Source organism: Triturus cristatus, chromosome 4_2 (genome assembly GCF_964204655.1).
Source record: "Triturus cristatus chromosome 4_2, aTriCri1.1, whole genome shotgun sequence".
Lineage (NCBI taxonomy): Eukaryota > Metazoa > Chordata > Amphibia > Caudata > Salamandridae > Triturus > Triturus cristatus.
This window is the reverse complement of record NC_140586.1, coordinates 903,357,737-903,429,825: the sequence shown is the minus strand read 5'-3', so window position 1 is coordinate 903,429,825 and position 72,089 is coordinate 903,357,737.

Genomic DNA, 72,089 nt, shown 5'->3' with positions numbered 1-72,089 from the left:
CCCATCAACTTGATGCTAGAGCTGTGGTGAGTGAAAACAGCATGGCCACGCATTGAACTGTGTCGGAGGTGCCCAGTCTGACGGAAGGTGGTGTGATCATAGGCTGGCTAGGTACATGTGAGGAGGTTAATACAGCGCTGCTGATCAAGGAGAAACTGCACCTGGCTATTCAAGACACCAACAAGCAGTGAGGTGCTGCTATCAAAGACCTTGGGGCATCCCGGAAACCTAACTGCACGTGCCATCGCAGTAGAAATTTTGCGAGGTGAGACATTTGTGTTGCAGGCGTTTGCGTTTCGTACTGCTGCTAGAAGTGCGCAAAGGGGATATTCCCTTGATAACTGCTCAGGTAGTCTTTCTTCGCGGACACGCCGGTCCCGCTGGTACTGGCAGTGCAGGACTGGGGCTCAGTTTGGAGGCGACGCTCTGCACTCCCGCACATTGCACAGCGACGGTGGCATTGGTTGCGATGGGGGTTGGCCTCTAATCAACATTCTGCGCGGAGTGGAGGCGGCGAGGGAGATGACTTGCTAAACACTGGGTACACAAAAGCTGCACGCTTGGCTGTGGCTGTTGATCGATATAGCCTTCTGCCACACACCTGCGCAGAGAAGATCCGACCCATTGCACTGCGGGGTGTCGGGTTGAGTGCTCTTTAATGGCTTAGCTATACAACTGCAAGCTCAGGGAATACACTGTCTCTAACCGCCGGCCACCTCCCTTGTCCACCAGGGAGTTGTACGCGCTGCGATGTCCCCTCAAATGGGTGTGTCCCATGTTACAGTATTTGTAGTTTTTTATTTGACGGGTTGTTTTGTAAGGACTGGGTATGGCTTTGGCATTTGGGGGTTGCTAAAGTGGGTGGGGGCGGGAGGTTCTTTCGAGTTTGTTAAGGGATTTGTTGAATGTGTTTGCATTACTACACAGACGGGAGACTCTTACAGATGTAACACACATGGATTCTCAGCTGACCAACTATTTGCTAGTGAAACTGCACGCAGGGATTAATGAGTGACGGCTACAGGTGTCTAACGTGGAATGTTAACGGCTTGAATTCTCCCAAAAAAATACGTCAAGTCTTTACATATCTAGATCGCCACATCATTCAAGTGGTCCTTCTACAGGAGTACATTTGACTAAACAATCTGAAACTCGCATTGCACTCAAGTGGACAGGGTTTAAGCTATCTTCATCGTATTCCTCCTACACTGGGGGGGGATTCATTTTGATCAAGAGGGGTATCAAATTCACACCTCTCCACACCTATGTAGATATTGGGGGACGTTACACCATGGTTCAGGGTAAGCTCAGCCGTGCCCTGCTTACATTCATAAACATATACGGGCCCATAGCAGATGAACCTGAAGTCTTTCAGCGAATATATGGGGTGCTGAGAGAGTGGCCGGAAACAGCACTTGTGTTGGGGGGTGATCTAAATAAGTATCTTGATCTGAATCTGGATAAGTCAAACCCACAAGGTATTTGTACACCTAAAGTTGCTCAGTGTGTAAATAATGCAATGTTGGAATTTGGACTGGTCGATGTCTGGAGGCTCCGCAATGGGGATGCGAAAGAAGTACACACGCCACCCCTGCACATAATAGCTGGTCCAGATTAGATTATTGGCTTCTGAGTGAGGGGGCGTCTGAATGCGATACAGATATTACCACACTCCTGCGTACTCTTTCAGATCATATTCAGGTACAGCTGGTTTTCAGTGTTCCAAATACAGTGCACCGCCCATTCACTTGGCGATTTAGGTCAGAGGCATTGCTTGATCCCATTTATGCCGACACTATTCAAAAAGCTATTATACAATATTTTGAGATACACGCTGGCAGAGTTGACAGTGCCGCCACCTTGTGGGAAGCCTTTATGGTGACGATTAGAGGGGTTTGTATTAGAGGGATATTAAGAGACATAAGGGGACAACTCGATCAGATAGAGACCACACTATCCGGTTTGGAGCAGGATTTTACAGTTACACCGAGTCAAGTAACGCTCTCCAGCATCCATGACCTGATACTTGAGTACGACACGCTGGCGGAGTCCGAGATCCGCTATCTATCTCGCAAGCATGTAGCCAGGGCGTATGGAGCGGGCGGCAGACTGAGCTAAAATCTTGCTGCAAAACTCAAAGCTCGTTCTGACTCTCATCATGTTGACAAAATAACTGACTGCAGAGGGATGGAACACTACTCACCTCTTGACTTAGTGGACCAATTTCGCGACTATTATGCTGAGATGTACAAATCACATATAACAGCACGTGATATAGACATAGCAGAATATCTTGCGAACATTGCATGTGCGTGGCTGCCGGATGGTCACCGTGAGTATCTGAGCCAACCCATAACTGACCCGGATATACAAGCGGCAATCCGTGATCTACCTAATAAAAAAGTGCCAGGACCGGATGGCCTCATGGCCAAATTCTATAAAGAATTCTCTGACTTAGTCACGTCACATATATTAGAAATGTATGCTGAAGCGCACGAGTCAGGAATCTTGCCACTGTCTCTTCGCCAAGCACTGGTCATTACCCTCCTAAAAAAGGATAAACCACCTGATAAATGTGAATCATACAGGCCCCTATCCCTGATCAATTTAGACGCTAAAATACTTGCAAAAATACTAGCTACTAAGCTCCAACCCTTGATGTCCTCGCTGGTCTTGCCGGATCAATCTGGCTTCATCTCAGAGAGGTCAACCTCCCACAACCTTAGAACCATCTTTGCAATGATGCACGTGCTTGATCCGAACCTTCGCACTGCAGCCATAATGTTGGACGCTGCTAAAGCGTTCGACTCTATAGAGTGGTATTACATGTTCCAAATCCTCCAGAGGATGGGGTTTCCGCCGATTTATTTGGGCTGGGATCGCCTGCTCTATAATGAGCCATCGGCCCGGGTGCGCATAGGGGGTTTGACGCCAGAGCCATTTCCGATTGGGAGAGGTACCAGACAGGGTTGCCCCTTGTCACCCCTGTTGTTTGCCATAGCGATTGAGCCTCTAGCGTGTGTGATCCGGCAGCGACACAGAGAGACGGCACTTAATTTTCTACATCGACAGGTGGGCATATCTTTATATGCCGACAACATGGTCCTGTTTGTTAGGGAACCGGATCGATACTTGGCACAGGAGCTGCGAGAATATATTAGATTTGGAATGTTCTCTGGCCTCACTATTAATTGGGACAAATCAGTGATCATACCGTTGACAAGTATCACTCCCCCGCCACCTCTGGAATACCCTTTAGTATAGACCTCGGATCCTGTAAAATATCTAGGGATCTGGGTCCGCCGAGATCCTGAAGTTGTCATACAAGAAAGATACGGACGAGCATGTGTCATACTTAATCAGCAAATTGACAAATGGAGTGCTTTACCACTTTCCCTGGCAGATCGCATTGCAATTATTAAAATGGTTATTCTACCGCGATTTTTGTACCTCTTCTCCAATATCCCGATAAAACTGCAGCAACACTTTTCCACGACTTTGTGTGCGGCATTACTCTGACTAGTTTGGGCGGGCAAGCAAACTCGCGTTAGCTGGGAGACCCTCACACTTGACTACGCCAAAGGAGGTTTTAGTACACCGGACCTACATACTTAGGGGCAGATTTACAAGCCCCTTGCGCCACTTTTGCGTCACTTTTCCCATGTTAAAAGTGACGCAAAAGTGGGGCATGGGGCTTGTAAATCTGCCCCTTACTACCTAAGTGCCCAGGCACAATATGCATATTATTGGTTTTGCCCACATGCTTACACTCCACACATTGCAGTGGAAGACGGTGACGCCCATCTGACACCCCTACCATTACACATGCACGGCGTGATACCCCAAAAACCGAAATCAACACTGGACACAACCGTGCAGTGTGGCAATCCATAGGCAAACTATCCTCTAATCTTCCCATATACGCCCCTGCACTGCCCTTGGCGCATTACACGGCCCTATCAGTGACTCAAGAAGCTGTCCCGGTGAAAGCGTTAAGAGAGGTAGGCTTAGTCACTATGCATGATTTATACCGGGACGGCACGTTCATCACCCTCATCAGACCTCCTGTATAACACCGATCCCATGCCGCTATTCTAGTTTACTATCCATAGATTATGTAGCGCTGTTAAATCCCATTACACTACATACCCGGATGAGCCGCCCATGCTACAATCCTTGCAGATAGTACTAACCACTCCTAGACGGTGAAAACTAGTCACTAAATTATATAGGGCAATACGTGTCGGACAAGCGTCTTGCCCGCTGTAATGAAAGATTATCTTCCCCCCGTCACTCTCAGAATGGGTACATATTTGCAATCTTACCAGTAAACTTACACCAAATGGCAATTTACGAATCATTTATTTTTAAAATATCCATCAGGTATACCACATGCCCCTCAGGTTATATAAATACGGTTTGCGTGAGTCTAGCAGATGTAAACGATGTCACCAAGTGGACGCTGATTTTTGGCATCTTGCATGGGAATGCAGACTGGTGGCTAGATTCTGGGAGAAAGTAGTACAACCCATACTAACCCTGGGCATAGTACTATGCTTCCCTCATGGAGCATACATAGTTTGCACTACTACACACTATGCAAAATGCATGTAGCACAGTGCAAAAACTGTGCTACAACACGTAGCATAGCAGCTATATCAACAATACCCACAAATGCTTTGATAAAGCAATTTTACATGCTAAAAAGCATATAACCAATTCACAAAAGTGAACTGTGAATGCAACTATTAGGCAATGAGAGAGGTGATTATTTTGGGGTCCCCCCAACCTAGGTGGAGGACTAAGCAGATGCATTGAACACCAAGAGCATATAATGCTGGTGAACGATTCAGTGGTGGTCCCTTCCTTCTAGGACCACCCCAAGCACAGTTATGGGCATTATGGGATGAGATTAGCAGTGGGCAGTGAATATTATAGTGTCCAATATCAAAATAATTTTACAAAGAGCTGAAGTTCAACTAGTCGTTACTAGATGTCCCTCACGAGTCAAATGCAAAAGCATTGAAATTATTATTACATCAAGCTGCAGTTCCACTAGTCGTTACTAGATGTCCCTCATGAGTCAAATGCAAAAGCATGGAAACCGTTTCATGAAGGTTTTGCATTTGACTACAGAGAAATGGCGTTGATGACCCCAAGGCCAACGCTTCAAGGGTCATCCAATATCTCAGTAGAAGGGGTCCCAGACCTGACAAGTACAGAGTTAGTGGCCCCGGATGCACAGCGGCTGGCACAGGCACCCAGCCACTGGACGGTGACTTGCGGTGCAGTCAGATGGGCCATGCAACCTGAGCGGGTCACCATCAATGTCCGTGGTGTATGTTGCGGAGGGTTTCGGGGGACAGTGGAAGGTGTCCTTCAGGGCATGACGCCGTAAGGTTTGATTTTATCCGGAAGCAGCAAATGGAGGAGTGGAATGCGACAGCCTCGTTGCCACCACCAATTCGGTATCAGCTACATGAGGATGAAAACTGTCCCCTAGTCCATATACTCAGACGTCACCAAAGTTCGACCAGAGAGTGTCCATGATTGTCGAGGAACAGACTTAGTGGCACAGGGGCTGAGAGGGGATGCTGTCTGCGATGATGCCGGTTCGCTGATATGAACTCAGCCTTTGCAAAATGAAGAGCTTGTGACCTACTGGACCACAGTGTAGGCCGGAGGCAGCGGTCAGCAGTGACCCACAGCCACGTGTCATTGGCTGGCGAGGCACAGAGTTAGTGACACAAGGGCAGTGGTCGATAGTGTTCGATCACAGTTTGATCTTGTTCCCTCCGGACTGCAACGCTTCATCCTCTTATGCCTCTCTGTGCGTGCGATTACATGTATTCTGCCTTTTGAATAACCGATGTTCAGTTCCAAATCTGTGACCCACTTGTGCGCAGCGTAGGCCGAGGGCAGTAGTCCGCGTAGGCCCACAGACACGTGTGGTTGTGATGCCATGCACCGACTTGTTGGCACCACATTGAAGTGAGTATAGTGACTTGTCCTATGCCTTAAATGGTGTTCACTGCCATGGTGTAATAAAGACTCCAAATGTGTGACCTGTGTAGGCTTGAGGCAGTGGTCAGCACGGGCCATTCACCAAGTGTCACTGGCCTAGGTTGGATGGCCCCACCGGCCTGCGTAGTTCAGGTTCAGTGTCACCACGTGTTCGGACACCTCCGTGTAAGTGACCCGGGTTTCGTCTGGACTGAGCCCCATCTTCCTCTTACTCCTCTCCGTGCATCCATTGGTGTGGACTCTGCCATTCGTGATTTGCGCCTAGGTGCTGGATGTGGGACCAACTGGTCCGCAGGGTAGTCCTGGTCCCTCATTCACGTATCGCCGGCTGGAGTTGTACAGAGTTAGTGGCACCACGTGTCGCAGACTGGCGTTGAACAGGGTTAGTGGCACCACGTGTCGCAGGCTGGCGTTAAACAGGGTTAGTGGCACCATGTGTCGCAAGTAGCCCATATGGAACTATGCCTCACTAATCGGGTGGGGCCTGGTGCTATTGCCGCTGGCCTGGATTTGGGGTCACTGCCATTCATGACTCAGTACACATTTTCACATATGGGACCTACTGGATCGAAGAGTAGGCCTGAGGCGGCAGTAGAGTACGTCAATAAAAAAGGAGTAAAGCGGGCCTGTGTCGTGGAGGCCGTGATGGTCTGAGGAGGCTGCCAAGGTCGCGGGACTCGGGCCTGGAACTTGCGCCGGCATGTGGTGGGCCCTCCTTGATACACGCCAGTGTCTGCAGGTGATCAGTGAAGCCTGGCTGGGCTGGGCGGCCCTTACGTGTTCGTGGTCCAGTGTGCCGGGGTCCGGCAGGTGCACAGCGTCGTAGGCAACTCCGCTCAAGAGGACGGCATCGGCCTCGTGGTGGAGTGAGAGGCGCCGCCCTGGCAGAGACGCTGGGCTTTCCAGAAGAGGACCACGCTCAGGGCTACGTGCTTTTTATTCACATCCCACTCTGGTCATGCTTAGGGGGGGCGTAACAGGCAAGATTTCCGCGAGGTCCCCCACTGGCTGTGGTGACATGGTTGAATCCACTGTCCACTACACTGCATACACCAGAGGTGTATGTCGCCATGGATATGGGTGTGTGCTGAGTACTGCAGTCTGTCTAGCACATCCCTGCCACACTTGTCATTGTGTACTTTCCCAATCATGGTTCTCCTGCCTCCTTCACACATGCCTGGTTGCCACCTCTCCCCACATTCGGCTGTTGTGTGGCTGAGGTGCCATGCCATTCATGGCTAATGTTCACAGCTTGGCCAGGTAACCATTGTGAGTTGTTCTGTCGTCTCTGCTGGGTGGGCATGTTGTTGTGCATGTTGGTTGTGATTTTGTGACTTGTGCATTGCCAGAGATGTGATTTGCATGGTTGTGGAGTTGAGGTGAGTGGGGTGTGCATTTCCCTTGTTGCCATCCTGGGTACGCTGGTTGATGATGGACGGTCGGAGGATGAAGGAATCATACACACTGGCTTTGTATTTGAAGGCGACATTGTTGGAGGTTCCACGGTGTTCTGTTGTTGCCTGCACATTGGGGTGGGACGTGTGCTTTCTGTTGCGGTGATTGTGTGCTGTGTCACCAGGGGGCACAGGTAGGACATGTGTGATGTGGTTTGTCCCCAACACGTGCGTGCATCCTGCTAGGGCGTATGGTCCTTGCTTGATCTCCATCGTGACCTGCGCATTATGTTGGACATATGGGGACTGGGGTGCCAGGGTGTTGGACCTGTCCAGGACAGGTGTGGGGGACTTGGATGTGGCTGGCTGTGAGACTCCTCCGACTCTGGCGGGTGTTGTTTGGGGGGTGCCAGGGGCCAACAGGTGCAGCCAAGCCAGCAGCTTGGTGTGGGGTGGGATGTTGGTTGCCCGCTGTGTTGGTGCCGTAGACCTGTTAGGCAATGATGGTCGGGATGCGTAGGATAGTTGTCCTTTTCAGCCTGTGGTGGACGGTGACATTGTCAGATGTTGGGTCTGTGTGGCTGGTCACTTCCTGGGGGTCCGCTGTCTTTGTCTGCGCTGCGTCTGTGGTGGTCCGGGGGGAGGGTGTTCCGGGTGGGGGTTGGAGTCCTAGGGTGGTGTCGGTGGGTGTTGTGGCCCTCTTGGGTGTCCAGGCCACATGATGAGCTGCTCCATGGCATCTGTTACCCTTCCGATGTGGCCTTGGGCTGGTCTCCCTTTTATGGTGCAGACTGCCGTCCGACTTTACACCAAGTCAGATCAGGTGTAGATTTCCTGGTGCTAACGTGCCTTATCGCCTTTTTTGTGTTTTTATCGCTGATGTGGCTGGTCATTGAGAATGTTGTGGTGTGATGTTGTCACGGCTTTTGGCACAGGAACGCCCACTCTGCATCTCATTAGCGATAGTTGCGCGGGTCCTCAGTGGCGATGTTTTTTGCAGCTGCTATCGCGGGTTAAATGGTGTTGTGGTCTGTTTAGACCAGCTTGTGAATGGGGAAGTAAATTTATCACGACTTTGGCTGTGATAATGTGCTGTTAATTCGGTGATAGCTCCTTGTGAATATGCCCCTTAGTGTTTATGGGCTTGGCGTGTTCCTTGTACAATCAAATACAATTTTCTGTTGCCGGCTGGGCCAATACCTCAATGGAGTTCACTGAGAATGATGGATCCACAGGTTTAAGGGGCGTGGTAAAATGCAAACAGCTCTTCTGTCACAGGCTATATGAGGGGAAAGCTAACAAAATGGCGTCCCTGTCAGTCAGGAGGTTTATCTCCGCAGGCCTGGGGTGTCCTGCTCTGACCTTGGGAGTGTTTGTGAACCAGGCTCACCTCCTTGAAGACTGGCTTCCACAGGGTGCAGAATAAAATATTGCGGCTTCCAAATCCCTCTTACTGCTTCTGGCTGCAGTACTTGGTGCAGCAAATTCTTTCCCCAAATATCCACAAGCCTCTTTGTCTTGCAAGCCTGTCCTTGATGGCTGCATAGAAAGCCCTGAACCCTGAAGCCAGGGAGGTGTTTCTGGTCGCCCCAAGCATTGCAGTTCTTGACTGCACTGTGCAGCTATGGGTGAGGAGGTACTCTCAGTGGCTCCCATATTTCCACCTTTTCCTTCAACACCCCTGTCGAGATGCTTGAAGGTGAAGCTAAAAAACAAATCAAACATTTTGGGAGGATTTACATGTCAGTCCTTCTGACTGTAGTAACACTTACTTTGGATGTTTCCTTGCCCCTTTTCATCATCTCATTTCATCAAACCCATGGGCGTCCAACGCAAGTCCAAGAGGGCTGGATCCATACCAGGTTTTCCAGATAAACACTATTAAATGATTCCATTTAGATCTGGGCTCTTCACATTTTTTATGCCGAGCGTCAAGTAATACTTTGGATAAAGTGTTCAATTCTGTTGGCATTGCAAGCTATAGGGAAGGGGTGTTTGTTTGAGGCTGAACTCCAAGACACCAGAATAAACATGATATTCACTAATGCATATTTCACCCTCATACAGCACAGACAACAGCAGGAGAGCAAAACACAGAGACAGCACACAACACAAACACACTTAGAGCAGGCACAGGGACTCATCCTTCAGGCACCAGCACTGGAGGCCATCCCTCAAACACACAAGAGGTACAGAAAGACAGCAGCAATGGAGGCTTCTATGAGGTACACAAGAGCTACAGAAAGGCAGCAGCACTGGAGTGTTCTCTCAAATACACAAGAGGTACAGAAAGGCAGCAGCACTAGAGGCTTATCTTAAGTACCCAAGAGGTACAGAATCACAGCAGCACTGGAGGCTTCTCTCAAGTACACAAGAGGGACAGACAGGCAGAAGCACTGGAGGCGTCTCTTAAGTACCCAAGAGGTACAGAATCACAGCAGCACTGGAGGCTTCTCTCAAATACACAAGAGGTACAGAAAAGCAGCAACACTAGAGGCTTATCTTAAGTACCCAAGAGGTACAGAATCACAGCAGCACTGGAGGCTTCTCTCAAGTACACAAGAGGGACAGACAGGCAGAAGCACTGGAGGCGTCTCTTAAGTACCCAAGAGGTACAGAATCACAGCAGCACTGGAGGCTTCTCTCAAGTACACAAGAGGTACAGTAAGGCAGAAGCACTGGAGGCTTCTCTCAAGTACGCAAGAGGTACAGTAAGGCAGAAGCACTGGAGGCTTCTCTCAAGTACACAAGAGGCACAGAAAGGCAGCAGCACTGGAGGCTTCTCTTAAGTACACAAGAGGCACAGAAAGGCACAAGCACTGAAGGCTTCTCTCAAATACAGAATTTATTTGTATTTATTTATTTTAAATGTTTTATATAGTGCTGGCTAGACCTGGAGGTATCAGAGCACTTTACATGAGGACGAACATTGTTTCAGAGCATAGTTACAAGTTACGTGAGTTACTGGAGCGAAGTTACATGTGTTAAAAAACATAGGTGTAAGGAAAGAAATCAGGCAAGGGGGAGAGATTCAGGGGAGAGAGGAAAGGAGCAGGGGAGGTAGACCAAGAATTAGAGAGGGAAAGAAGAGGGCGATGGTGAAGGAAAACACAACCGGAAGACGAAGAAAAACAGTATCCGACATCCGGTGTGCTGTGATCCTAGAGGAAGAGGTATCAGTCCCACACTTCCGCTGTTTGTGGTTCCCTTTGCGCTGTGGACTCTCTCAGAGGGGTCTCTGAAACTCCAAGGCATACATGCTGGATCCCTCCCCAACAAGGGGAGAAGGAGTGCATTGGCAAGGAACGCCATTCCCACACCTCGGCTGTGTGTGGCTCCCTTGACACTGGACTCTCTCAGGTGGGCCTCTGAGACTCCTGGGTATAAATGCTGGATCCCCCCCCCCCCAACAAGGGGAGAAGGAGTGCTTTGGTAAAGGGCACACACAATGGTAGTAAATTTAGGGATAATGATGTATTGCGTGGTATAACAGTTTTAGAATCCGCCCAAGGGGCATCGTCATTTTCAGTCCAGGCAGGAACAGTAGAGAACTGGTAGGATCCAGCAGGATAGACAAGCAGGGACGAGTGGGACTGAATGAGCCAAGGGTTCAAATCGCATCACCTTGTGCATGGACGCCATTTTGGGGTCAGGCAGAGCCCTGTGAGGATTCGGTACATCGACGTTACCCACTTCAGACCACAACAATCGATATGCTCCTTGGTAGGGAGAATAATAACCTAAGGGCTGCGCGATGTACATAGCGGAGCCACTGTTGTTTTTGTCAGCCCTTTGGATGAATGGATTTCTTTTATTCAGAAACAGCTGCCATTTTCAGGTCAGTCAAGCCGATAAACGAAGCAGCCTCCTGAGAAAAGAAAGCTCAGACCTTCCACATGTCGGCGGGGTAGAAACGGTAAGCGGGTGGAAAGTGGAGTTCTCTGAAGAGCCTTGTATAGTAGCACTTCACTCCCGGTACAATTACCACTGCCGATGCGTCCGATGCTACAAAAGAGGTACAGTAAGGTAGAAGGCCTGGAGGCTTTGCTTAAGTAAACAGGAGGTACAGAATGGCAGAAGCACTGGAGGCTTCTCTCAAGTACACAAGAAGGAACAGTAAGGCAGATGCACTGGAGGCTTCTCTCAAACGCACAAGAGGCACTGAAAGGCAGAAGCACTGGGGGCTTCTCTCAAGTACACAAGAGGTACAGTAAGGCAGAAGCACTGGAGGCTTCTGTCAAATGCACAAGAGGCACTGAAAGGCTGAAGCACTGGGGGCTTCTCTCAAGTACACAAGAGGTACAGTAAGGCAGAAGCACTGGAGGCTTCTGTCAAATGCACAAGAGGCACTGAAAGGCAGAAGCACTGGGGGCTTCTCTCAATTACAAAAGAGGTACAGTAAGGCAGAAGTACTGAAGGCTTCTCTCAAACGCACAAAAGGTACTCGAAGGCAGCAGCACTGGAGGCTTCTCTCAAGTACACAAGAGGTAAAGAATGATAGCAACACTGGAGGCTTCTCTGAGGTACACAAGAGGTACTGAAAGGCAGCAGCACTGGATGCTTCTCCAAGGTACACAAGAGGTACAGTAAGGCAAAAGTACTGAAGGCTTCTCTCAAACGCACAAAAGGTACTCGAAGGCAGCAGCCCTGGAGGCATCTCTCAAGTACACAAGAGGGACAGACAGGCAGAAGCACTGGAGGCTTCTCTCAAGTACACAAGAGGTAAAGAATGATAGCAGCACTGGAGGCTTCTCTGAGGTACACAAGAGGTACAGAAAGGCAGAAGCACTGGAGGCTATCCCTTACACTTGAAAAGTATTTATTCAAGAAGTCATGCCCTTCTGCTTCAGTAGTGGCTCGTGACCTTTAAAAGTGATGGATGGGGCATAACCTTTGGCTTGAAATCCAGGGAGCGAGCCTGACTTCTCAGTGGGGTCTGGGGAGGGGTTGCTCACTGGTCAGTCGCACTCTGGCTCACTCAGTCACACTTGGTCTCATTCTCACTATTTCTCACCCTGACTCACTTCCTCACTTAGTATCACTCATTTTCAGTCAGTCTATCTAAGTGTCACTCAATCCCATTCATTCTTTCTCACCTTCACTCATTCACATTCATCAATCTCACTCTGACTCACCTATCACTTAATTTTACTCTGTTGTCCCCAGTATCACTCAGTTTCACTCGTTTACACTTAGTCCCACTAATTCTGACTCAATCAGTCTCACTCATTCTCTGACTCACTCAGACTATGACATGCTCAGACTCACTTACTAACTCAGTCTCACTAATTCTCAGCCAGTATCACTCATTTTTACTCATTCATAGTCAATCTTACTCTGATTCATTCAGTTTCACTGACTTACCTAATCCCAATCATTCTCACTCATTCCTACTCAGCCACACTCATTCAGACCCACTTTGACAAGATCAGTCTCCCTGGTTCTCACTCGGTCTCTCCTATTCTGACTCACTCAGACTGTGACTCACTTAGGGCCATATGTAGGAAGCCCAATACCGGTCGGTAACGGCCGATTTTCGGTAAATATCCCGTTACCGACCGGTATTCAGGCTTTTGGTATGTAGGGGGCACATTTCAGGATTCGGTAATTTACCGAATCGGTAAAATTACCGATTCGGTAATTTTACCGAATCGGTAAATACCGAATCCTGAAATGAGATGTAGGGGGAGTGTGTGGTTGTCTTGGGGATTCGTTATTTACCACCAACTAAAAGTTGGTGGTAAATGACGAATAGCGGGAAAAAAGCATTTATTTGCACTTTGAAGTGTGCAATGTGGCAGACATACATGCCCTTAGGGCATGTATGTGTGCCACATGTGCACACATGCAGGAATCAGGGGTGCAACAGGGTGTCACTGTGACACCCTGCCACCCTTGATTGTGCTCCCCCCATTACTGAATCGGTATTTACCGATTCGGTAATGGTAACTGGCTTCCCATTGATACCTATGGGCCTCCTGGCCCATAGGAATCAATGGGAAGCCAGTTACCATTACCGAATCGGTAAATACCGATTCTAAATTACAGACCCATTCCGAATCGGTAAATATTACCGATGGATTACCTACATAGCATTTACCACTTCATAAATACCGAATCGGTAAAATTCGGTATTTATGAAGTGGTAAATGTTAGGCCACCTACATATGGCCCTTAGTCTTACACACAGTATTACTGTCCTTCTCCCTCACAGTATCCTAAACTGTCATTCAACCTCACTCACAATCATTCATTCTTGCTCATACTCATTATTCCTATCACTCGTTCTCACTTTTTGACTCCCTCATCTAATTCTCTCACTTTCACTCACACACACACATGCTCCCACATGCACATGCTGTCTCTCACTAACACACTCTTACCCACAAAGACACACACTTACCCATGCACAGCACACACCATTTAAAAGCTGTAAAGTTATTTTATTTTACTTTTCTGCAGGTCCCGTTTGGACTCTTGCTGCTGTCAGATCCCTGAGTTGGGGCATGAAGCAGAAACTTTGAATCGGGGCAGTTGCAGGGACCAGGTTTCAGTCTCTGACGAGTTGGGAAAGGGTGGGGTGACACGCTGATTAACGTGTAGCCACGGGCACTACAGGGCTTAAGACCAGAGCACCCATTCCTATCTTTAGCCCTGAGGCTTAGCACATCACAAATGGGAGAGGCAATGAGGCGTGCCAGGGCCCCAAGCCCCTGCCCCGTAATCCCTCTCGGAAGGCTGGTGCAGGCACCTTCATGTGCCGTGCCACCCATCAGATAGAGAAGGTAGACAGCCCAAAGGATGTTGGTATTTCCTCACACCAAAAGTCAATGATAGATTCTTATTCACTCCTGTCATATTGAAAACAAGCAGGGCAGAACACAAGGGGGCGTGGCCACTGCTCTGGGTTCATGTAATATGGGCTGTTCCTTCAGTGGTCTTAGACCAGGACCTCTCCCTTCTCCTTACTCTGCTCTGAGGCCAATGCTGTACTGTTGATGTCAATGTTCCAATTACTGTAACTGATTATATTATATTGTAGTGATTTGTGAGTAAATCAAACAATAACAGGAAGTTGAACTTGAACTTCCTGTCTCATGGGGGAAGTGGAATAGCCCCTCATTAGCAGAGACGCTTTAAGGCATGGGCAAAGTGGGCTCTGGCCCAGGGCCACGGCCTTTCAGCCCCCGCCCCCGCTCCCTCCCTATAGAGCCAGCTCTGTTCTGCAGAGAGACTTGCCCTGATGACCTTGAGTAATTCTTAAAATCATTATTTGAAATACCGTTTTCCTTTAATTTATTTTTAATGTGGATGGTGTGTGCGTCTATGAGACACAGTTGAAAAGAAATGCTGTGTTTATGTTTCATGGACCAGCCATAAACAGTTTTATAGATCAAAAGAGAACCTCACATATGGGACATGAGAGGGTGTCACAGAGATTATTTGCAGTAATATTAGTGAGCTGATGCTGTATTAAAATATTGAAAACACATGCCTCTGTCACTGAATATTAGATGTAAACACATTTAAAATGTGGACAAGTGTGCATGTGCGCTGTCAGTGACCAGGACATGAAAAAGTTGAAAATGGATCATAAATTCAAAGCTGTTATGAAGAGGGGCCCCCACAATCTGTTTGGCCCAGGACCCCCAACATCTTTAAGATGTCCCTGCCCATCGGGCCCAGTCCATTGAGAAGATAGTCCTTTCCTAAAGAGCTTTGCCTTCTCCTGGTGTCAGACTTAACTTTTCCCAATGATCAGGTGTAGTGAAAGGGTAAACATGCACCCTAGGCCCCCTGATGGCATCACAGGTTTGACCCATACCACTTTCCAAAGCCTCTCCACAGTCTCTCAGTTGCTTTTGATGTGCCAGGGAAAGGGCAGTGCGTTACAGAAAGTGGCCATGAGCTCTGATGCATTTTTTCTCCTGTCGCTACCTCCGTGCAGCAGTCTTCTGGAAGTAACAGGGGTGCCAAGGTTATCAAATGGTGAGTCAAAGGTAGCAGATGCTATCCATGGCTACCTTAAGGTGACATCCATGCTCCTGGCATCACCTGTAGAAGGAGAAACAAGTTAACAAAACAGCCTTTTAAGAGGTTAGAGCAATGTCTTTTGTAGCCCTCGCCTTCTTCTCATTGGAGACACACAGAGTTCCTCTTAGACTCTGAGGATATTGGGGCATTTTAATGAGGACCCACCCTTTGAAAGCTATTGTTTGCTGATGAATGTGCAAGGAAGAACACTAAAGGATTGCTTCTAATGAAGTGAGCCAGACATCTTCCTCTACTGCAGGCCTTCGCTACGGCCTTGCTTCCTCCCTGTGCAGAAGATATCACAAGGTAAGTAAGGTAGAAGGGTAGGTTTAGTAGGAGAGCAAGTGTAGGCCTCCTCCTAAACTTCAGCACTCAACCAATGGTCAAAATCTAGAGCAGGTATCACCTAGAATGCAACACATCACTGTGACAACAACACGTCCAATGCCACACTCCCCAGGCTGACCCTCTCTACGAAAGACCATCTCACCTTAGGCACCATCCCTTGCTTTGGTTCCCACACTGTCCAGCCCAAGTGAGACAACTTGCATTGTTGGCGCTGCTGGATGTTCACCACAGACAACAACAGGCCTGCCTCGGCAGAGTGAGGCCCGGTGTTGTATCTCGCATGACACACCAGCGACACTGATGCAAGCACACCGCCTAGGATGGAAACCCACCTTGCAGACGCCCCAAAAGCTGCACATTTGACATCCCGCACCTGGAAGCATGAGGTGAGCCTGCTTGGGCAGCTTCCACTCACAGTCTGGGTTCTGGACCTGGGACATTTCAGAGCCACCTTGCCACAAATACATAACCATAACAATATACCTATAACATATGGAGGGCATTGCATAAGATGGGATCGCCTAGAAGCTCATCTAAAATAAATTCTTGCAGAGCAGCATGGGATTTCCTGCTCTTTCAAATATCTTTCCACCTCTGACTGCCCCGGGGTATCTTCCCATAAATATATATATATATATATGTGTGTGTGTGTGTGTTTCCGATATAGATATATGTTTAGGGCAAGAATACATCTCTTCCACGTTGGGCCCCAACAAAATATGAGCTCTTTACAACACCCATGTCCTGCTTACCTGTGAATGACCAGGGAAATAGGAGCCAGAATTACAGGTATTGCCAGTAGTGGTGACCCAGGATGTGTGGAACCACCGAAAAGAAACCCTGGATGTCCTAAGTGGGTTGGGTATGAGATGTGAGCAGCTTGTATGGGCCTGACCGTCCTCATGTGCTCTCGCATGCATCGTTGGAGGCGAACAGCCCCCCTCATCCAAGTATCATTCTTCGTTTATTACCTCAAGCTGCTTTTCCTTCACTGATTCACATTTCATGCTGTCAACACCTTCCACAAATTCACCTTCTCCTTCCATTCCCCTCTCCTCCCCCTGAATCTTCCTTCCTCTTTCGGGAAGTGATTAGCAAACAAGAATACAGAGGTTCTCAAGAGCTCTCCATCAATGCACTAATTGCAGCATTTGTTCTCCCCTTCTGCTCCTTGTAACTCATCACCGCCATCTCTACCTCCCCTCACGCTCTCTCTCTCCCGTACTCTGTCAATCTCTGTGTCTCTATTTCCTGCTCTCTCGCAGTCGCTTTCTTTCCATTTCTCGTCCTCGCCATCTCTACTATCTCTCTTCATTTGTCTCTTTCTCCTCTCTCCCCGTTATCCACATTCTACCTCTCATTTTCTCTCTCTCTTTTTCTCTCTCTATCCCACTCTATTGCTATTTCTCTTCCTGTGATTCTCATTCTCTTCCTGCTCCCCCTCTCTCTTTCTGTTTCTCCTCACTTTGTATGTTGCTCTCTCTTTCTCGCTCTTCCACTATCTTCTCTTTCCATCTCTTGCCCCACCCTTTTGTCATTCTCTCTCTGTATTTCTCTCTCTTCCTCCCTCACTTTCCTTGTCTATTCTGGCACTCTGTCCCTCCCTTCTTGTCCATTCTTTGTTTCTCTCCCCATTCAGTCCCTATTTTGTTAAACCACACTTCCATGACACTGGCATGGCTGACATTCTTCCTTAACTCAACCTTGATGCATTCTTCATCACAGAAACACGGCTCACTCCCTCCTCCACGCACATCTTGACATTCAAACTGCTGCAGGCTACAGCACACAATGCATAGACTGCACTCACAAACTAGGAGAGGCTTGTAGCCATCCACATGTCTACCAGGCCCTGCACACTCAGTAACAATACAACACCTATGTGATTTGTGCTCTTAATCTGCAAAATACTCTCTCAGCAATGTTTACAGTCTACTTTCATCTTATATACAGACCCAACAAACATGTCATTAAAAAAATCTCAGATCTCATTACTTTTGCTTCTGTTCAGTACACCCAAGTCACGTATCTTGGTGACTTCCAACCCAATGACTGGTTCCACCAAAGCTTTCCAAACTTTTGATGTTGGTGAGACACTTTCTAGACATGCATCATTTCGCGACACGGTAAAGCAGTGTAGCGAGCGAGCGTAGCGAGCGAACCCGAACCACCTAAGAGAAAATTTTGAAAAAAAGTGGGCAAATGGTACATTTTCAAGCAAATTTTAGAAAGCAGGAAGGTTAATAAAGCAATTGTGAATCTATTCTAACAAAGACAGTGACTGGCAAAACTGGGTGTTAATCAGTTTTTCACTTATTTCCCTTCGCCTCTTGTTTTGGTATCTTTTGTCTCCTGATTTATTTCTTGCTTTCTTTATTTCAGTTCCAGGGTGAGAAAGTTTTTGATTGGAGTTTGAGAATGCCCACAAATGTACGAGCTTTGGGATTTCCCAAATTTAAAAGGCTAACCATGGCTTGAGTTTTAGGCTGGAAATGCATGTTTATGGTACCTTTGTGATTTGACCCCCCTAATCAATAAATCTGTCAAATGCATCTTCTTTCAAGTTTTTCTAGTAGTAACTGGAATGGGAGTTAAGGGTTGGCTTTGTACAGGCGGATTAGGACACAAGGACAAGGTGAAGGTAGGACCGTACCTCATTGTTCAACACTGCAGCCACACAGAGACGTGGGGGGGCTGATCAAAACCCCGGGGTTAGAGCCCTGTTCTCGTTCAATTGTGCTGCCAAGAGGAAGGACGAGCCACATGCTCAGCTAATGCGTGAGCTGGTAATTAAACTACGGCTGCACTTCTTTCTGTTAGCCTTCGCTCGCAGGGCACACCTTGAGGAAACAAATAAAACAAAGAGTCCGGTTTTTCTGCTGCCGGTTTTTCTGCTGCTGCTGCTTACCTTGGGAGAAAGTGTCTCTCATACTCGTTGAAATGTCACTCATCATAACCCTGAAACTATGAAATTGTCACACGTGGCAATCTGAAACCTTGGCAGTTATGCTCATCGAGCGACACAACCACACATGTCAGGCGACACAGTACTGTGTCCCGACCCAGAGTTTGGAAAGCTCTGGGTTACACGATTGCAATCAGATGTCTCGGCTGGTAGAACCACAGGTGCATAGTCTTAAGTCTGTTGTTACAGGGTCATTTCAAGGGAGGTTATATGACGCTATATCAATCACCAAAACATTGATTCACCAAAATATTGGCCAAAAAAATGTTGCTTATCAAATTTTCATCACCCTATGAAGAAATACGAAAAATATTGGTAACAAAAAAATGTACCTTGAAGATATCACAAAATTAAAATATGACCAAATATTGTTAAAATATTAAATATACCCAAAATGACAAAAATATCAAAAACAACAATATTGACTGCATGAATATTTTTTATGTACATTAAAAAAATATAACCATTTAGTTTTAAAAGAATATTTGTCATAAAAACCCAATCATTAACCAAACACAAAATATTTTAAAATATATCATTAACCAAATAAACACAATGAAAATATAACATATTATATTTAAAACCATATTTACTAAATAAACTACTTAAATATACAATGATTTTAAATAAACACACAGACATATTATAAAATGAATATACTAACATATATACACAAAATATTCACTGACAAAATATAATATTATTTTATATACACTTAAAATAAATAATCTTAATACATACAAATATATGTTACAGTTAAACATAAATCTTAATTTGTTTCCCCCAAATAAGGAACAAATTGTGCAAACAATTCAAACTAAACACAACATATCTGAAAAAATTACACATAAAACAAAGTAATCCATAGAACGAATTAAATGAACCCTATAAAAATAAGCAGACAAAATGCATTTAGAAGTGTTACCTGTACATTCCAAACACTTTGAATGTATAGTAATGAATATATACTTCTAATATTTGCAGATACAATCTCAGAAATAGCCACATACATCACCCACCAGAAAGGCAAAAAATTATTATTGCATATGGGATAAACATACAGTCAGGAGAGCACAACCACCGGAAATATACATTGGAAATATACTAAATACTATGCTAATGCTTGTTATGTGAGGGCTGAACTAGAAATCACATCATAATTTATGTTAGGGAGCAGAGCTACCACCGAAAAGAAGCAAGCCCTAGTTCCCAAGAACCCATAGCAAGAATCATAAAAACATCCTGAATACACCAAGAGCAAATTCAAGGATTCCGTAATTTAAAAAGATTAAAAGCACAAACTAAACCATCCTCATGAGAAGCCCCTAATACCCCTAGAACTTTTCAAGCTATAGACATTCCTGAAAATCTAACCATTCCACATAGGGAAGAGCTCTTCTTCCTGTACGACAATAAAATAAATGGCAAGATAATAATTATATATGCAACACAAAATAACCTCCTATGACTAAGCCAAACTCAAACATGGATGATGGGTGGCACTTTTAAATCATGCTCTTGGCCATTCACAGAGATATACACCATACATGGTGAATATGATAACAATAACATAACCCTAATTTATCTCAGCTTCCCATCAAGCAACGTGCTACCTTCTACTAATTACTAAGTCAAATTTAAAATAAAGACTAACAATTGCTATCCTAAAAGAATTCATAATAGACATTGAGCAAGCAATGATATAAACAATTTGAAAAAGCTAATCAAAAACACACTCAAAATCTGCAACAAGGGCCAAATTACGAGTCTGGTGGTTTGAGGACTGCCAGACCTGTGGTGGCACTGTGGTGGCGGTCCAGCCACTGCTACACCGGTGGTCTGACTGCCCTAATATAACTTGGAAGGTCGAACCGTAATTGGACGGCCGGCTCCATAGGGAACCGCCGTTACCTGGCAGTGGCGGGATGGTCGGGGGCTATGTAATATGCAGGTTTTGCCGCTGTGGCACCGCCATGCACATCACAAGTTTCAGGACCGCCAGTGGTTTCATGGAGGACTTTCCTCCATGAAAAGGCTGGCAGTGCTGAAACAAAGGGGGCCCCTGTGCCTCCTCAACCCGGAGATGCATGTAAGGGGGCACAACATGGGAACCCCTATGTGCATGCACCCAGGCTCCTCCACGGCATGGACTTTCGAATCCATGCTGTGCAGGAAACCCATGTGGCGTTCCCATTGTGGTGTCTCTTTCGAAGGCATCGCCGGCTTTGCAAGACGCATGGCAGCGGGACAGCCACGCTAACCACCCGCCACACCACAAAATTGGTTGTAATCTGGTGGGCGGCAGCGGCCTTCGGGGCAGCGGCGCTGACATTGGCACCGCCGCACCACCGCTCCGCTAAAAGATTTTATTAGGCCCCAAATGTAGAATATGCATCAAGCAGCCTATTTGCTTACAAAAATTAAAAAAAAATAATGCTAGCATATGTACCAGTCACAAATGTAGTTATCTGCTACAGCCTTCTTATACAATCCCCCTATTTCCAAATGCACAAGTAAAAACAAATTCACTATTTTGAAGACACTGCACTGTTTAGTTACAGGCACCAACCCAAGTTTGAAATTCTATGTTAGAATGTCTATGTTGACACCATAGCCCAAGAAGCAAAAACAAACAACCCCATGGAAGGATGGCACAACGCCTTCCAAGCCACAATAGGCCAAATACAGCCTAAGCTATATATAATACTAGAACTCCTAAAAAAAGAGCAAATGTGCCAAGAAATAATAATAGAATTGTCTTGAACACAAATTAAACCTAGAATATCCAGACAAATCAATTGTACGAAATGCTACAGTGCAAATTATAATTTTTAATAAATAATAAAGGCCTCCTCTAGCTTTAAAGGATAACAGGAACACTACTATAAAGCACTTAACAATTCAAATTAATTTCCCATACACCATAAACATGTGTAAAAGAATATAATATGTTCATTTATAAATACTATGCAAATCACTTTTATTAGTCATTTACAATAACATTTATATTTCAACAATATATAATACCACTGATACAATAGTTTACAATACAATAAATAAAATATTTTGTGCAATAAAATACAATAGTCTTCAGAAATACAAAGCAGCAAACATAATATAAAAAAAATACATACAATAAACATTGTTTTAAAAATAAAGGACAGTATTAATCTAAACAACAACCATATCAACTTAAGGATCTGTGTCTGATATCCTGGTACTTCTTCAATTCCCCAAAAACAAATCCACAAAAATAGAGAAATGGGAAGCAAATAATGCAAATTTTACATAATCAAGATATAAATCCACAAAATTAAACCAGAGTTGTAGGAAACCATAAAAACCTACAAAATGTAAATAAAAACAGTTTCTGGGAATCTGAAAACAAAATAAAATTGAAAAGTAATCTTAACTAAACTATAACTAAAATAATTACCTTTCAAAAGCACATCATAAAATAAAGAAAGGCTTATACTTTCACAAAAAAAACCTGTAATAAACACAGCAAATCCGCTGCGATCACCGGGGATCCAGGATCCCGCAGCAGTGGTGCAGTGGTCAGGAGTAGGAATATGCTGGTGTTGCCGCTGCGACACCAACGAGCATTATTGGAGTTGCCTGTGCACCGCTCTTTTCATGGCGGTGAGCCCGCCATAGAAAGGGTGGCAGAGAGGCAACTGAGAGGGCCCTAACAGGGCCCTCGTGCCGCTCCGGGGCCTGGGGATGCATTTCAGAATTGCACCCCTGTTCCTGCATGGTGTGGCGTAAATGCCACACCATGCACGAATATGCTGCAGGCACAGTCACAGCAGTGGGCTGCATGTTAGGCTCTCCTATGAGCCTAACAGCCCACCACCGTGAGAACACTGTAGCACCACCTGCCCACCATGGATTACAATCGTAATCCGGTGGGTGAGCACACGGACGGCGTGGTGGAGGTACCACAGGAGGACCGCCAACGTCGTAATGAGACCCTTCATTTTTAAAATACAGAGCACCCACTAAAACCAAAATCTTTTTTTTAGCACCTGTACTTTAAAAACATAATGCAAGCTATTCCAACTCAAATGTAAAGTATTTTATGGAAGGTGTCAGATTTAGTATTTCCAATCCAATCTTAACCACTTCGGGGAATGTGTTGGATAATGAAGGGGTCAAAAAAACTATTCCCACTCCAATCCAAACCATTTTAGAGAAAGTGTTGGGCAATGAAGGTTTCAGATTATCATTCCCACTCCAATCCAACCCCTTTGGGCAATGTGATGGCGACTGAAGGGGTCAAACTTACTATTTCCACTCAAATCAAAGCCAATAATAATAATGATATTTACTTCTACACCCCAAAATAATTTTTTTAAATATATTTATTACAAAACTATAAATATTACACATACTATTGAGTCTGAACACTTCTAAAAATTACTACTAATATTATATTCAACAAACTATAAACACTAAAATTGTTTCAAAAATACATAAATAATGAAAACTATTCTTATATATAGCAAAATGAAAAGATATACTTTTTTAATTTATATTTAATAATAATTTGTATACAAAAGTACTTAACATCTATTTTATATGTAATAAATAATTAAAAAATATTTGTTCTTGAAATTTTCAAATATACATTCAATAACCAACATTAAATTTATTTCAAACATGATAAAATTAATTTTACATATTACATTTAGTCAAGAAAACATGAAAACAATATAAATGCACATCTATAGGGGTCGATTCCGATGTTGTTCAGAAACCATTCTTACAGAATGGGTACCGGAATGCTTTCCAGACGACTCGGATCGGGGGAGTCTGATGAGCAATTTGGATGTATCCGGATGCTTCCAGATACGATTCGGTCAGACTCCCATTGACTTTAAAGGGAGCCCGTGCTCCAAAGGAGAACACAGGCTCCCATTGAAGGAAGGAGTAGCTGAGTAACACCTTGCACCCTATGGCTGGCACCCCATGGTGCCTGCCACACTGTACATGGTTGGAAAGGGAGATCCCTTGGGTAACCCCACGGGCCTGATTCGGAAGGACCTGAGTGAAGGGGGGCCTGCTATGGCCCCCAAAGACAGATACCGGCAGAAAAATTGTTCTGGAGAAACCAAATTGGAATGGCTGTCCGAATCGTTCATTGTACTCGCTCGCTCGGAAACCGAGTCCATAGAGCTGTACGATTCGGCTCCGAAAGACACGACCAGTCTAAATGCCTTTCAGAAACAATTTGGACCACCCTAACGGTTTCCAGGAATAGTAATCGGTCGTTGGGAAGTGTGTATGATGTGTCGGAAACAAGGGTTTAGTATCAGATTAGGAAAACCCGAATTCGATTCCGAGCCCTTCCGAACGACATCAGAATTGACCCCTTGGTATGTAAACAACCAAAAACTATGCGAATTATAATTGGAAAATTAAAATAATAAATATCATCTAAGTAAACTAATGAACAAACTGCCAATACAATTTAAATATAAAGTATACTTAAATAGTCATAACTTAAAAAAAATAAGACTTCAGTATATATAAATATTTAAAAATTCCCCCAACCTTTTCCTCTATAAGCTCTTCCTCACACTACTAAAAAATATAACCAAAAATTCAAATTTCCATAAATAAAAATAAAATTAATAAAAAAATAAAAAACAGTAAACATGCAGATATATTCTATTTCTGGTACAAATGCATTTTTTTGCTATTAGGAAAACAACGTGCGTGGCACTCCCCTCTCATGCAAAAATACAACAAAAACATCCCCCTCCTACTACTCATTCCACTATAGTGTATCTATCCTGCATGGTGTATCTAAGGCTCATCCCTAGGGAGCTCTCTGTTTTTATTAAGGGTGGGTGAAGTTTGCAGAGTGAATTAAACAGAAACCTCACACACCTTTGGTAAAAAAAAAAGTATCTCTATCTTTACATGCTAAAATGCATATAGTCATCTCACAAAAGCGAAAATGAAAATATAGCACGCAGTGAGAGAGGTGATAATTTTGAGGTCCTCCCTAACCTAGGGAGAAAACCAAGCAGATGCCTTGAACACAAAGAGCACATCATGCTGAACTATTCGGTGGTGGCCCCATCCTCCCAGGACCACCCCAAGCACAGTTATGGTCAAAAATACAATCCCAACTAAAGGCCCTGCAAAGCATTATGGGACGAGATTCTAGAGTGCAGTGAATATTATAGTATCCAATATCAAAACATTCCTCAAAGGCAGCAGCTCTCCCAGCTCAGATGAGAGCTAATACTATAATATTCATTGTATTTTTGCCCATAACTGTGTTCAAGGCATCTGTTTGGTCCTCCCCCTAGGTTGGGGGAACCCCAAAATCATCACCTCTCTCATTGCCTGATATTTTTCAAAGGTCATATTTTTGTGAATTGGTTATATGCTTTTTAACATGTAAATGCAAAGTTGTTTTATTTAAGTGTTGTGGGTGCAGTAGTTAACTCTGCTATGTGGTGCAGCTGAATTCCATATTTTCAATGTAATGCTCTCCCTGGGTCGTGTCATCATTCTCAGTCAAAAGCAGTATACAGAGGTATCTAGGGCATCAAGCCATAGAGTTCAGTAGAGAGCAGTGTAATGTACTGTCTCCCAAGGTCTCAATAGGCATTTAATTGAGAGGTTAATGCTGGGTCACACACTACATTCCCAATACGAGCCACATCCTGTGTAGCTAAGCCATGTGTGTAGGAAGTTTCTCCAAACCCCAGAGAAAGAAAGGTCCAAAGAGCTGCTCCCATTGCCAGACTAATGTGTCACTCTCTACGTGATTTAAGTGGAAAGGTCAGTGGGGTGGGAAGACCCAGGATAAAGTATGCTGGAAAATGCAACAGCTGTTTAAAATTTAGGAAAAAAAACTAAACAGAAAAATAAACACTGCGACACAGAAATATTACACTAAAACAGGTCCTCCCTGGACTGGAAACAAGCATCCTGGGACCGGTTTCGGGGTTTCACCCCTCTTCAGCCAGGATTGCTTGATTCCAGTGGCATGGAGAGCACGGGACCCACGTCTGGGCATACCCTTCCCACTCGGGGTGACAAATGCAAACACAACAGTTGATGGACAGAATGCAGAACAATGTCATACATTCACCCCATGGATTTAGGCCCAGATCTCTGTACTGGGGTGAATGTATGACATTGTTCTGCATTCTGTCCATCAACTGTTGATTTGCATTTGTCACCCCGAGTGGGAAGGGTATGCCCAGACGTGGGTCCCGTGCTCTCCATGCCACTGGAATCAAGCTATCCTGGCTGAAGAGGGGTGAAACCCCGAAACCGGTCCTAGGATGCTTGTTTCCAGTCCAGGGAGGACCTGGCTTGGCAGTTCGGGCTGGACTGTACCCATGAGGCACAGGGTCAAGACTGATTTGCATATGGCTGGGTTCAAACTGGAACGGCATGGTGAGCAAAAAAACGATGGATTTAGGCCCAGATCTCATTACTGGGGTGAATGTATGACATTGTTCTGCATTCTGTCCATCAACTGTTGATTTGCATTTGTCACCCCGAGTGGGAAGGGTATGCCCAGACGTGGGTCCCGTGCTCTCCATGCCACTGGAATCAAGCTATCCTGGCTGAAGAGGGGTGAAACCCCGAAACCGGTCCTAGGATGCTTGTTTTCAGTCCAGGGAGGACCTGGCTTGGCAGTTCGGGCTGGACTGTACCCATGAGGCACAGGGTCAAGACTTATTTGCATATGGCTGGGTTCAAACTGGAACGGCATGGTGAGCAAAAACACGATGGATTTAGGCCCAGATCTCTGTACTGGGGTGAATGTATGACATTGTTCTGCATTCTGTCCATTAACTGTTGATTTGCATATGACTACATCACAGCAGTCAATAGAAAGTTATCTGGTGGTGGAAGATTCCAGTGAGAGGGCATGGACTCCTGAGTACCCATTCCAAGATGGAATAATAGAGCTTGAAAATAACTTGTGAAATGGCACAGTCCAATACTAGACTTATATTATAAATATAATAGAAAGTACCTGTCAACTGCAAAATATATTTGGGGGCAACTCTCTGTGTGTACTAGCAGGATGGAGAGACCCACTCATGTCCCTTCCTAAGAGTTACCACTCAAACAGAAGAAGTGTAGACCAATAAACTACCTTCTCTCACCTGAGCTACTTTCAAAAACAAAAGGTGGTTTATGTCCATCTGTGGATTTCTAATTCATTCTGGAGCTCAAGTCTCACTTTTGTATTTTTATAGAAAGGCGAAAAGAGCCAAGGGTGACAGGGTGAATAGCACGTTTCCATCAGCTGTAATAATTTACAATTTTACATTTTCTACAAGAAAAGTCTGATGGTCAAGATTGTGTAAAGCAGAGAAAATGTACAGTGTAGTTATTTTGTTTTCAAATAGTCTCCAATTCGAAAGACATTATTCACATACATACCTAGGGACTTATTAAAAGTTCGGTTGTCTGACAGCCAAGGGACTGTGTCCCCTACAGCTAGGAAACCATTGTGCCTGTGGCATGCCGACCGCTGTATTACGTGTTTTCCGAAGGGGCAAGCGGTGTGGCTGGACGGTCTTGTGATGGTGGGTAATGTATTTCCATATATTTTGATGCCTGTGTGTACATGCCGACTGCATATACATCCAATGCACACATATGCATAATATACGTGGAAAAATACCACCAGCCCATTGCTGGAGTCCGACGTATATGTGGGCTGTCCCAGTAATGGGGACATGGTACCAAAGCACTTACCTGTATTTCACCGAAGACGGGGTCATGTTCCTCAGGGTGAAGTAGCTCCTGTGTAAGGAGGACCTGGAGAAAGAGATCCATGTCAAAATCTGCTTGGAAGAACTGGACAGGGATGAGTATCCACCTCAAGTCCTTCATTTCCACTGACATTTAAGTAGCCGCGGTCGACTTGTTTGGAGGTTAACTCGTAATAGGGACGGCGGTGTTGCACCTCTGTACCACCTATTGGAGGCTGCCCTCCTCCGACCGCGATCTCGGAGGTGTGCTGGTGGTGCCGGCGGTCCAGCCACAGTCTTTGCAAAGCCAATCTGGTCAACTCCTAATACGGTGGAAGGCTCACTGCCGTTGGACCGCCAGGACGGTGGTCCAAGAACTGCTGAACTCGCAATAAGGTCTCGAGACACTTACTCCCAAAAACACTGGGTAATCTGGACCTAAGATCGATTGTAGGGGGTGGGTGACTGGGTGTCTTAGGGGACCTTTGGACAAGGCATGGCTCCTATGAAACAGTACTGTAACATGTTATTCACACCCAATTAAATGGTGGTAGCTCTCCAAACACAGTGTTGGGCCCTGAATGAATTGACAGGCCAAATGTTGCTGTGTTCAAGGTCAACCTGGATCTAAGGCACTGCCTTGTAGCAGCCCCGCTGAGCCCACACTCATTTGTTGTGCAGGGCCGATCGCTTCTGGACATTGCCCCTTTTTTTGCCGCCGTGAAGATTTTTGTAACAAACCCCGCTAGTATCCAAATAGTGTACCTAGACCCTCTGCAGCTACTTTTATGCAACATGTACAAGCTGTGGCCATTTCAGTAAGGCCACAGCAAAGCATGCCAGTGCACTGGCACGCATGGCGTGGGTGCTTGCCCCTTCCATGGCTAGTTTGCCTCACACCATCCAAAGCCCTTTCACTCCCTGTCTACTACAAATAGGCATTCATTGTTGGGAGAAGAGAGGTGAATACTATGTTATGCTGTGCTGTTCTGTTATGTCATAGAATACTGTGTTATGCCATGCTATGTTTTGCTATCTTATGTGTTATGTCATGGAATACTATGTTTTTTATGCTATGTTATGTCATAGAATGCTATGTTATATTATGTTACATATAATATGGTATGCACGTTTATGGTCCGCTATACTATATTAGCAGTGCATAATTTGTAAATAAATAAGTGCTGGGGCCCAAAGTTTTGCTTAGAAGCCATGGTCGGTGCCACCAAATCGAGGTTGACCAATACCAAGTCTGCTTGGACTTGCTTCCTCCTCCTGTCCCTCTTCTCCACCACCAGAAACTTCCTGCCCCTTTGTCTCACTCTTACGGGTTATTATTCTTACCTGCATTTTCCCTTTGTCACTGTTTTTCCATCTTTCTCTTCCTCTTGCTTCCCCCTTTTGTGGGTGTCTCTCTCTTGCTCTTGGTTAAAGTCTGATGATGAAAAGTAAATGTCGGTCCCCAAAAATGAATGCCGGTGGGCCCCTACTGCAACCACCGGCTCAAATTAGGCACCGTATATTAAGCTATAATATGTTATATTAGTCTGTTATATTTAGGGTCACATTCTCAGTGTACGGCAACCCCGCTTCGTGTACAAATGGCAATTACCACCTAAACCAGGATCATAGGTTATGAGAAACTATTGTACGCCTCTCAACCCCCTACCGCCCCCGAAAACACCACCTCAAATCTGGAAGTACCACATCATTCTCAAGTTCGAAGCTCAGAATGGGGGGAAACACAGGGGCATATTATCAAGAACGGCGTTAAAATTATCGCCGTTTTAGCGGCAGGAAACTGCCGCTAAAGAGGCGATAGTGGGCTGATAGACAGAGTTCCAGAGTGTTATCTTCTGTGCCTAGGGACTGAACTAAGAATGGTGAGGTGGTACCAGGAGCAGTAAATCCTACACTCTGCAACATCGGCAGTCAGCATCTCCGGTATTATAAATGTAAATGTATGTGTCTTGTAAAGCGCACTGCTGCCCTGAGGCGTCGTGGCGCTGTAGACCGCTGGGGAACCCGTCCTGGCTATCCCTGTGAGATGGTCCCTCCTGGGTATCTCCAAGGTGAAACCAGGCATCCCCGGCGAATGTGGGGGGCCGTTGTGGAGATGAGGCAAGCTAATGCCCAGAGTTGCCGAGTGTGTTCCTGGTTAGAGTAGGTACCGAGGCGAGAATTATCGAGTCCGTTTTGACCCTGGTCCACGACCCTGCCGCGTCGGGAATTGAACCCTGGTCCCTGGCCGATTCTCTGCTTGCGGATCTGCCGCCTCTAACCAGTGAGCCACACCTCTCCACTATTACCATGTGTGCTATTACCACACCAGACAACAGGTCACTCAGAATGATGGCCTAAGCATGTAAAAACAGGCGCTGTCTATCCCTGTAATCCTGTCCCACTTGAAGGATGGAAACTTTCACTTCTCAGATGTCCCTTTTCCTCCTCCCTCCCCCTCACCCCCCTCTCCTCCTGTGAAACCTTCTATTTCATTCTCAAAATCCTTTTCCTCCCCATTAATTTCCGCTGCAGCCTGAGATCGGAAAGTGAAACAGATTAACATTTTAAAAATAACGAATAATTTAAGGTAAGTGCAGTTGTTTCTTCCATAATGTAATTTGTTAATTGCTAAATAACCCCACCGTTACAGAATTCAATAACAGTTAGTGTCAGGTGCTCAGATTAGAGTTGTAAATGATTTCACTGCCTCGAGTTGTGGAGTTCACATCGAGTTGGGGAGGCATTGAATAAAGTGTCCTCCGGCGCTGTATGAAATCCTTTTTCACGGGGCTGTGACAGTTGTGTCCTCTGTGCAGTTTCCTGTGGCGTGTGTAGGTCTCTCATTGCACATAGCAGTGGGTGATGTTATGTTCCGAGCACCAAATTATTATTTAAAAAAAATCCTGCTGAGGTAAAATATAAAACAGAATAATACTGCTTTTTTATACAAAGCATACACGAAATAAAGACTCAAATGTGTGATCATTCTGTGTACTGTGGGATGGAAGGTTCAGGGATGCTCTGTGACATCACTGAACGTGCCTACAGCCGGTCACTACACATCCTTTGGGGCAGATCTATGTTGGAGTTGTGCCACTTTTACGCCGCCGTTGCGTCACTTTTGTGACGCAGCAGCGGCGTAAACCCTGCGCCACGTTGCGCTTTATTTACATCGTGACGCATCTATGGAGATGCGTCACGGTGTAAAGCCCTGCGCCACATGAAACCTGCGTCAGGTTTCATGTGGGCGTTTCCACGCAGGGGGGGCGTTCCGTCGCAGGAACGCCCCTGAAAAGTGACTCAGTGAAATCTATAAGATTTCACTGAGTCAGTTTCCCAACGCTGATGCGTCAAAACCCTGCGCCTGCTTGAAGCAGGCATACGGCTTGACGCACCATGTTAGGTATGGGGTAGGTTGGAACAGTGCTGAAGTTGCGTCGCGCTTGCGACACAACTTCAGCACTGCGCCAACCTTACGCTGGCAGATACGACACGCATCTGCTTGTCCTTGTGCCACGATGCCCCGCATTGTAAATGCGGTGCATCTGCGGTGGCGCAAGGGCAAACTTGTGTGACGCATCTGCCCTGGCGCATCCATGCTGATTTGCAGGGATGCGCCAGGGAACATAAATCTGCCCCTTTGTGTGCACTGCGCTGGCCTTACTTCCCTGTCTGCCTTTTTTTCCAGAGTCTAATAAAGCCCACGGTCTGCTCACTTTCTAATTGTTCCTGGCGTTTTCCTTCTGTTCTTGCTAATAATTGCCTTTGTTTATTCCTTTGTGTGTTGTAGCTCTTGTATTTTCTCCTCAGACTCCTAGATTTTGCTCCTTGTTTATGTTCCCTTTCTCGGGGCTTCTCCTGCAGTCTCTGGTTCACTTGAAGTCTCAGTCTCTTGCTTGTTACAGATCCTAGAATCCTCCTGCTTGACTTTGCCCTTTCCTTCTCCAAGTGTTCCTTGACTCTTGACCATTTGCTACAGGGACTGGTTCCGGAGCGTGAACTTTGCAGCGGCCTCCTCAACTTCCCTTACGCCACTGGTTCAGAGACCTGCCTGTTTAGGAGGGATGAGGAGTTCAGCCTTCATCCAGTCGGGTCTTCACAGTTCCAGACTGAGGAAATATTCTAATAATAGGGTAAAGATTTCCCTTAATATACTCCATATTCGGAGGGTAGAATTGAGTGTCTAGTTTGATTTTTTGAAATGCATGGGTTTCCAAACCGCTGCAAGAACTCATCCTGGCCATGCTATTCTAGTATCGCTGAAAAGAGATGCCCTAAGGTGTCTTGGTCACGGGCTGAGTCTTGTAACCAATGTTTTGGAACTGAAAGACATAGGCATATATTTGGAAATCAGGTAGTGCTAAGCCGCCACGTTTCAGCTTTTTCCTAAGCTTTCTCATGAGAGTCTTGGTGATTTGAGCCCCAAATAAAGGAACTCGCTTCCTTTTTAAAGTCTCTTAATCACTTTCTAGCAGGCAATGAATGCTATACAATTAAACAAGAAGGTCAGCTTTGGGAGAATCATCATTTTTATCAGGTTTGTTGTACATATATGTTTATATTGAGGTTTCTCCACTTCCTTAGCAATAGCTTAATTTCCTTACCTACCCTTGTTTTGTTTGTTATGGTTATATCTTCCAGCTTCTCTGTTATTATGAAACCTAAATACCTATTTTGGTGGTTTAAACTATATGCATTGCAACCTTTACACCATGACATAATCTCAGTTTTGTCCTTCTTGATTGGATATCCCGAGAGCTGACCAAACTCTTCAGCTAGGACTTGAAACCTGGGAATGGCGAGGTTTGGGTTTACAGTATATAGAAGAATATAATCTGCAAAGAGACCAGGATATATAGTGAGGGACTGCGATGTAAATGAAAGGTTTATTGGGTCAGAGCGGATGGTCTGTGCAAATAGCTCTATATAGATGGCAAACAAAAGAGGTGAGAGCCGGCAGCCCTGCCTTGTTCCCCTATTTATGGTGATTGGTCGAAATAGCTCATCGCTGACTAAAGCTCTAGCACTTGGTGCTAGGTACAGCTTTTGAATCGCTTTGATAATATTGTAGAGGGATTTAAAGATTCTCAGCACTGCCCACAAATAGCACCAATTGACCTGGTCTCTGGTAGTTTATCAGAAAAGCAGTCAGGCTTAACTTAGAGGCAATGTGTACAATATTCATGCAGCATTTCAAGCAGCAATAAAGTGAAAACACAACACCGGAAACATCCCACTCAAAGTGTGGCTTGAGGTGGTTTATGTGAAGAACCCTAAAGGGGTTTCTAGGGGTCTCAAGATCCACCAGGTAGGTAGCATCCCCCTTCCACTCCCTTCACCTCATTTGGGGGCCTGTCCAGCGATCCTGGAGCGCTCGGGCTCTACAGGCTCCATGACCCACAACTTCTGGCCAGGATGAAACTCATCCAAAGTGGCCTTCTGGTCATGTCAGAGTTTCATCACTGCTTGACTGTCCTCAAGATTGTATTTAACCTTCTTCCAGAAGCACTGCATCTTGTTACGGACTGCCAGCATGGAGCTGACTACTTTCTGAGGAGGTTTCCTGGGAGCCTGTTACCACCCCTCTCTCACAAGGCTGAGAGGTCCCCTAACAGAGTGTCCATAAAGGAGCTAAAATGGGCTAAACCCAACTCCCTTCTGTGGCACCTCCCTGTAGGTGAACAGCAGGCATGGAGAAGGGATGTCCCACTTCCACCTCATGTGCTTAGGCAGGCCTGTAATCATGCCTTTGAGGATCTTGTTGAATCTCTGAACAAGCCTGTTTTTTTTAGGGTAATAAGGTGTGGAGAAATTGTAGGTTACCCAACACTGATCCCACATGGACTTCATAAACGCTGACATGAAGTTAGTTCCTCTGTCAGACTCTACTTACTTGGGTAACCCTATAAGTGTAGAAATCCCTATCAGGGCCCTAGCCACAAGCGCAGTCACCAACCTCAGAGGGATGGGCTCTAGGTACCATGTGGCATAGTCCACCAAGACCAGAATTAATCTGTTGTCTGAAGCTGTCTTGGGGCAGAGGGACCAGCAACATCAATGCCCATCCTCTCAAAGGGAGTGCCAACAACAGGCAAGGGATTCAGGGGAGCCTTAAAATTTTTCCCTGCTGTCTGTCTGGCTCAGGGTGGGACAAGGCCTACAGAATGTATCTGAGGATGTCTTCATGCGTGGTCAAAAGAAGTGTGGGACAAGCCTGGCAAAGGTCTTGTCTTGCCCCAGATGTCCTGTCACAGTATATTGTGAGCCAACCCAGTAGGAAGGCCCTATAACACTGGACCACTAGCTCTTGGGCTGCCCCAGATCCAGGAGCCTAAGGCTCACTGTATAGGAGGTCATTCTCCCAATAGATAAGGTGATCTCCAGAGGTATTACTTGCAGCCTGGGCCTCAGCATCTTGCCTTAGGCCCATTAGAGTGGGGCACGCTTTCTGCCCCTTGCAAAGTTCCTCCTTGGTGGGCCCAGCCTCAACTTGCCATACTGCAAGCTCAGGCAGGTCTCCTAAGGCTGGATGTCCTACTCAGTAGTCCCAGGGGTGGCTCCTTCAAGTGCCCTGTCAAGCTGGACCGCAAGAACTTCAAGGGCTGGTTTCCCATACCCCTGGCACTTCCTCCTCTTGACCGCTGCTTGGGCGATTTGTCCAGGCTCCAAACTTTCCTGACTCCACTCTTGAGCAGCCATGGACCTTGTGGTCATACAGACCCATTCAGTAACTCCTATCAGGGAGAGATGTGGCGCCACGGCCAGGGCGACTGACGCTGGAATCTGGGGATCACGGTTAAATCCATGTTCAATCCCCGACGCCGGCGGCAGATTAGCCCAGCACCATGTGACTCTGGGCAATAGCTTGCTTAATCTTCCTGACGGCCCCCAGCACCTAGAGACCCTTACGGGTGATTGTTTGCGCTTTACAAATGTGGATTATTATTATTATTATTATTATGTATTATTATTATTATTATTATCATCTCCAGGTGTAACCTGAGCTCCAATTCCTTCCAGACAGTGTGCTCTAGTTTGTTGCCCAACAGACAATCTACAGGCATGGGAGGGCTCACATCTACTTTTAGAGAACCTGAGACCCCCCACACAAAGGGAACCAAAGCCACTGGGTAGTAACTCTCACAGTTGGCTGTGACTATGACCTGGTGGAACGTATTGTGAATGACCTGCTCTGAAGACACCATAGTACAGTTCACCGTAGTCATACTGGCTCCTGTGTCTCTCAGAGCCGCCATCCTGTGCCCATTAATAGTGACCCACTGCCTATTATTAGTAGTATTTGAAGGCATATGAGCTCTGGGCACCATCTCTCCATCTCCTAGGGGCACTAAGGTAACCTTTGTCCTCTCCTCAAGCTTAATAGGACCACCTCCTCTTCAAGCGCTACACTTGGCAACCCAGGTGCCTGCCCACCCGTGGGGGGCTGTACCCTCTTGGGAGTTTAGAAAAATAGAGTAAACATTTAATAAATTAATTATTTGAGACCAGCTTGACAATAATCCAAATAATAGAACCAGAGATATGCAATTTGAAAGACTTAAGTGAAAATTGTGCCCAAAAGCACAAAGCACCAATTGTGGTTATCTGGTCATGCTGACTGGGACAAAGTCACATGTTTAGGCCGACTGCAATGGAGCACGGGCCAGGTACAGGGGCCAAGTTAAGCCCACAGGGCAAAGACCCTTACTTCCTGGTTTGCCAAGCGTTGTGAGATCCTGTGTCGAGGATGCGCTGCACAGTGGCAGTTCCAAAAAGCTGCGGGACTGGAATGTAGAGTCCTGCATCGTCATCAAGGATGTCGTTGACGAGGAGCTTGTGATGTGAAGTACTGCATCAAAGATGCGTCATGCACTAGCGGTTCCGGAGAGCTGGGGGCTGTGATGTGGAGTCCTGCGAAGTCATAGAGGATGCAGTCGACAAGGGGCTTACAATGTAAAGGCCTACATCAAGGATGCATCGCACAGCGGTGCTTCCAAGGAGACTGCGATGTGAGGTCTGGCATCGGGGATGCGTCTTACTGTGGCAGTACAAAAGTGGCTGCAAGGAGATGCTTCGCACTGCTTCAGTCCTCCTTAACAGGACCACAGCTGAGCTGATAAAGCACCTTCAGGCTAACTTCCAAGTGTTCAAGACTGGGCGCGTGCCACTTGACGGGTAGACTCAAAGCAGACAGAGTCCATGTCATGGGATCAAGGGATATGAGCATTTTTTGTCACTGATGCTCTGATGAGGAGGCCAGCCAACTAGTCCTTGGAGTCACTCTGGTGGACTTGGTTTGAAGATGGAGGTCCAGTACTTTTACTCAGGCAGCAGGGCAACATGGTAGCAGGGCAATAAAGTAGCAGTCCTTCTTGCAGAGCCGCGCAGCAGCCCTTCTGAGTCTTCCACAGGTCCATTGGTGTATTGAAGATTTGTGTCTGATGGTCCAATATTCATACCTGGTGCCAGCTTTGAAGAAGGAGAAGGTTTTGGAGGTTTTGACCCTAGAGGTCTTTGGAATTTGTTGCCTTCCTGCCTGGCCCCATCTTGTCTGGGTTCACAAAAGACTAGTGTCGAACCCTTTGGTGTGTGCTCAGGCAGAGCGTTTGTGATATGTATGTGTGGTAGGTAACAGCTCCTGCCCCTCATCTTGTAAGAGATAGCCCATCCGGCCAACAGCTTTTGCCCTTTGTCTAACTATCTGGGAGCAATACACAAAGGCCAACTGCCAGCTACATCTATTCATGTGACCCAGGATACAGGCTGCAGACCAACAAATGGTTGGCAAAAGAAAATGATAACTTTCTTAAGGGGCGCTCTAACAAGAAGCCATCGTATCTCATGCAAATTCCTGATGCGTGCCAAACCTCTAAGATTACCGTCAGCACTACTTCCCAAATACAGGTTACGGAACCTGAATTCGGGAAGTAGTGCTGACTTGAAGGTCCCAGTACTCTAGGGAACCTATTGATTTATTGGAGAATATATTTGGATTATAAGTACTTGAGAGACAAGAGTTTGGAAGGTCCTGGAATTCAAGGTACCTTAAAAGATATATACCGGTAATCTTAGCGATTTGGCACGCATCAGGAATTGGCATGAGATACGATGGCTTCTTGTTAGAGGGACTATGGTGCAGCATCTGACATTGGATTCAAAATTAATTTCTGGAGTTTAGCTTAATACATTGTGAAAGGATTAATGAGGAATTCATTGAAATAAGAAAACTGAAGCCCTGAGAAAGTCGTTTGGGTTAATCCCTATTGCGACGAAACGCGTTGGGAGTGGAAGGATTTTCTCAAGAATACAGAAGAACAAGAGTTCTAACAACTGCTATTGCTTATTGAATTTGTATATATACGTTCAAAAATATTGCGTGTGCATCAACAGCTTCTGTTAATCTAATCAATCTCAGATTGAGTTATTTAGGGAACTGGGTGGTATTCCCTAGTATGATAGCACCGCGTGTATTGTGATTGGACCAGTGAATATTATTGTGGATTCCTTTTGGAGCGCTAGGTTCTCTTTCCCTTACACCCATTAAGTTCACAGTTTCTGAAGGGGCGATCCACGGCTTCTGATTGCACGTACCTACAAAAGAAGTCTTTAAGCAAAGTTTCCAAGTTAAGGGGAGAAGTGCACTCTCACATGTGTTTGTTTAACTTTCTAAAAGTGGCATTTTCAGAATAGTGACTTAAAATCCGACATTGCCTTTAAAGAGGGCTTTAAAGTACAACATTTTAGCCACCAAACTTGACATTCCTACCTGTTCCCACTTGAAAGTTATACTTATTAAATGTAATAGGTTCATCCCCTGTTATCCTTTGGGAGAGGCAGTCATTATTATTATTATTATTAATTAATCTTTATTCGGATATAAAAATATCCATAAACGAGCATGACAAAGAATAAAAAACATTGCATGTTTAGATCAATATACACATAATTAAAACCAATAAATACTTCGCAGCTTCTACAATTATGCAAAACAGCGTCACTAAATCGTCGTTGGCGTATTAATTCGGTAGGGCCACTAAGGAAGTGGGACTCTGGATATAGCAGCATATTATGGTAAAGTGCAGGGACTTGGCGAGTTGAGGCGGGATATTTTATCATAGCCCGGCCCAATGTAAACAACGTAAGACTCCCTATTATTATTAGTCTGACTATTAAACAATGTTAAACGGATCCATGGATGGTGCAGTATTAAAAAGGAAGCAGAAAGTGTACATTAAGACCGCTACCGGGACATATTAAGAAGTAAGAAACGTTCATCATAAAATTAGCTAATAAAAACGAGAAACCTAGGCTATATTGAAGCAACATACACATCTGTACCCCATAAAATCACTTCTAGTGTTCCTTAGTTTTACAGCTAGTCTTAAAAAATTCACGGTGCTGAACAGCGTAAATGGGTCTGAGGAAAGTTTCAGAAACAAAAGTGCCACCTTAGCCTGGCTAAATTTAGTTTGTCTTAAAATAGTTATGTATAGCGTAAATAGAAAAGGCGCCAGGATGCATCCTTGCCTCACCCCCGTGGAGCACGGGAAATGATCAGTTAGATTCCCCTCTTCGCTAAATCTAACCTGTGCTGTTGTGTTCTGGTGTAGCATTCTTAAGATGTTTATCAGACCTGGGTCAACACCCAGGAGCCCTAAGGTTTCCCACAATTTCCTTCGATTGACCCGGTCGAATGCTGCTGTCAGGTCCATGAAGGCCAAGTACACCGTCCCCTCACTTGCCATGGTGTACTTGGCCACCAGATTGTGCCTGAATCCTGGGTGTCTCACTTTAAAAGCCTGTACAATCAGGGCAGAAAGAGGGCCCATGGGTCTACCTGGCTTTTAAATAGGTCTGGTGGAATCCCATTGGGGCCTGGGGCCTTGTTTCTTGTCAGCCCGTCTATTCCTGCCTTGATCTCGCCCACCGAGTAGCACGTCCACGTGCTGAGTAGAATTCCTGTATCTGGGGTTGGTGGGTAAACCGAGCCACCGTGATTGTACAGGCTTTTAAAGTGAGACACCCAGGATTCAGGCAGGATATGACAAACCACCTTCGGATTATTCAGTGCCTGAAAACAAGGGTCATTAATTACCCTCCAAAAGCTATTTGTGTCCCTACGCTCAGCAGCCTCTCTCAATGTCTCCCATGCCTGATTCTGTAAGGTGGTTTTTCGCTGTTTTGTAGCCATTTTATATTGAGCCCTACAGTCAGCAACTTTACTCCTATCCTTAGGGACCATTTTGAGTGCTAGCTTCAAATCCCTCTGTGCCCTGGAGCAATCATGGTCAAACCAGGCAGTCCTTGCAGTAGTGAAAACACATTTTACTTTTTAAACATACTGCATCCTGCACTCTGAGCTGTTCAGGGCCTACCCAGGGATGATTTATATGTATTAAAAACGAAGGTTTAGGCTGGACAAAATTATTCATTTGGCCAGGTTGACATGGCAGTTTAAAACTGCACACACAGACTGCAATGACAGGCCTCAGAGCTGGCCCACTATTAGCATTTAATTTACAGGCCCTGGATACATGTAATACCACTTTACTAGGGACATACCAGTAATTTAAATGTGCCAATTGGTGATAAGGGTGGGAAGTAATGTAATTTCTTTTAATTTTTAATATTTTTTAAATAATTTTTTATGAGTTATTTTATCATTTTAATTGTGTGAATTAATTTATATTTGATGGTTATTCATTTTATCGTTAATTGTTATTAGTTAATAAATTAATTGATAATTAATTATGTTAATTGATTAATATTTTACAAATATGGTGGGAGGTAAAAAATTTTTTTATTAATTCATTGTTAATTAATGTTAATTATATTGCAGGAGTGGAAATACTAAATTAATCCCCTACGCTATCCAACACTTTCCCTACTCTTATGCTTGGTGGAGTGGGAATAGTAAATTATTCCCACCCGCTATCCAACACTTTCCCATTTGTTGCACTCACTGGAGTGGGAATAGTAATTTTTACCCACCTGTTATCCAACACTTTCCCTACTGTTGCATTCGGTGGAATGGGAATAGTAATTTTTACCCACCTGTTATCCAACACTTTCCCTACTGTTACACTAGTTGGAGTGGGAATAGTAATTTTTACCCACCCGATATCCAACACTTTCCCTATTGTTACACTTGTTGGAGTGGGAATAGTATTTTTTACCCTCCGGCTATCCAACATTTTCTCTACTGTTGCACTCACTGGAGTGGGAATAGTCATTTTTACCCTCCCGCTATCCAACACTTTCCCTACTGTTACACTTGGTGGAGTGGTCATAGTAAATTATTCCCACTCGCTATCCAACACTTTCCCTACTGTTGCACTCCCTGGAGTGGAAATAGTAATTTTATCCCCTACGCTATGCAATATTTTCCCTACTTTCATAATTAATGTAGCGTGAAATATTATTTTAAAAATAATAATAATTGTAATAATGACATTTATTATATTTCAAATAAATTTTTATATTTATATTTACATTACAGGTTTATTTAGATATATATGTGCTTATAATTTAAATTATGTTTTTAACATTTTATAATTACATTTAATAATTATTTATTAATATTATCAAGTTAATATATATATAAAGTAATTATGCATGTTTAATATTTTTTTACATTACATTTATTATTTATTCATTTTATCATTTTAAAAATATTTTAACTATGTTTTATTTAATTATATTTATAATTTAATTAATTTTATATTATTTTTAAGACATTAAACAAATAGATATTTTATACAACTATATTTTTAACAACAATATTTTGATCTCGATATTTTGGTACTTACCTTTATGGAGATAGGAAGTCGATATTTTGTCCATTGATATTTTGGACTCGATATTCTGCTGCCTCGATATTTTGACTGACAATATTGGTGCCGATTCCGATCCTGGAAAAACCGGGTACGAACCGTCGGTCGGAGCGTTTTCTCCGTCCGACTCGTACCCGGGAAAAAAACCCTACAAACTTGCAAGTACGATTCGTACGAAAACACCATTTCCGTACGAGTCGGACAAAACACCGACCGACAGTTAAATACATACGAATGTGATCCGGGACACCGCGGACGTGACGTCCGGACGGAGTTAGGCATGTTTTTACGTACCAGCAAGTACGATTCGTACCAACAGCAGTCCAGACGGCAATATTTTTACGGCATCCAAAAAGTGCCGGAAAAGGTAAGTACGCCGCGATGCGAGCGGTATAGGGGACCAGGTACACACCGCCCCCCCAGCCCCCGTATGTACGCGCCATCCCCCCCAGCCTCCCGTGTATGTACGAGACCTACCCCCACCCGTGTATGTACACCCGTGTATGTACACCCATGTATGTACACCCGTGTATGTACGAGACGTACCCCCACCCGTGAATGTACACCCGTGTATGTACAACCGTGTATGTACGAGACGTACCCCCACCCGTGAATGTACACCCGTGTATGTACACCCGTGTATGTACACCCGTGTATGTACGAGACGTACCCCCACCCATGAATGTACACCCGTGAATGTACACCCGTGTATGTATGAGACGTACCCCCACCCGTGAATGTACACCCATGTATGTACACCCGTGCATGTACAAGACGTACCCCCACCCGTGTATGTACACCCGTGTATGTACACCCGTGTATGTACGAGACGTACCCCCACCCGTGAATGTACACCCGTGAATGTACACCCGTGTATGTACGAGATGTACCCCCACCCGTGAATGTACACCCGTGTGTGTACACCCGTGTATGTACGAGACGTACCCCCACCCGTGAATGTACACCCGTGTATGTACACCCGTGTATGTACGAGACATACCCCCACCCATGAATGTACACCCGTGTATGTACACCCGTGTATGTACTCCCGTGTATGTTCGAGAAGTACCCCCACCCGTGAATGTACACCCGTGTATGTACACCCGTGTATGTACACCCGTGTATGTACGAGACGTACCCCCACCCGTGTATGTACGGTGCTGGGGGTACGTCTCGTACATACACGGGTGTACATACACGGGTGTACATACACGGGTGTACATTCACGGGTGGGGGTACGTCTCGTACATACACGGGTGTACATACACGGGTGTACATACACGGGTGTACATACACGGGTGGGGGTACGTCTCGTACATACACGGGTGTACATACACGGGTGTACATTCACGGGTGTACATACACAGGTGGGGGAACGGGGGCTGGGGGGGACAGCGCGTATGCGGGCACATGTCTCCATGGTTGCTATAGAAGTTCGCTCCGTACGGTGTTTTCTCCATATGGTTGTACAATCGGACGCACGGGACGGATCGTACTTGCGCGCTCGGACTTCAGTTTTACGATTCGTACGGAAAATCGTCCGGGGACGTGTCGGACACTTTTCCCGACCCGAGGACGTGTCGGGGAATTTTCCCAATGCGATTCGTATGTATTTTTTCCCATACAAATCGTACTTGCCAGTTTGTACGATACTTGTACGATTCGTACGGAAAAAAATCCGGATACGATTCGTACGGGGAAAATTTCTCCAGGATCGGAATCGGCACCATTATGTCAGTGATCCTTTCTGCCCTGACTCTGGAGGACAATCTAAAGAGATTGTACTGATGGACAAGGTTGATAACACGCATAGATATCCAGCCGCCAAGTTTAAAGTAAGTTATTTCCCTCTTTGGCAACCAACAGAGAGCTTTTCTGGCTGATACAGAATGGTGCTTCTTAGTCAGCCTAGCATTAAGACTAACAGTGGTGTTAGGAGTGCTTTAGGTCTGAGTGTCTGGCAGTCCTGGATGTAGGCAAACCATAGCCCTGACTTGAGTTGACCTGTCACAGAACAATGGGGTAACCCAAAATTAACCCGAAAGATCTGGGTAACTTATGATACGGACAAACAATGGTCCGATCGGACCACTGTTTGTCTGTATCTTGAGTTGACCTGGTCTCAGCCACTATGGCCCCATGCATGGGATGAACAGAGACAGAAAGTGTCTACACTTATTTAGCTGATGGCAACTATAACAAATAGATTCTTAAATTTAAACGTGGGAGATATATTTTGGCCAAATATTTTTGGGGGACGTGGGAGATTTGAGTTGTTTCATCTGCAACCATCGACATCCTTCACAGTTCTCTGAAGGTCTGGTAAGGATGTTTTCCCCAGAAAATGTAATGTAAACTTCAGTGTCTTCTGCATAAGCCCGCACTCCCACTTGTAAGATGTGAAAGATAGAGAGAACATTGAATAGTAGGTGATTGAGGGACAATCTCTGGTATATTGCAGGAAGTTAGAACTGTCTGTGATAAATAAGGAAACAGGGAAACGTTTGGGTTGTGTTTGTAAAGAATGATTTAGGCCAATACGTTCTTTCCTGCTTGAGCCATTGTGGCCAGCCCTTCCAAAGAGATAGAGTGGTCCACAGCAGTTAATGCTGCAGACAAATGCAGCTTTGCCAGCAGGCAGCTGTATCCCTCATCGGCACAGAGAAGTGCATCGTCCCACTAAATGACCAGTGCACACAGCCTGACTGAAGAGGAGAGGGTCAGTTGTTGTCACCCAGGGGTTGTTTTTGTAGTTTATACTAGGGCCTTGGACCCAACATGCAGGGTGGTACTTGGTCTGATGTTTGCAAGATGCATGGTGTCAGGGTTAGCTTTTTTAATATGGAGAAATGTATACAGTTTGTCAAAGATTCTGGAATGAACCCTTCTAGGGTGGAATAGTTTATCAGCGGGGGAAACTATAGGAGCAAACAAGAGATCAGAGTTTCATAATAGACATGGGAATTGTAACTGCGGAGAAAACAGTGGATTTTAGGGTCCTTATAGAGTGGTAGATCTCTTCAGGAGAAGTAGGCTGTAACAAGAAAGTTTCATGAGTGGATGCACAGGGGTCAGACTCAGTCTGACCGTGTGACAGTTGTGGCTGAATTGAGTTTTATTGTTTCACTTTTATTGGTAAAGATGCCAACCAAATTCTCACAGAGCTGAAGTGATGGCTTCATCGCTGTGTAACACTGTGACTGAGATGTGGTGCATCTTTCATAGGTTTTATTATTTAGTTGGCCTAGCAGGTTTGTTTGTCTTTTCTACTGCAATTTGGCAGGGTTTAAGTAGGCTGTGTCTTGGTGGTGCAATGATTTAGGGGCACATGTAGAGTTTAGCAGATGCGGGGCTCAGTGGCAGATGTCCTACTAAGAGATCTGCAAATGTTAAATAGGCCAACGGTAGTGTATAGACATCTGTGCACTCTAATTAGGTTGGGTGAGATAAATGCTGCTTTTTGACAAAGGCCCGGCGTCCGCCAATCTATGTCAGTCCTTAAGTCTGTTTTTGTGATTGTTAAGTGCGCACCGTTGACAGCCACACATGGTTGACAGTATAGCCAAGTATATATAGTCTGTCTTTTGTCTTTTTTATTTTATAGTCTGTCTTTTGTATGCTATTTTTTTCCAATGGGAGTGGTTTACTAATTTGTTGGACACCTATCAGTTGGCTTTCATATGGTCATTATCTCTATGGGCCTGATTACGATATTGGCGGACAGGGTTACTCTGGCGCAAATGGGACGGATATCCTGCCCGCCGGACTGCAATTCCATTACATCCTATGGAACTTGCAAAACGGCGGTCACGATATCCGGCACATTTGTGATGGAGTATCCTATCCGTCAAGATCATAATCAGGCCCTATGATTTTTTCCTGTTGGGTCTTATAATTCCATTAAGGCAAATCTGCACAATATTCATCCATCACCTTTATTTACATCTGTACCAAGTCTTCTGCCCCAGAAATGGAAAACAAGGCCTAGACAATTCTGTATATTCTTGGTGGCTATAGAGGTGATAGACTTTATGCCAGATAGACATTTTTCCAATACTCCAATTATCTGAGAGCTGAAGGGCAAAGCTTATTCAACACTTGCCAGAGTGCATCCCAGAAGATGAAAAGCAGGATTTAGGTGCTTACGAGGAAGCTATAGCAAAACCATATGGGCATTTTATGTCTGACAGAGCACTGTACTGGACCATCATATGTTCTAAATGAGATATCATGAGTCACGTGATCCGATGGGTACATACATTGTTGCTTTGCGTGTCTTAGGAGCAAATTGGGAATTTGAAGGCTTTGTAAAGACACTGATCAAGGATGAAAGTATGATCGGGGAGTCTTAGCACTGCTACTCTACTAGGAGACAAGAGAGGTTGCTGTCTTGGAAGAATCCCAGTTCTGGGGAGACATCAGCCCTTGTCAAGGGTTTGGAGCAGTCCATGCTTGATTCTACAGTTTTCAACCAGGCTTCGGTTGCAGAAACTTGTGGGGCATTGAATGTCATTGGCAAGGAAAATTTAAGGGGTTATAACCAGAAGAAGTACTGAGAAAAAGCAGCACTTATTAATAATGCACCAAGTGTGAGCAAACATTCATGCGCACTTTGCATGTTCGCAACCCAGGCTGTATTGCAGCCTGGGTGGAGAATATGACCAGGCTCCCACTGCCGGTCTGAGCACCAAACCACAGCACTCACAACAATCACAATGCTGCATTGCAGCATTGTGATTGGCTATAGGGAGCCTGGGTGTGCTTCCTGCTCCAGGCCAGAGCGAGCGACTACAGAGGAGAGACATGATAAGGAAGCATTGAGAAGGTAGGGATTTTTTTAACACTTGATTCCTCGTCTCCTCCTCACCACCGCCACCCACCTCCTCGCCACCCTCGAACCATGCCAGCCGCCACTGGATGTCTCAAAAACCTGCAGCTGGCACTGATGAATGTTGGAGTTGTGGAATAGGGGGGCTGCATAGTCTTACTTAAAACTCATGCCTTTTTCATCCACCACAGACAGTTCTTGCCCCTTTAGCTCAGCCTTGCAGTTTCTCACTGTTTTGCCATCTTTTCTTCCTCCTTCTGTCCCCTTTTTGTGTTTTTTCTATCTCTTGCTCTGGGTTCAATATCTTTTGAGAAAAATAAGTGCCAGTCTTTAAAAATGTGTCCCAGTTTGCCCCACCTGCAAACATCTGTAATAACTATTAAGGTAATCCACGTAGTTCATGTATACATTTCATGATTCAGTTCATCTTGGGCTGTGTAAGTGTGTTTGATTTCTTCCCAGATTTTGCATTTCTGACATTTTTTCCATGCAGCATATCACCCATCTCACAGTGAACTGAGTTGCCTCCAGGTGTGTGGGTGTGCTCGGGTAGTGTGTGTTGGTGTGCTCTGGTTGTGTGTGGGTGTCTATAATGGGCCACGATTGAGAGCTAAAGGTAGTGCGAGTGTCTCATAGTGCCCTCAAGTAGGTCATTAAGGTATTGAGAAGACATGCTCATCCAATCCTTGGCGTCTCTAAAAGTCACGCTGAGCAATGGTCACATGTGCCAATTTTCACTGATTCTATATGAAAGTGTGTGAAGGAGGCACACAGCTGTAGAAATACTGACAGGATGAAAGTACAAGAAATGCAGTGGGTAGGGGGGCGATGAAGTGAAGGAGATGCAGGAGAGAGTGAACAGGGGTGTTGAAGAGAAAGAAGATGATGTCTGACATAAACAGAAGGAGGCTTCCAGAAAGTTGTGAGGAGTAAAAGGGTGGAAGTGTCTAACAAAGAGACTGCAGGGGACAGTGGTGAGAAGTGAAGCACAGCAGTGATTCAGACACTCCGAAGACCACTAGCCCTTCCACACACCTTGGCTGTGTTTAACTTACTGTCTCGTATTTGTAATTCTACTTATTCACCACAAAATCATTGCTGTTATTTAGCTGATGCTGCTAACACGCATTGGCAAAGCCAATAGACTTGGCATGTTTTAGGTTCATGTTTGTTACTCTGTGATATGTCTGAATGCATAACCCCAGCACTGTGCCCACTCCAGAGTACATGCCACCTTCCCCCTCTGTATTTCTTAGAATGAATAAGCCAACATGCAATCATATCTTGTAGTGGTCATTTGTTGGCCGCAGTTTTATTAGGAATACAGGTATATACTTGTCATAATTTCCATGGCCCTGGTCATAAATCATTATTGGTGAACTGTCATATTTGTGTCATAAATCATATGCATTTGGCATACATCATCTCTGCCATAAATCATGTGTACATCGCAAAATAGAAATTAGACTGACAGTTCGTTGGTTAGCTTATTTGCAGGCTTTGTCTTGTTTCTTGTCCCCTCTGGGTCATGTCGTTGTTTGGTTGGGTTTGCGCTCCCTTTGCAAGGGGGATTAGCTTCTGTCCCGGAGTTAGGCCACAACTCGCTACCTTGTTGACTCCTTTTGTGACCTGCCATCTGGCGGGGGCTGGGCTGCGAGCGCTGTCTCCGTTTGCTACCCCCTTTTGGTGGGCCAACTCACCAAGCCGTGAGGCATCCCAAAGTGAGTGGTCCTACACACCGCCGTTAGGCCAACTCACCCAGCCGTAAGGTATCCCAAGGTGAGTGGTCCTATTCCCGAACACCGCCCTCTGGTGTGCCTCCGTACTTTACCATACGTACCGTCCCTGTAGCTCTCCGCCACGCCATCAGGGAGGCTTTCGTCTTCCTGCGGCTCCCCCCACGCTCCTCCTTTTTTCTACTTGATTTTTTTTTTTTTTTAATCTGCAACCTGCTATGGTCATGGCGCCCCACAGGTTATCCCAGAACACCTGCATGCCTTCCTCTGACAGGTGCACTACATCCCTCGCATAGAATTCCGGGCTCCCGGTGTGGATGAGCCATGTCTGACCGTTTCGAAACCATTGGCTCTGCAGAATTTGCTAACCGTGAGGTTGAGTTTTTTCCTCGAGTTCTCAACCGCTTTTTGCGAGTCAGGCCCGCGCCATTCCCTTCTGCTGATCAGTTCAGACCATATGATGGCGGTTCTCGCAAAAGCCCTGGCTGTGACCGTGAGGTCTCTCTGTATATCGTGGAGGAGTGCTTTCCTCCCCCGTTGGGCCAAACCATTCCCCCCCAAATGTATGATTAGAATGTCCGGGTGGCATGCTGTGTCCGCTTGCAATTCCGCGAGGCTCACCGTCAGCTGGTCCCATTTCATCCCTGGCCGGCCGAACCACCGTATGCTTGTGTTCACTGGTCATCCCTCCCGCCTGTGGCCGCTTCGCCGCCACCAGGATTGCATCCGCATTACGAAGGAATGGCTCACCACCCACACCAGCCATGTTCTCCTTCCTGCCGAGGCAATGATAAAATTGTCAATCCCCAGTTTGCCCTTTGGGAGCGGAGACCCCGTCCTCCCTCGGCTGTCCTGCTGTATCTATACCAACTGTGGCCTCACGTAGGTCCGGTAGGCCCGCGACCACCATCTACCTACCGCTTGTATCCCAGCCTCGGTCATCCCGTGCTATGTGGCTGTTGTTGCAGCCCCTATCCTGAATGAATGTGACCCAAAAGCCTCCGGCGGCAGCCCTGCTTTGCTGAGGGCGAGTCGCATGACCGCTGTGAACTGGAATTTGCTCAGTTGTGTGCCGTTTCCGTGTTTGAAAAGGGGGCCTTCGCCATCCGGCCGTATCGCCATGAATGCTAGTATGCAACACACTGCACAGCAGATCTGATACTCTATGCATTGTAGCCTCACTATCGCCCCTTTGTCGGTCTGGTCTGTCTTTGACTGCCTCAGTAGTATCTCCAGCTCCTTTATTCTGGGTGTCACATCGCTTGCCTGTAAGCAGTGTGTGGCTGGTCCTGCCCTTGAGGGCGCCACTAATTCACTGAGGCGGAATGCCCCAAAGAATGCAGTGGAAAATGCGGCCCCATACAGGAGGTGCTCAGAGTTGTCCTTTGTTATGCTACCCAGTGTTCCCAGCATTAAACCCAGCTTTGTGTAGTCTATTGGGATCCTGTTGTCCCTCTTCTTGCCCTCTGCATGTTTCCACCCTTTCATCGCTGCTTTGAGATAGTGAGATGCCACTGGATCCTGCCCTGCCTCCAGCTTTGTGTAATGCGCCACGGCAGACAGATGGGCTTGTGCCCAAGACCTGGACTTCCTGCAGTTAAATGCCCACTGAACAAATTGCTCCACTGCCTTACGTGTGGCCCCCACATCTCCCAGTGTCTGTATGCCCCCTACCCGCATAACCGTCCCAACATACTTTTTATATCTCCTGGCTGCTTCCGGGGCAAGGACTTGGTTGACCAGTACTGACCGATCTACCCCGCCAGGCCCCATAGTTGGACCGGGAAGGGGTCCTGGTCTGTTCCGCCCCAGGTGCTAGTTCCCTGAATTTGTCAATCCGTTCTCTTGACAGGGCGTCTGCTACCTCGCTCTCCACCCCCGGTATGTGGCGTGCTCTAAGGGCTATGTTTCCCTCCAACTGTAATTTAACCAGTCTGCGCATTAGTCGTAGTGTGTCTGGGCACCTGGCTGATCCTCTATTGATTGCCTGCACTATGCCTTTGTTGTCTGACCACAGTGTCAGCTTCATGTTACGCAATTCCTGCTTTCACACTGTTAGCACCACTATTATGGGGAACAGCTCCAAAAATGTCATATTGCTGGTTATGCCTTGATTGCGCCAACTACTAGGCCATAGGCCCGCACACCATTTACTGCCCAGGATTGCTCCAAAACCTGCACTGCCAGCCGCATCCGTGAACAGTGCAAACTGTCTGCCAGTGACCCAGCCCTTTCTCCAGATCAACGTCCCATTGAAATCTGCCAGGAAGGATCCCACATCAATAGGTCCTGTTTGACTGCTGACCCTAGTCTAACGTGGTGGTGTTTGTGGGTAAGTCCACACGTTAATTGAGTTAAGCGCCTAGCGAACACCCTGCCTGCTGGAATAACCCTGGCTGCAAAATTCAGTTTGCTTATCAACCTCTGGAGATCTCTCAGTGTTGCCTCTCACGCCCGCAAAGGCCCCTGATTTTCCCCCTGAAATCCTCCACCGTATCGGAGGGAAGTCTAGACGTCCCCGCCACAGAGTCTATTTCTATCCCCAAGAATGTAATCGTTGTTGCTGGGCCCACTGTTTTTTCTGCCGACAGGGGGATCCCTAATTCCTCGGCCAATTGTACAAACGCCTCTAGAGTGTCGCCGCACTCTGTTGATGCAACTGGGCCCGTGAAAAGGAAATCATCCAAGTAATGGAGTTTCCCACCTGGGGGATGCCTGATGTGCAGTGCCCATTCTACGAAGGTGCTGAAAATTTCAAAGTAGGCACAGGATACCGAGCACCCCATAGGCATGGCCTTATCGAAATACAGGTCCCCTTCCCACTGGAGCCCTAGTAAGTGGAAGATCGAGGGGTGGACCGGGAGTAAGCGAAAGGCAGACTCAATGTCCGCCTTTGCCATGAGGGCCCCATGGCCTGCAACTCTGACTAGGTCAATGGCATCATGTACCATGGCATATCCCACCGAGCATGCTTCTGCGCTGATCACATCATTTACTGATGCACCCTCTGGGAATGACAGGTGGTGAATGAGCCGGTATTGCCCTGGTTCTTTTTTGGGAACTACCCCCAGTGGTGAGACCACCAGCCCCCTGCTCATGCGGGAGGGGAGGGGGCCCTCGATTCTACCCCAAGGTCTTCTCTTTCTCCAATTTCTTCGTGACTACCCCTGGGTGTTGTAGTGCGGATTTGAGATTTTTGGTGCTACCAGGGGGGAGGTGGCCTGTGAATGGGATAATAAAACCTCGCTCAAAACCCTGTACTAGAATTTCCGCGTCTGTCCTGTTGTGATATCTATTGGCTAGCTTGCATAATTGGAAAGTGTTGACGGGGGACCTGGCTAACCTGCAATCCTGAATTCCTTGGGGGGCCCCCACGCCCACTATGGTTATCTCACTATTTTTTCTTCTCCTTTCTGTCCCCTTTGTGCTCTTTCTTACGTTTGCACGCTGCCGCCGGGTGTCCCCCGCCACAGGAGGAGCAAATGTGCTGAAATTTACATGAGGCCCCATAGGTGCATTTATTTGCCTCGAATTTCCAGCAAATTGCCACCGTCCCGCTAATATGTGGGGCTTTCCATCCCCGAACTGTTTGGACTTTTGGAAAGGCCTCCCCCTGTGGGAGGAACCCCGAAAGGGTTGCTCGCTCTTCCCTGCCCATGCCTTGGCCTCCCTCGCTACCATTATTTTATGGGTGAAGCCTGATACGTCTTCCTCATTTCACTCCATCTCTGGGTTCGTTTGCATCTCGAGCCGGAAACCTTTATCATACTCCAGCCATGCGTCACCCGGGAATTGCCTCTGTGCGTTATGTATGTTGGCCTCGTTAAGCCATAGGTCAACTGCACCGCGTGGGAATTTTTCTACAATTCTGCATGCCATTATCCTAAATGCATCCAACCAATTGTCAAAATTCCTTTCCTTTCTCTCCTTCCGCCTCTCCCGTCTATGGTCATCTTTTTTATCGCAAATAGTCAGGTCCAGCCTGTCTAACTGAATCGCCAACAATGTGAAAATATAAATAAACTCCTTCCTCCATATCCATTCTTTGACTGCTAGTGGAATGAGGCTTGCTAGCCCTGTGCCCCTGGTGGTCTAGGATGCCGAACTGGGTGAGGGCCTTGAGTACGGTTCTGGCACCAGAGGTGTGTGGGGCAGGTCGCCCACTGTGATTGCGCCCCCCCATGCTGCTATAGGGGACCCTATCCCCCCTCTGGCCTCCTGCGCACCCTGCCCCCTTAAGCATTCCTGTCCCGCCTGACCAGGGTCTATTAGGTGCCATAGCAATGCCGACACTTCCCCATCTGCTTGGGCTCCTGCCACCCCCACCCATTGCGTGCCCAGCCCCTTCAGCAACATTGGTGCCATTGTTATAAAACATTCTTTCACTATAGCACTAATATGCTCACCACTTGCTGTTGCTTCTCTGGTCCCGCTGCTTGGTCCTGACACCGCCGTGCTGGCTACAGGAGGCAAGGACTTCTTCCTGGGGGCTTTCTTGGTCGCTGCTGCTTCTGCCAGTTTGGCCGGTGATCTCCTTCTCTTTTTTGCTGCTGATGCGTCGCTGTCCTCGTGTTGCTGGCTGCCTGGTTCTCCCCTGGCATTGCGCACCAGATGCGGTTGCAGCCACTCGCTGCCATGGACCTCCGATACCGTCCTGATTTTTCGGAGCAATTCATTGAGGTCTTCGGGCTGCTCTTGGCCGCCCCGGCATGTCATCCTCTGTGCTCTCATGGAGTGCTGTCGCTGCTCCCTACACCCCCAGCTGTGCCCTTCAGGGATCGTGACTGTTGCCCCGAGCCTCTTTGTAGCGGGGTGCTGCCGCTGTTCTGTATGCACCAAATGATTGCTTTTTAAGTATCCCACTCTTGCTGGGGCAAGTCTCCATGCCTGACCTTTCTGAATCCTTGTGCCAAAGTAACTGGTGCGCGGGATTGGGCCCCCCAAAACTTGCCACTCGGTACCGCAATATCACTTGGTGGTGGGGGGATGGGGGGGTCGGATGCCCCTCTCCTGCACCCACTCGGCCACAAGTTACAGCACCGGAGCTATTGCTGACCTCCGCAGACAGTGCGTCAGTCGAGCGTTGCCTTTAAATGTGCAGCGTGCTTATTGATGCCCCCTTGCCAGAAGCGAGAACGATTCTGTTCCCTACTGCACCTGGGTCCCTCAGTCAGTCTGCGAAGTGCCCAGGCTTGGCTAACTTGCACCGAGCAGCGCGCCCTCTGGCAGGGAAAGCCTGAGACCGCCCCCGCTGTGAGACCGGTCCGACCCGCAGCGCGTCCGCCGTGACTCCTTGTCCGTTGCGGGCTGGTAACCACTCGGGCCCGGATGCTTCCTCGAATCCGCGGTCAAGCCGTGCCGCTCCTTCCTGCCCACTTTACACCGGTACCGTCAAGTGCAGGGACCTCTTCCACAGTCTTGTTGTCGGTGCGGAGAGGGCAGGAGCTTCTCTCGCTGCTCTTTCACCCCCGCTCTCTTGCCGCTCTCTCACTTCCCAAAACGGACGATGTCCCGATGGCAGCAGGATGGCGAGTGTGAGAAGTTGGCTTGGCATATGCTGGTCACTAGTTATAGTGGCCACCTTGCACCATTCCAATTCGACTCTTATGGTAGATAGGTTTAAGACAACTTTTTAAAGAAAGCTATCCTAGTGGTAGCTGTGGAGAGCAGCCTTCAGGCTAAGTCTCAGAGGAATGTCAAGCAGCTTGTTTTACCTTATAATCTCTTGAATTACCAAATGAAAGGACACCACACAGATTTATCTATCAAATATATATGTATTTATTTCTAGACACACTCTACTAATCTCTTTATGAGATTAGAAGCCAGGAACACATTCAAATATCAACGTTTCAGAATAAGTTAAGCCCAAATATGGCTGGGTCCCTAGGGGCGTACCAGACCATATACTAAAAAAGAGGTTTGGGAAAGTCGACTTGCAGAATGACAAGGCCTAGGGCCTGTAGAATCGCTGGGGCTTCACTAATGCAGTATAAGCAGGTAAGTAACAGACCCACAGGAGACGCATGCAGTGTGAGAACACAGCCGCGGGTTCCCTATTGATTACAATGGAGCAAGTCGCGGTTTGATTTTTAAAGTTTTAGGGTACTTCGAGGAAGTCTACAAGCAAGCCACTTACAAGGTAAGTAATTCGAGGGCCACCACACACTAGGGCACCGGAGTGCACGAGTTACCTCACCCAGGGAAGCCGGGTGCATAGGTGTCTTTTGGTGTCGGGTCGCGTCGCTGTTTTCTATGGAGACCAAACAAGATTTGCTGCTTGCGAAGACTGAAGAAGTGTTCGGTGGAATCCAAGGCTGGATTCAAGATGAAGATGACCTGAAAATTGACGGAACAGTGTTCACAGTCACTTGCCAGTGACCTGGGGCCAGGAAAATGGATGCCCACGGATGTCGGGTGATTTCAGGTGATCATGGGTGTTTTGACTCTTAGCTCACGAGGTCCAGGAAGGACTGACGATGACCAGCAGCTGGACTAGGAATGTACCACAAAGTCTGCAGCTGACTGCAGTGTCAGCAATCGGATTGGAGCCAACAAGCCTTGGCAACAGCAAGTCTCGTGGAAAGTGAATTTAGTCAATGGTGCAGACCAACAAGGTATGAGGGTCTCACCCAGCAAGGGTAAGTGTGGGCAGACCGGGAGCAACTAGGGGAGTCTTTTGAGTTGATAAGAAAGGCTTCAGGGGACCCACATGCCAATGGGCAAGGGATCATGAAGACGCCTGATTGAGGACATGCTTCACAGGAGCCGCGGTCACTCTGGAAGGGATAGGCCTCTGATTTTCGCTGCACAACCTACTTTAGACTTGGGCCAGAAGTGCTCCAAAGCCCAAGTTTGTAGCATGTCGTGAAAGGGTTGCACTGGACAATAGTGAATGGTACCCAGGTATTGCAGTTCCTCGTCACTCGTGGGGTCCACTCGCCTCAGCTTTGCTGGGGACTAACAATGGCCATCGAGAAGTCAGGAAATCCACTTCCAGGGCTGCAGGGACTTCGGACTCCAGCGGGAGCGGGAAAGTTTGCGACCATTGATTCAAGTTTTTGGTGCCTGCCAAGCAGGGGAGTGAAGGACTGGGTTATTCTAAGACCCAGCGGTGCCAGGGGACAACACCTGAAACCTTCGTGGGTTACCTGTTCTGACGTACAAAACACAGAGACACGGGACACTTCCAGCGACGTCAGAGATCAGCGTTTATTTACTGCAGGGATACAGAAATCACAAGAAGTACACAACGTGTAGGTTCTCGGAGACTGCTTCAAATTGCAAAAGTGGATCGCTCCTTTTATACACGTTTTTGCCATTGCACAGTATGGCGAACAAAGGTTACAACTCAGTTCCCACAATAAATTTCAAAAGAGTCGTGTTCATGTTTCAGGAGGCCGGAACATAATTACAGCAGCATTGCCGGTTCCCAACTGTAAAAACATATCTACCCCGCAATAAAACACATTCCATTCTGACCGTAAACACATTAGGAGAGGGGACAAAAACAGATGCAAAGAAAGGACAAGGATGCACAACAGGTTAGAAAAGAGTGTTGGGAGTAATAAAGGAAACTTGATGACAGGATCAAAGACCTCGTGTCCAATGCATGCATGACTGAAACAATAGGCTAGCACGGCAAGATGAGTCTCGAGCGGGGCCATCTGCCTTCGCCGTGTCATTTCCCTTATCGTAAAAGTCACCCTCAAAGAAACACGTGTCCCTCGTGTAAGCTTGGGAGTCCCAGGGTCACGAAGCGGGCAACGTCCGTTCGCTGGCTACTTGAGGGCAAGAAACAAAATGGATGCCGTATCTAAAATGGAACCCGAGGGTTCGGATGAACAAACCCAAAAATTAGACGAACCATACGTGGTTGCGTAACGAAACTGCGTACACCCACTATACTTGTCATTTGCGGTTCGTAGACACCAAACTCATCCACATTCGTCACCACTCAAAAAGTGTCGTACCGTCTCACACGGAACCTCAGACGCTCCTTTTGCCCTCATGTAGGCAAGCACTAGTCAAGATCGGAATCGATTTCAATATTCATCAGATCGTTCACCTGCTGCTGGAACATCATTCTATTCATCAACACCTCCTTGGTAACAGATGGCCGTCTTATACACGTTGTAGCACAAAGGACACATAAGGCAGGACCACACTGTACACAAAGACAACACGTGAATAGAAACGTTACAACAACCCCTACGATTATCAGAATCTTCCAACCCCAAGTTGACATCAGACCCCAAAACCATCCTAGAAGTGTCCAATTACCTTCGTCCACGTGTATGGACTCGGAAATCTTGTGCAACTTTGAGATGGCTTGGTAGACAGTTGGAGCATTGTCAGGAATGAAAATGCAACAACTCGAATGGATAACTTTACACACACCACCTCTATCTGCAAGAACAACATCTAGGACCATCCGGTTCTGCAACGTCATGAGTCTATCCGCCTGAAGTTCAGCTGTTAAGTTACCAAGGGCACTCGCGGTAATATTAGCAGTTGACTCAACTACACGGGTCAACTGTCTTAGGTTCCTACTATTAACCATAGGTCCCCAAAACGGCAAGAAACCCTTAAAGAAATCTCCTGCTTCTTGACCGGCAGTATCCTCTTTACTAATAACGCCTCTCACAACTCTAGTCTTGTGATAGTCTGAGGCAACTGTGAAAGTAGGTGGTAAAAGATTCGCAATATAACAGGTACCCGAAAAATCACGGGGTAACCATGTATATGCGCGTTCATAACATACGAAATAAGTGTCCTTAGCAGTCAGGAAAACAGGGGAAGAGAGCATCGGTAGGACATACGTGTCAGTACAAGCACTGTTCCCAAGTTGTGCTCTCGGATTTCGACCCAAACCTTTCAAGCAGAAATTACCGAGGTGTGGTACAATCCATATTGGGGACGAGCTCTTAAGCTGTCTATCACCCACTGAAACACTATACTCAGCCTCACTCATATCCTTATAGGCTTGCACCTCTTCATCTGGGATAAGCGATGCATCAAAAACATCTCTATCTAAATCCGCTATCGCTATCGCCAAAGGCTTGTGGTACGGACCGGGACCAAAATTGACAGAGCGTGGCTCTCGACTGGGGTAGGAATCTAGTGCACTACGAAACATAGTTTGGAATGCTCGAGCGGAACCCTGGGAGCTGTAAGGAAGGACCAAATACGGAATACCCCTATCCATGGTATGTGGCATTAACCCACACACCCAACAGTTGGTAGTATTCATCACCAACTGATGCTGATGTAGGAGTTGAACGAAGGAGTTATTCATAAATTCCGCACGTCTAACCTGTTCGTGTTGAGGCAAAGGATGAAAAGAATGTGGGGAAACAGTGGTGATGGAGCTTAGTTTAGGAGAAAGGGTAGGTGAAACAGAAGGTAATAACAACTGTATTCCAAAATACACTCCGCCCACCAATAGCATAGACACAGTCAGAAACAGTAGGAATACCTGAAACAGAAAACATTTTGTTCGTACAACCCTATGTAACTCTGATCTCTGCGCCGACATCCTTTCTACTTCCAACAGCTTAGAGAATGCCATCCTCTACAAACCGTCCGTGACGTACTTGACACACTTCGTTCTGAGTAGCGATTATCAATCCCCAGGAGTTCCCAGGAATCGACAAAAGTAACCGACCTAGCGTCAGAAACCTGCTAAACAGAAAGGAGTACCCGCACGGCCCTACGGTAACCCGGATGGTAGGGTTTCCTCAAAACGTTCAGTTTTAATACAAATCTCTTTAGCAGTGAAAAACACATAAAAACTCAAAAAGAAAGGATGTAATTGTCCATAATGTTCATAGCACCGAAAAAGGAAAAAAAACAAATATACGACTTAATTTTTATTAGTCCTTGAACGAAGAAAGTATCGACTTCTTCCAGGTCGAGTTTGCTCTACAAACAATTGTTCAGCTGGCGCAACAGTGTTCGATAAAGTGAACGACGAGTCGGACCTTGGGTTCTCTGCTACTGATGACTCCACAAGTGGGTTTGGCAGCCACAAATCATCTCCTACAGGTTGAGCGTCACTAAACGGCACAAAGTTTAAAGGAGTCTCAGTTTCTGTTGCCGCAATCCCAGTTCTCACCCAACCGTCTGTTGGTGAGGGGATCGGTACCTTTTTCGTGTGGCCGGCGTGAACCCAGTTCTTCCGGCCCTCCAATCGAACCGCAGTCCTCGTTGTCAACAAGACTTGAAAGGGTCCTACGAATCTTGGCTCCAAGTTACGTTTCCGACCAAAATTTCGGGTAACGACCCAATCGCCTGGCCGGAGCTGATGTCCAGGACCCTCTGTCTGCGCCGGTAGAGCTTCAAAGACCTGTTGATGGATTAACCGTAGTTTAGTGGTCAAATCATGAAGGTAATCAATTAGCATTGGATACTCAAGACTATCAAAGGCCTTAGGTCTCGGGACTCCCCAAATGTTCGCAGGGCGGCCGAACACAATCTCATATGGGCTAAGCCCTACTCGAGAGTGTACAGTCGCCCTGGTTGATAGGAGAGCCAGAGGCAAGGCATCAGGCCATGATAGACCAGTGGTAGCTTGTATTTTTGCAAGTTTCAGTTTCAGGGTACCATTGTACCCTTCAACCAAACCCGCTGCCTGAGGATGATTAGCGCTATGGAATTTTTGACGGATTCCAAGGCCCTTACACACACTCTGCATCACACTTCCTACAAACTCACTTCCATTATCCGACCACACGATCCGTGGCATTCCATACCTAGGAAAGTATTCCTTCAGCAGGATTTTCGCTGTGGACAGGGCAGTATTATCCTTAAGAGGATAGGCCTCAATCCATCTAGAGAACGCACAAACCACAACCAAAACATACTTCAGGTTATTGCATCTCTCCATATGGATAAAGTCCAGTTGGATAACCTCAAAGGGACAAACAGGGGGAGCAAAATGACCAGGTGGAGTGGGGGTGCCCTTGCCAGGATTGTGCATCAAACACACCATGCAATTCTTAACCACTCTCTCAGCACACTTAGTAATACCCTCATTCTTCCATACAGGGGACAAGAACTTACATATCCCTTTTGCACTAATATGTGACAACCCATGAGCCATCGTCACGACAGCTAATACGTACGCATCTGGTAACATCCACCTCTGACGTTCCGTCAAGTCAACCCAACATCCATGCATATCCAACCTTCCCGTACTTTCTTTCCACTTGATCTTTTCAGCTTCAGTTGCCTCGTTCTGAATTGCTTTCACACTCTCAACAGTGTCTTCACACATACCAGTTTCCGTCGGCCATCTCACTGAACTTGTCACGTACATTCGAGTTGTAAGATTCTTAGCCGTTTCCTTAGCAATCTCATCCGCAAATGCATTACCACGACCAACATCATCCGTCACTTTCCGATGTGCACTACATTTAACAATCGCCACTTGTTTAGGCAATGTAAGTGCATCCAAAAGATCATTCACGAGCTGCCCGTGTTGGATCTTCGTCCCATGCGATGTCATAAATCCTCTTTCTCTCCAAAGTCTTCCAAAACTGTGCGCAACGCCGAATGCGTACTGACTGTCGGTAAACACATTCACTCGCTTTCCCTTAGACAAGACACATGCCCTTGTCAATGCAATCAACTCTGCCGCTTGTGCTGAATTCTGATTCAATCTCGCAGTTTCCACAACCGTGCTCAACGTCACTACAGCATACGCAGTCGTCACATCGCCATTCGGCAATTTAAAGCAAGAACCATCAACATACAAAGTACCATCGGGATCTGCCAAAGGAGTGTTTTTCAGGTCCACACGACCCTTTGTTTCTTCCTCAGTTCGTAAATAACAATCATGTGGTGGTACATCATTTGATTCCATATTACTCGGCAACAATGTCGCCGGATTCAGTACATTACAACGCTTGATCTGTATATGACTTGCCAAAAGGGTCAGCTCGTACCCAGACAACCTTGCACTCGTCAGATGTTGAGTTTTTGTACGATTCAGGAGAGTATCAACTGCATGCGGAACCATCACTATGAGCATATTATCCATGACAAGACCTGCGGATTGTCGAATAGACGCCGCAGCTGCCGCCGTCGCCCTCAAGCAGCTCGGCAACGCTCTAGCTACCGGGTCTAAGGTCGAGGAAAAATATGCACATGGGCGCTGCTTGCCACCAAATTGTTGCGTTAAAACACTCAACGCACAGCCTTCCCTCTCGTGGACGTGTAGTGTAAATGGCTTGCTGTAATCAGGAGTATCTAACACAGGAGCCGAACACAACGCATCACGAAGTTCAGAAAAACTTTTCTGACATTCCTCCGTCCATGGCAAAGGAGTCGAAACATCCTTGCACGTGAGAGCTATCAATGGCTTCGCTAACAGTGAAAAATTTGGAATCCACTGTCTACAGTATGACGTGATACCTAAAAAGGCACGCACGTCCCTCTGAGTCGTCGGCACAGTCATTCGAGCAATTGCTGCGATTCTTTCAGGGGTCAACCTTCTTCCCGCCTTTGACAATAAGTGACCTAGGTAGGTAACTTCTTGACAACAATATTGCAATTTAGAAGGTGACACCTTGTGGTGTAAGTCGCATAGATGCTGCAACAGTGACACAGTAGCAGTCTTGCAAATTTGTTCAGTGTCTGCAGCTACCAACAGATCGTCAACGTACTGAATCAAGGCTGCACCAGCTGGCAGCACGAATGCATCAAGTTGGCTCTTGAGAGCTTGGCTGTAGATCGATGGGCTCTCACAGTAGCCTTGAGGTGCACGTTTGAACCGGAAGCTACGACCACCTAATGAAAAACCGAACAAATCTCGACTTTCCTCAGCAATCGGAATGCTAAAGAACGCAGTCTTCAGATCAATTACCGAGAACCATGATGCAGAGGCTGGAATCAGAGTCAGTAAAGCTGTAATGTCGGGCACCACAGGAAACTGCGGGACAACAATTTTATTTACCTCCCGTAAGTCAATAACTAGACGGTACACGGGGGGCTTGGAGGGATCAGTTCGCTTCAGAATAGGCAACACAGGACTATTACACACGTTACCTCGTGTCTCCTCAATAACATCTTTATCGATCAAATCATAGATGATCGCTAATAGTGCCCGTTCACCATCAAGGGAGATACGATACTGGGGTATGCGCGGTAATCGCGCATCAACTTTCAATTGAACAACATAAGGTGGTATATCCAGCAGGCCCACATCATTGTGACCTGTCGCCCACAAAGAAGCCGGAAGAGAACTCAATTCCGGTGGGAGCTTATCGATCGATAGATACATAGGGGAAATCACTCTCTGACCCAATGTAAGCTCCACTCCCGTAGGAGAGCAGTACAAATTCGCATGTATCCTTTTCAACAAATCCAAGCCCAAAAGATTCTCACCACAACCAGTAGTCAAAATCAAAGGAGCTTCTAACTCATGAGACCCAATCGTAAGGGGCAAGGGGCTAGAAACTGGATTGCTAACGGGGGCGCCAGAGAATCCAACGGAAACATTCGTTAAGCCAGACAAAGGCGCGCCAGGGAGTTTCGAATGCATGATGGAACTTTTTGCTGCACCAGTATCCAACAGAAAAGGCTCAACGACGCCCAATGTGGCAACTGCGACATAAGGCCCTCTCTGATCTACCGGAACTGATACTTCTCCCTTCCTTTGTCTATGGCTGTCCTAGTAGATACCGTCCGTATCAACATCACGCTCGACATAATAGTCGTCCACATGATACTGTGCAGATCTACCAGACGAGAGATCGCGTCGATCGAAACAATTCTGCGAGTCTGAGGAAGTGGCAAGACGCTCGGCCTGATTCTGAGTAACACCGCGACCTCTACCACGTGAAGCTTGTTGAGGACCACTACGACCTCCTCGAGCCGACACACCATTGTTCCTATCACGTAGAACTGGGCAATTAAACTTCAAATGGCCCTCCCCTCGACAATATGCACATTGATTATACCCCAACACAAAGCGAGGTGCGGGAGAGTCATTGCGCACCTGCGATCTGGAAAACTGCGATTGTGAGCGATTTGGCTGTTGCGAGTCATTGAAATTTGAGCGCGGAGGATACGCTTGCTGCAATAAGACCTTAGTTTTAAGATCCTTCGTTTTCTTATCTGCACGTTCGCTTTCTTCCTTTTCTCTGTTTTCGTAATATTGGGCCGTAGCCAATATTTGAGCAGTGGTAGAAACAGCCCACGAACTCTCAGAATTCTTCAACTTGTTGCTGAGTTCGGGCAACAAGTTCGATACAAATTTATCAACGAACAACCGCTGACCACCCTCCGAACTCATGTCCTGACCACTATGATCAACAAATGCTTCCTCAAATCTCGTAAAGAAATCGGAGACACTCTCATCCCTCTTTTGCTTACACGCGGACAATTTATCCCAATTGACGCGCATTGCTGGCATAAGCGTTTTCATAAGAGTAATTATCCTCTGGGGCAAATCCACAATAAGCTGTTCAGGTTTAGCCCCACCAACTTGCTGGGCGTCTGCCGCCGTAAGGGCAGCCCAGTCACCGCCTAACTCAGCCGCGTGATTCTCGTGACTAATTTTCGCCCAAATCGGCTGAGGCACTACATTGCCAAACAACATATCGATATCAGCAAGATTCATAACAGTAGCATCCACTAGTTGGGACAACTCCTTATAATAACCTGCAGGATTTTTACGGGGATCGGGCAAAGTTTGCTTCACCTGCAAAACTTCCGATCGCTTCCAAGGGAGGTGTATCCACACTCTCTGAAAACGTCCTGGGACAGCAGGATTAGCATTAGGATCACCTGGCATCCACACTGGGGGAACTTCCCGCATAGGATATTGACCAGGTTTTGCCATCCACTCTTCGGTCTCGTCTTTAAACAACGCTCGAGGTTGCACTGTACATTGAAAGGATAACAGGCGTTCTAGAGCAGCTCGAACCTTATCACCTACAATCACACCAGTTGTAAATTGATGCTGGAGCTCAGAAACCTCAGACGGTACATTATCGACCACATCACGATCCCACTCTTCCCTCAACGATTTACACATTTCCTCAAACACGAATCGTTGCGTGGGCGCATTAAACTGGGAAAATGTTTCAAACACTATACGCGAAGTGTACTTAACAGGATTACGAATCCATTTACGTGCCATTTTGACAGGTGGTGAATTATCCGGTATTGCCCTGGTTCTTTTTTGGGAACTACCCCCAGTGGTGAGACCACCAGCCCCCTGCTCATGCGGGAGGGGGCCCTCGATTCTACCCCAAGGTCTTCTCTTTCTCCAATTTCTTCGTGACTACCCCTGGGTGTTGTAGTGCGGATTTGAGATTTTTGGTGCTACCTGGGGGGAGGTGGCCTGTGAATGGGATAATAAAACCTCGCTCAAAACCCTGTACTAGAATTTCCGCGTCTGTCCTGTTGTGATATCTATTGGCTAGCTTGCATAATTGGAAAGTGTTGACGGGGGACCTGGCTAACCTGCAATCCTGAATTCCTTGGGGGGCCCCCACGCCCACTATGGTTATCTCACTATTTTTTCTTCTCCTTTCTGTCCCCTTTGTGCTCTTTCTTACGTTTGCACCCTGCCGCCGGGTGTCCCCCGCCACAGGAGGAGCAAATGTGCTGAAATTTACATGAGGCCCCATAGGTGCATTTATTTGCCTCGAATTTCCAGCAAATTGCCACCGTCCCGCTAATATGTGGGGCTTTCCATCCCCGAACTGTTTGGACTTTTGGAAAGGCCTCCCCCTGTGGGAGGAACCCCGAAAGGGTTGCTCGCTCTTCCCTGCCCATGCCTTGGCCTCCCTTGCTACCATTATTTTATGGGTGAAGCCTGATACGTCTTCCTCATTTCACTCCATCTCTGGGTTCGTTTGCATCTCGAGACGGAAACCTTTATCATACTCCAGCCATGCGTCACCCGGGAATTGCCTCTGTGCGTTATGTATGTTGGCCTCCTTAAGCCATAGGTCAACTGCACCGCGTGGGAATTTTTCTACAATTCTGCATGCCATTATTATCCTAAATGCATCCAACCAATTGTCAAAATTCCTTTCCTTTCTCTCCTTCCGCCTCTCCCGTCTATGGTCATCTTTTTTATCGCAAATAGTCAGGTCCAGCCTGTCTAACTGAATCGCCAACAATGTGAAAATATAAATAAACTCCTTCCTCCATATCCATTCTTTGACTGCTAGTGGAATGAGGCTTGCTAGCCCTGTGCCCCTGGTGGTCTAGGATGCCGAACTGGGTGAGGGCCTTGAGTACGGTTCTGGCACCAGAGGTGTGTGGGGCAGGTCGCCCACTGTGATTGCGCCCCCCCATGCTGCTATAGGGGACCCTATCCCCCCTCTGGCCTCCTGCGCGCCCTGCCCCCTTAAGCATTCCTGTCCCGCCTGACCAGGGTCTATTAGGTGCCATGGCAATGCCGACACTTCCCCATCTGCTTGGGCTCCTGCCACCCCCACCCATTGCGTGCCCAGCCCCTTCAGCAACATTGGTGCCATTGTTATAAAACATTCATTCACTATAGCACTAATATGCTCACCACTTGCTGTTGCTTCTCTGGTCCCGCTGCTTGGTCCTGACACCGCCGTGCTGGCTACAGGAGGCAAGGACTTCTTCCTGGGGGCTTTCTTGGTCGCTGCTGCTTCTGCCAGTTTGGCCGGTGATCTCCTTCTCTTTTTTGCTGCTGATGCGTCGCTGTCCTCGTGTTGCTGGCTGCCTGGTTCTCCCCTGGCATTGCGCACCAGATGCGGTTGCAGCCACTCGCTGCCATGGACCTCCGATACCGTCCTGATTTTTCGGAGCAATTCATTGAGGTCTTCGGGCTGCTCTTGGCCTCCCCGGCATGTCATCCTCTGTGCTCTCATGGAGTGCTGTCGCTGCTCCCTACACCCCCAGCTGTGCCCGTCAGGGATCGTGACTGTTGCCTCTTTGTAGCGGGGTGCTGCCACTGTTCTGTATGCACCAAATGATTGCTTTTTAAGTATCCCTGTAACGCCCTGAACGTCTCAGGATCGTTTAACAGACACGATAATGAGAACACAACCACTTGTGAAGGTTTAGTTATTTTAATGAAGGCAAAAATAATACAAGGAATAAACAAAGGTTATAGTCACTGGAATCCTCCAGGCTAAGTATGTTACCAGCCCACAGCACGGATGGTCCTAACCGTCCTCTGCATATACGCCGATCCCGGCGTATGCCAACAGAGGGCAGAAATGAAATGGCCGCCAATGCCAATCGGTAGGCTGTGAGGGGCACGAAGAGTGTTGGGGAGAATCGAGGAGTCAGGGAAACACCCAGCCGGGGTCTCTACCTGAAGGGAGCAGCCGCTCAACCTCTTCCTCCGACTGCACCGGGACGCGGAGTCACCTCCTGGTGATGCGTCACCGATACCCCAATCACAAGCAAAGAAGACTGAACCGAGAGCAGCCGCTCGATCGATCCCGTGGACTTCCGAGTCTGTAACGCGGCAAACACCTCCTGGTGTGCGTTACAGCTGGCAGTCCCTGTATCTCTGGTCGGGCTGGGAGTTACGACTCCAACCAGCAAAAGCGCCACTGCGCTTTGACTCAGCCGAGTCAAAAAGCGAAGCTCAATGGTTATCCGGTAGAGCTTCCGGGTCCTTCACAGGTGACGATGGGGCAAGACACGGCCCAGGGAGTAACGACTCGACCTACCTCCGTTCTTGCCTTACTGGAGCACCACTCCGGAACACTGCTCTTCACTAAGCAGGTACGTCGGTGTAAACACAATATCCGACAGCGTTGTACCACCCGGTTCCTCCCTTTAAAGGGCGTGTTTTCCTTGAGTTATGTAACAGCTCTCCTGTTTACATAAGGGCGTGTTTTCCTTGAGTTATGTAACAGCTCTCCTGTTTACATAAGGGCGTGTTTTCCTTGAGTTATGTAACAGCTCTCCTGTTTACATAACCTCTCAACCGCTAAGCATCCTGGGAGATGTAGTCCGTTTTCGCTGGTTACCGTTTTCCTCCCCTCGCATGAGAGGAATTCTTGACAATCCCACTCTTGCTGGGGCAAGTCTCCATGCCTGACCTTTCTGTATCCTTGTGCCAAAGTAACTGGTGCGTGGGATTGGGCCCCCCAAAACTTGCCACTCGGTACCGCAATATCACTTGGTGGTGGGGGGATGGGGGGGTCGGATGCCCCTCTCCTGCACCCACTCGGCCACAAGTTACAGCACCGGAGCTATCGCTGACCTCCGCAGACAGTGCGTCAGTCGAGCGTTGCCTTTAAATGTCCAGCGTGCTTATTGATGCCCCCTTGCCAGAAGCGAGAACGATTCTGTTCCCTACTGCACCTGGGTCCCTCAGTCAGTCTGCGAAGTGCCCAGGCTTGGCTAACTTGCACCGAGCAGCGCGCCCTCTGGCAGGGAAAGCCTGAGACCGCCCCCGCTGTGAGACCGGTCCGACCCGCAGCGCGTCCGCCGTGACTCCTTGTCCGTTGCGGGCTGGAAACCACTCGGGCCCGGATGCTTCCTCGAATCCGCGGTCAAGCCGTGCCGCTCCTTCCTGCCCACTTTACACCGGTATCGTCAAGTGCAGGGACCTCTTCCACAGTCTTGTTGTCGGTGCGGAGAGGGCAGGAGCTTCTCTCGCTGCTCTTTCACCCCCGCTCTCTTGCCGCTCTCTCACTTCCCAAAACGGACGATGTCCCGATGGCAGCAGGACGGCGAGTGTGAGAAGTTGGCTTGGCATATGCTGGTCACTAGTTATAGTGGCCACCTTGCACCATTCTAATTCGACTCTTATGGTAGATAGGTTTAAGACAACTTTTTAAAGAAAGCTATCCTAGTGGTAGCTGTGGAGAGCAGCCTTCAGGCTAAGTCTCAGAGGAATGTCAAGCAGCTTGTTTTACCTTATAATCTCTTGAATTACCAAATGAAAGGACACCACACAGATTTATATATCAAATATATATGTATTTATTTCTAGACACACTCTACTAATCTCTTTATGAGATTAGAAGCGAGGAACACATTCAAATATCAACGTTTCAGAATAAGTTAAGCCCAAATATGGCTGGGTCCCTAGGGGCGTACCAGACCATATACTAAAAAAGAGGTTTGGGAAAGTCGACTTGCAGAATGACAAGGCCTAGGGCCTGTAGAATCGCTGGGGCTTCACTAATGCAGTATAAGCAGGTACGTAACAGACCCACAGGAGACGCATGCAGTGTGAGAACACAGCCGCGGGTTCCCTATTGATTACAATGGAGCAAGTCGCGGTTTGATTTTTAAAGTTTTAGGGTACTTCGAGGAAGTCTACAAGCAAGCCACTTACAAGGTAAGTAATTCGAGGGCCACCACACACTAGGGCACCGGAGTGCACGAGTTACCTCACCCAGGGAAGCCGGGTGCATAGGTGTCTTTTGGTGTCGGGTTGCGTCGCTGTTTTCTATGGAGACCAAACAAGATTTGCTGCTTGCGAAGACTGAAGAAGTGTCCGGTGGAATCCAAGGCTGGATTCAAGATGAAGATGACCTGAAAATTGACGGAACAGTGTTCACAGTCACTTGCCAGTGACCTGGGGCCAGGAAAATGGATGCCCACGGATGTCGGGTGATTTCAGGTGATCATGGGTGTTTTGACTCTTAGCTCACGAGGTCCAGGAAGGACTGACGATGACCAGCAGCTGGACTAGGAATGTACCACAAAGTCTGCAGCTGACTGCAGTGTCGGCAATCGGATTGGAGCCAACAAGCCTTGGCAACAGCAAGTCTTGTGGAAAGTGAATTTAGTCAATGGTGCAGACCAACAAGGTATGAGGGTCTCACCCAGCAAGGGTAAGTGTGGGCAGACCGGGAGCAACTAGGGGAGTCTTTTGAGTTGATAAGAAAGGCTTCAGGGGACCCACATGCCAATGGGCAAGGGATCATGAAGACGCCTGATTGAGGAAATGCTTCACAGGAGCCGCGGTCACTCTGGAAGGGATAGGCCTCTGATTTTCGCTGCACAACCTACTTTAGACTTGGGCCATAAGTGCTCCAAAGCCCAAGTTTGTAGCATGTTGTGAAGGGGTTGCACTGGACAATAGTGAATGGTACCCAGGTATTGCAGTTCCTCGTCACTCGTGGGGTCCACTCGCCTCAGCTTTGCTGGGGACTAACAATGGCCATTGAGAAGTCAGGAAATCCACTTCCAGGGCTGCAGGGACTTCAGACTCCAGCGGGAGCGGGAAAGTTTGCGACCATTGATTCAAGTTTTTGGTGCCTGCCAAGCAGGGGAGTGAAGGACTGGGTTATTCTAAGACCCAGCGGTGCCAGGGGACAACACCTGAAACCTTCGTGGGTTACCTGTTCTGACGTACAAAACACAGAGACACGGGACACTTCCAGCGACGTCAGAGATCAGCGTTTATTTACTGCAGGGATACAGAAATCACAAGAAGTACACAACGTGTAGGTTCTCGGAGACTGCTTCAAATTGCAAAAGTGGATCGCTCCTTTTATACACGTTTTTGCCATTGCACAGTATGGCGAACAAAGGTTACAACTCAGTTCCCACAATAAATTTCAAAAGAGTCGTGTTCATGTTTCAGGAGGCCGGAACATAATTACAGCAGCATTGCCGGTTCCCAACTGTAAAAACATATCTACCCCGCAATAAAACACATTCCATTCTGACCGTAAACACATTAGGAGAGGGGACAAAAACAGATGCAAAGAAAGGACAAGGATGCACAACAGGTTAGAAAAGAGTGTTGGGAGTAATAAAGGAAACTTGATGACAGGATCAAAGACCTCGTGTCCAATGCATGCATGACTGAAACAATAGGCTAGCACGGCAAGATGAGTCTCGAGCGGGGCCATCTGCCTTCGCCGTGTCATTTCTCTTATCGTAAAAGTCACCCTCAAAGAAACACGTGTCCCTCGTGTAAGCTTGGGAGTCCCAGGGTCACGAAGCGGGCAACGTCCGTTCGCTGGCTACTTGAGGGCAAGAAACAAAATGGATGCCGTATCTAAAATGGAACCCGAGGGTTCGGATGAACAAACCCAAAAATTAGACGAACCATACGTGGTTGCGTAACGAAACTGCGTACACCCACTATACTTGTCATTTGCGGTTCGTAGACACCAAACTCATCCACATTCGTCACCACTCAAAAAGTGTCGTTCCGTCTCATACGGAACCTCAGACGCTCCTTTTGCCCTCATGTAGGCAAGCACTAGTCAAGATCGGAATCGATTTCAATATTCATCAGATCGTTCACCTGCTGCTGGAACATCATTCTATTCATCAACACCTCCTTGGTAACAGATGGCCGTCTTATACACGTTGTAGCACAAAGGACACATAAGGCAGGACCACACTGTACACAAAGACAACACGTGAATAGAAACGTTACAACAACCCCTACGATTATCAGAATCTTCCAACCCCAAGTTGACATCAGACCCCAAAACCATCCTAGAAGTGTCCAATTACCTTCGTCCACGTGTATGGACTCGGAAATCTTGTGCAACTTTGAGATGGCTTGGTAGACAGTTGGAGCATTGTCAGGAATGAAAATGCAACAACTCGAATGGATAACTTTACACACACCACCTCTATCTGCAAGAACAACATCTAGGACCATCCGGTTCTGCAACGTCATGAGTCTATCCGCCTGAAGTTCAGCTGTTAAGTTACCAAGGGCACTCGCGGTAATATTAGCAGTTGACTCAACTACACGGGTCAACTGTCTTAGGTTCCTACTATTAACCATAGGTCCCCAAAACGGCAAGAAACCCTTAAAGAAATCTCCTGCTTCTTGACCGGCAGTATCCTCTTTACTAATAACGCCTCTCACAACTCTAGTCTTGTGATAGTCTGAGGCAACTGTGAAAGTAGGTGGTAAAAGATTCGCAATATAACAGGTACCCGAAAAATCACGGGGTAACCATGTATATGCGCGTTCATAACATACGAAATAAGTGCCCTTAGCAGTCAGAAAAACAGGGGAAGAGAGCATCGGTAGGACATACGTGTCAGTACAAGCACTGTTCCCAAGTTGTGCTCTCGGATTTCGACCCAAACCTTTCAAGCAGAAATTACCGAGGTGTGGTACAATCCATATTGGGGACGAGCTCTTAAGCTGTCTATCACCCACTGAAACACTATACTCAGCCTCATTCATATCCTTATAGGCTTGCACCTCTTCATCTGGGATAAGCGATGCATCAAAAACATCTCTATCTAAATCCGCTATCGCTATCGCCAAAGGCTTGTGGTACGGACCGGGACCAAAATTGACAGAGCGTGGCTCTCGACTGGGGTAGGAATCTAGTGCACTACGAAACATAGTTTGGAATGCTCGAGCGGAACCCTGGGAGCTGTAAGGAAGGACCAAATACGGAATACCCCTATCCATGGTATGTGGCATTAACCCACACACCCAACAGTTGGTAGTATTCATCACCAACTGATGCTGATGTAGGAGTTGAACGAAGGAGTTATTCATAAATTCCGCACGTCTAACCTGTTCGTGTTGAGGCAAAGGATGAAAAGAATGTGGGGAAACAGTGGTGATGGAGCTTAGTTTAGGAGAAAGGGTAGGTGAAACAGAAGGTAATAACAACTGTATTCCAAAATACACTCCGCCCACCAATAGCATAGACACAGTCAGAAACAGTAGGAATACCTGAAACAGAAAACATTTTGTTCGTACAACCTTATGTAACTCTGATCTCTGCGCCGACATCCTTTCTACTTCCAACAGCTTAGAGAATGCCATCCTCTACAAACCGTCCGTGACGTACTTGACGCACTTCGTTCTGAGTAGCGATTATCAATCCCCAGGAGTTCCCAGGAATCGACAAAAGTAACCGACCTAGCGTCAGAAACCTGCTAAACAGAAAGGAGTACCCGCACGGCCCTACGGTAACCCGGATGGTAGGGTTTCCTCAAAACGTTCAGTTTTAATACAAATCTCTTTAGCAGTGAAAAACACATAAAAACTCAAAAAGAAAGGATGTAATTGTCCATAATGTTCATAGCACCGAAAAAGGAAAAAAAACAAATATACGACTTCATTTTTATTAGTCCTTGAACGAAGAAAGTATCGACTTCTTCCAGGTCGAGTTTGCTCTACAAACAATTGTTCAGCTGGCGCAACAGTGTTCGATAAAGTGAACGACGAGTCGGACCTTGGGTTCTCTGCTACTGATGACTCCACAAGTGGGTTTGGCAGCGACAAATCATCTCCTACAGGTTGAGCGTCACTAAACGGCACAAAGTTTAAAGGAGTCTCAGTTTCCGTTGCCGCAATCCCAGTTCTCACCCAACCGTCTGTTGGTGAGGGGATCGGTACCTTTTTCGTGTGGCCGGCGTGAACCCAGTTCTTCCGGCCCTCCAATCAAACCGCAGTCCTCGTTGTCAACAAGACTTGAAAGGGTCCTACGAATCTTGGCTCCAAGTTACGTTTCCAACCAAAATTTCGGGTAACGACCCAATCGCCTGGCCGGAGCTGATGTCCAGGACCCTCTGTCTGCGCCGGTAGAGCTTCAAAGACCTGTTGATGGATTAACCGTAGTTTAGTGGTCAAATCATGAAGGTAATCAATTAGCATTGGATACTCAAGACTATCAAAGGCCTTAGGTCTCGGGACTCCCCAAATGTTCGCAGGGCGGCCGAACACAATTTCATATGGGCTAAGCCCTACTCGAGAGTGTACAGTCGCCCTGGTTGATAGGAGAGCCAGAGGCAAGGCATCAGGCCATGATAGACCAGTGGTAGCTTGTATTTTTGCAAGTTTCAGTTTCAGGGTACCATTGTACCCTTCAACCAAACCCGCTGCCTGAGGATGATTAGCGCTATGGAATTTTTGACGGATTCCAAGGCCCTTACACACACTCTGCATCACACTTCCTACAAACTCACTTCCATTATCCGACCACACGATCCGTGGCATTCCATACCTAGGAAAGTATTCCTTCAGCAGGATTTTCGCTGTGGACAGGGCAGTATTATCCTTAAGAGGATAGGCCTCAATCCATCTAGAGAACGCACAAACCACAACCAAAACATACTTCAGGTTATTGCATCTCTCCATATGGATAAAGTCCAGTTGGATAACCTCAAAGGGACAAACAGGGGGAGCAAAATGACCAGGTGGAGTGGGGGTGCCCTTGCCAGGATTGTGCATCAAACACACCATGCAATTCTTAACCACTCTCTCAGCACACTTAGTAATACCCTCATTCTTCCATACAGGGGACAAGAACTTACATATCCCTTTTGCACTAATATGTGACAACCCATGAGCCATCGTCACGACAGCTAATACGTACGCATCTGGTAACATCCACCTCTGACGTTCCGTCAAGTCAACCCAACATCCATGCATATCCAACCTTCCCGTACTTTCTTTCCACTTGATCTTTTCAGCTTCAGTTGCCTCGTTCTGAATTGCTTTCACACTCTCAACAGTGTCTTCACACATACCAGTTTCCGTCGGCCATCTCACTGAACTTGTCACGTACATTCGAGTTGTAAGATTCTTAGCCGTTTCCTTAGCAATCTCATCCGCAAATGCATTACCACAACCAACATCATCCGTCACTTTCCGATGTGCACTACATTTAACAATCGCCACTTGTTTAGGCAATGTAAGTGCATCCAAAAGATCATTCACGAGCTGCCCGTGTTGGATCTTCGTCCCATGCGATGTCATAAATCCTCTTTCTCTCCAAAGTCTTCCAAAACTGTGCGCAACGCCGAATGCGTACTGACTGTCGGTAAACACATTCACTCGCTTTCCCTTAGACAAGACACATGCCCTTGTCAATGCAATCAACTCTGCCGCTTGTGCTGAATTCTGATTCAATCTCGCAGTTTCCACAACTGTGCTCAACGTCACTACAGCATACGCAGTCGTCACATCGCCATTCGGCAATTTAAAGCAAGAACCATCAACATACAAAGTACCATCGGGATCTGCCAAAGGAGTGTTTTTCAGGTCCACACGACCCTTTGTTTCTTCCTCAGTTCGTAAATAACAATCATGTGGTGGTACATCATCTGATTCCATATTACTCGGCAACAATGTCGCCGGATTCAGTACATTACAACGCTTGATCTGTATATGACTTGCCAAAAGGGTCAGCTCGTACCCAGACAACCTTGCACTCGTCAGATGTTGAGTTTTTGTACGATTCAGGAGAGTATCAACTGCATGCGGAACCAT